This window comes from Lissotriton vulgaris, chromosome 8, assembly GCF_964263255.1.
Source record: "Lissotriton vulgaris chromosome 8, aLisVul1.2, whole genome shotgun sequence".
NCBI classification, from domain to species: Eukaryota; Metazoa; Chordata; class Amphibia; order Caudata; family Salamandridae; genus Lissotriton; species Lissotriton vulgaris.
The window spans coordinates 1,213,318,983-1,213,391,071 of NC_141696.1; the positions used below are offsets into that span (position 1 = coordinate 1,213,318,983).

General features: G+C 44.7%; 1 protein-coding gene across 1 annotated transcript; it reads right to left on the reverse strand.

Annotated features, from left to right (window-relative positions):
• Positions 1–16,528: 16,528 nt before the first annotated feature.
• Positions 16,529–46,572, reverse strand: CCNA1 (cyclin A1). The gene is made up of 9 exons (XM_086933454.1): positions 46,383–46,572; positions 45,088–45,290; positions 41,578–41,809; positions 41,150–41,298; positions 38,193–38,416; positions 33,461–33,665; positions 33,271–33,384; positions 17,870–18,003; positions 16,529–16,960 (listed from the first exon to the last, which is right to left on the reverse strand). Exons 2-9 carry the CDS (start codon positions 45,274–45,276, stop codon positions 16,909–16,911), a joined length of 1,299 nt encoding a protein of 432 aa, XP_086789580.1. The 5' UTR covers positions 45,277–45,290; positions 46,383–46,572; the 3' UTR covers positions 16,529–16,908.
• Between the last annotated feature and the right edge of the window lie 25,517 nt (positions 46,573–72,089).

Below are 72,089 nucleotides of genomic sequence, written 5' to 3' on the forward strand. Positions count from 1 at the left end.
CCACTGTGGCTCTGAAAAAGAACTTTTTTACCTTCGAAGAGGAAATGTTTCTCCAAATCAAAGGCTCGGCTATGGGCTGCCCTTTTGCCCCCGAAATGGCTATCTTGTACATGGGCCAATTCGAAGAAAAATATGTTCTGAATAACAATCCTTACAGAGGCTACATTGGACAGTGGTTCCGATATATAGATGACGTGTGGTGTGTGTGGAACGGAACATCTATACAACTGGAAGAATTCCACGTGCGGCTGAACAACAGGAGTCCAGACATGAAGTTCAGTTTGAGCTACCATGAAAGATCACTTCCATTTCTGGATGTCGAAGTCTCAGTGAGAGACAATATGTTGTCGTGTTCTATGTACCAAAAGAAGACGGACAAGAATAATGCTCTTCATTACAAGAGCTACCACCCGCGGAGCCTAAGGGACAACCTCCCTTATGGCCAATATCTCCGAGTGAGACGTAATTGTACCACCACTGAGCAGTTTGAGCTACATGGCCAGAACCTCACCTTGAAGCTACAAGAACGGGGCTATCCCCAAAAACTCTTGAAGCATTCGATGAAGAGAGCCAGATGGACACCTAGGGAACATCTCCTAGAAAAAAGACCAAGACCGACAACGGAGAGGATGGTGTGCGTCTCCACCTTTGGCCCCCACACGAATCAACTCCAGAAAATCATCAGAAAGAGTTGGCATTTGGTGCAAGAAATCCTTCCTGATATAGGTACCCCTCTTTTTGCACTGAAGAAGAACAGGAGTATTGGCCAAATGATTACATCTACCAGACCGCCGCCTAAAAAGGTCTCTCAAAGCACCATCTTCGGAGCAAGTCCAGTTACAGGGCATCGCAAATGCGGGACCTGTTCCGTTTGTGAACTCACGATGGAAGGCTCACTCTTCACGGATGGGAAAAAATGTTGGCGTCACAACGAACACACAAACTGCAAGACCAAATATACAGTCTACGCCATACTATGTCTGTGCAATCTGCTATACATTGGCAAAACCACACAGGAGGTCCGTCAGAGAATCATACAACACCGGTCAAGAATCAACAATAAAATCCTGACGGCCCCCATGGTCTCTCACTTTGTACAACAAAAACATTCCAGTCATGACATGAGATGGACAGTACTGGCGGTCATCAGGGGCGGCAGTGGTGACCCAGACGCCCGTCTCTCACAAAAAGAGGCGTATCTCATACTAAAGTTTGACACATCTAATTCTGGCTTGAACGAAATGACTGAATCTACCAGCCTATGAACTGAATCTTTTGGCTGAGCTTGGCTGTGCGCTTATTTTCAATCTTTTACTGTGTTTGCTTTCTCATTCTCTTTTGTTTGGCGCGTTGAGGCAACCGGAGGTGGGTGGGCAGAAGTCTGTAATGTAGTCCCATGGTTGTGTGCCCAAGATGGATGTCTTTCTTTGGACCTGTAAATATCATCTTATGCATTACCTGGGTCTGCGTGCTGTTGCCTATGAGACCCTGTTTAGATATCATCGTACGTACCCTTGGGATTCATGTGATTGTTCACTGTTCATGAGATCAAACATTCCCTGTTTTCATACTTTATAATCATTGCAATATGTAAAATGAGTTGTTGTGATATTTTCCCTGTTGAGCTGTTTTACAGATTTGTTGCAGAATTTATCCGCTTTTGTGGAAATATGTTCAATGTGGTACAATGCCCGCACACACCCCATGTGTTGCACCATATCCAAAAAGATACTCGTTGTGATTTTCTCCCCACTGTGCTGTTTACAAAATTGTTGCGGGTTTTATCCGCATTTGTGGCAATATGTTCATTGTGTTAAAATGACTACAAGTGTTGCACTATATGTAAAAAGATACTCGCTTCCACTAGTTTCCGCCCCCCACCCGCCCCCCCACGTTGTCTCACAACAGTCAAGCCGCTACAACTACAGTAACCAGCATTCCCGGCGAGCGCCGCCCCTAAGCCACACCCACCGGCCGTCCGACCGGGCGGGTTCATTAGCACTGTGTTTGAGCGCGGCGCGTTACCGATTGACCGCATTGCTGCTCAGAACGCCGGATTCATTCCCCTGTACAGAGTAAGTGCATCGCGCCCTTGGGACGCGCCTGTCCTTGTGTTCGCCATGTGGCAAAGACTCGAGCATGTTACTAATGCAAGCTCGCACTTTTTCTGACAGGTACCAGCTTAAATCCTTAACCGCTTGCTGGCGCGGAGTAGTCTTCCCCGATTGGTTGGGACTTCAGGTACATGGTACTCCCTGTGGGTACATTAGTCTAACTTGTGGGAGCGCAAACTCGTTCCAGCAACATTGACCCTGGATTTTATGTTTTTCATGACCCCCCAGATCCCACATAGAGACGGTTCAACATGTGAGCTTTCACCCACTCCGCTCGTGCACCGCATCGCGGGCACTGCACCCAACCTCAGTCCTGGTTGAAGCACAGGTAGGACCCTAATTACAGCACATACTGCGTGCCATCACCATGTCTGTATCACCCGCCTCCCTTGGTTTGCCACCGCGCTGAGCCCTTTTTTACTTCTTTTTTCAGAAAAAAATTTCCCTGGTTGAGTCCAACCGACACCACGACTATCTCTATGCCATTGTGCAGGTAATTACTGTGTTCGTGTTCCCTGGAGTCAGAGTATCTTGTAACAGTTCCATGATAGAAACATCTGACACCCACTCTGCATGTCTTTTACAGAATCACAGTCCCCTGTCCTGAAGAGAACCTGTAATAACGCTGGTTCGAAACGCGTCGACACTCCCACCCTGTGGCAAACTCCAAGGGTGCCCCTAGGATAGAACTTCATCAATCACTCTGGATCCTAGTTGTGCAAACCCGTTATAAACAATTAACCACAGGATTGGTTGACAGGCAGGCATTTCATTCCATCTTCTCCGCCTGTCCCATGGTCTCATATCCTTATGGACTGGTCACATATTTGCTTTTTCACCTGAAAGTTTTTCACTGTATATAACGGCAATTGATGTTGTTTATTGAATTTCGTATCGTTTTGGTGTGTCCTGTTCACTTGTATTGCTTGATGTATCTTTGTAAGTGTTGTACATTTGTAAATTTTGTATATTTGTAGATAATGTCATCATGAATTCACTGTCGTAACATTTGTTTTGTTTGTGCCTTTGAATTCTGAATTTAATCAAAAAGAAAAATAAATTTACTTTGGGATTCTTACCCGGTGGTCATGTGGTATATATTGACTACGTGATTGTAATTTGTTTTTGTCAAACTTCCCTGTCCAGCCACTTTGTTCTGTTTTCCTTGTTGTTGAGATCCGGGCTGGGCAGGTGTTGGATCCAAAACCTTCTCTGTTCTACAGTCAATGATTAGAGCGGCAGACCCTGATGCAGAGGTCTAGCCTGGGACCAGGGTTCAATTCCCCGCCTCGGCGGGTCTTGGGCTCAAAATTCCACGGACCTGATAATTCTCGCCTCGGTGCCTATTCCAATCATGGAGTCCCACTCTGGGCAATAGCTTGCTTAATCTCCACAACGGCCCCCACAATGCTAAGGATGCCTGGCCTCTACCTTGGGGGTGCCCAGGAGTGGACGCCTCACAGGGAAAGCCAGGATGGGTTCCACAGCGGTATTCGTACAAGCGCCTTGAGACCCTTGCGGGTGAGTAGTGCGGTATACAAGTATCAATTTACATTTTTTTACATGAGTCATGTTTTGTTAACGCCCATGAACATCGGACCTTTAAACAGTGATCATAGAAAGCCTTTCAATTATTTAGGCTTCCACAACCATGGGAGTTCGCTACTTCCGCCAAAGTACTACTTGAGCTTAGGGTCATCACAGATTCACCTACATGGTCAAACCTTAAAGCACCATGGTCCCATCCATTTTCAAATCAATGCCTTTCCCACCTTCAGCTTTACTACTGGCAAGCGTTCTGAAAGTGGCATGAATAAATGTCCACTACAAGATAAGCTTACAAAAGGAGAAAGCACAACATGCCCAAGCAAAACACGCATTGGAATAGCCAAAAGGTCTTGCCTTTGGGACCTTTTAAGTGTTTACCCATGAAACAGTTTATGCTGCTACACCAAGGCTATTGTGTTGCATAACTAAATATTTGTAAGGTCCCAAAGGAGAGACCTGTTGGCTATGCCAATGATTGTTGTGAAGGTTGCTTCACATGTGCAGAGCAAAAAAACAGCCAATGTGTTTTGTCCATACACAAATGACTTCAAGGCAGAAAAGTTGTTGAGAAATCTATTGTGTAATCCACTCGTGCAACAAGTTAGTTTCACTGGTCGATCCAGGTACAAGTCTTCCTAGAACATTCCATCAAAATGTTTAGAATTAATGACATTTCCTCCATCCGTTAGTCTAACGTCCATGCGTCACATAGGTTTCAAACGGATGCAAGAATTAGGGAAGGTCAGCCCTCAAACACTACAATTGGTGCCAAGGAGGAAACAGAGAAACACCCCTCGACCGCGTTGCCACAAAGACTAACCGCCAGAAAACAATGCAGCAACTTCATAACTGCCACAGCACAGGCACGCCCCTGCCACCCTGACCACCACAAAGTCTGTCTTTCTGACTAAGCACTGTAACAATACATGCATGTGAACAAGAATTACATTATGAGGACCAATCTCTGGAAGACCTAGTGCATGTTTCTGGTATAGTGCATCTGGATAGCACAACAGAGCGGTCACATCGCTTATATACACCAAAGTCATATGTACTTCAAATCTATTCCTAAGGTCCTACTATATACAAAGATCTGAACAGTAAAAGTAAGAGTAACAGCAACAATCTATGATTAAAAAAATGATGTGATGGAACACTCCCAAAATGACATGTGGGCCCATGTCTTAGACTTGCGTTATAATTGTGGTTACACTGATGAATTGGTCTTGCAAGCCTCATGAAATTAACAGAATACCCCTAGGCGCTTTGGGTAATGTACAAAAAATGCATTCTTTAACTCAAGAAATTCGAAAAATACATACCATCCAAACTGCCATGAATCAAATTTAAAAAAAAGTCAAATTCTGCTCTTGTGACACCTGCCCCACCCCGCCACCCCCGCTCCCCCTTGCAGGCCTTGGGTGCCTGCTCGGTTGCCCCTTCACTAGGTTTGATCCAGGGGCTCAACTAGAAGAAATTTCAGGAGGGGCTAAGAAAATATTTCAGAGGGCTGACTCTTCCAGTAGGGTGGAGATGCAGGGGCTCTAGAAGGAGCGAGGGAAAAAAACAAAAAAACACGCCTCATTTACAAGCAAATTGTCTTTTAAAGACCTGTGACGTACTCAGGTGCAGCTGTGTGCGCGCCCGGGGAAGCTGCCTCAGCCCGGGCTTCCACACGAGACAGGGTAGGGGGTGGGGACAACTTGAACCCTTTGATACCAATAGGTGTTACGCACCTGGTTTGATCCGCAAACTGCTCATCGTAAAGTGCAGAGAAGCCTTCCAGGCGGGGGGCAGAATTACACAAATGCCTTTGGTCTGAATTCTACCGAGGGAGTGCTGTTGAAGCCCCGGATTCTGAGACTCTTGCTGGAGACTGACAGCTGCCCACCTCTCGCGGCCCCCGCTTCGTGGGTGCTAATTGTGCTTTTGATTGGGAAGGGAGTGCTGCCTCTGACACCACAGTTGGGAACTGTAGCAGCGCCGAACTGTGAACTTGACACCCATACAGGCTGAGGACGGGACTGCGAGGACCAGCGTGCAGTGCGGCGTTGATCGGCCACAGCTGGTACTCTTCCCGCCCCTCCTTCACTTTCCCCTATATTACAGATAGCCACCTCGCGCAAGCGGGACGTGCGCGGGACTTGTCTGGGCAAGGCCGGGGCCAAGGGCGGGCAAGTTTGTGCCCGTTCGAGCACGGGCGAGATCGGACCGGGCCACCCCCCTTGGCCCTTCTCCTGCATCTGCAAACAAGACTTCTGGTTGTGGATAAAGGACCATGTCATCCAGAGAGACTAGGAGTAAAAGTGCCCTCGCCGGAATAGCTCCTACTGGTACCTTGGACAATTATTTTGTTAAAGCAGGCGCCCTCCTGATTGACGAAATCAGTTCTGGAATGACAATTCCCAGGAAGTTGAGTGGGTAAGAAGATCATCCATGGGAACTATAGCTCACACAAAGACCCCTGTTAAAGAACTTGATCACATGCCTCTTGGCTCAGGGGTTACTGGGAATAGTGGGGTAGCGGCTATGTCTGACGTAGATATTTCGATTTCTTTTAATGACCTACCACACCCATCTACTCCACCCCAGAGCCTCACAATCTAGCTCCCCCGTCAATATTGCAAGTTCCAAAACTAGAGACACTCGCTTAAAACAGGGAGTTAGGGAAGGAGCAATCTGGAAAAGGAAAAGAGCGACCCAAAATCCAGGTAGTCGCAAGGCTAAAGCTCCCAAGCTTAATCCCTTACCGGAGGCAGACTCAGTAGAAACTAGTAAATCTGCACCCACACTACCAGAGAATGCCCTATCGACATCTATAGTGGATTCACCCTTGCAGGCAATGGAGCTTGCGAACCTTAACTTTAGCCTGTCTGAAGGAGGCGATATCACCATTACTAAGATTGTTGCTCTTCTAAAGTCTCTCCTCCGCCCTCTAGAAGCTCGCCTAATAAAGATCGAGGCTAGGCTATTGATCATAGAAAAATCAACGGTCCAACTAGCAGAAGTCCTTAAAGTTGACGACAAGTCTGTTAGGGGAGGGGCGGAGCCTAAGAACACAAAGCCTAAGAACACAAAGCCTAAGAACACAAAGCCTAAGAACACAAAGCCTAAGAACACAAAGCCTAAGAACACAAAGCCTAAGAACACAAAGCCTAAGAACACAAAGCCTAAGAACACAAAGCCTAAGAACACAAAGCCTAAGAACACAAAGCCTAAGAACACAAAGCCTAAGAACACAAAGGGTACACTAGTTCCACCAGTGAAGGATACTAGACCTGCCAAAAACCACCCAGCGAGACAGCTCATTGCCCAGCCCACTATTCCTAATCCAACTGAGGGAGTGCTCAAACCGACTCACCCGGGGTCCAATACCCTAGCCATTCCAAGACCCCCAGTCACGACGCAAAGACTTAGGCCCCTGAGTCTCCCCCCAGAGGCCGTACCTTATGTAGTCATATTGTCTGGCATACCGGACCTAAACCCAGAAACCATCGAATCGGCCACCTCCATTAAGAACAAGGTGGTCAATTGGCTCTCTTTAAATCGACCCCTTCCCCAAGGAATAGTGAGTGAGGTTCTCATGGCAAGAAGAGTCCCCTGGGTTGGCAACTCAAAGAAATCAATTAACAGGGACTGTGCCGTGATCGATTCAGGGATCCTAGGACTGTATCCTACATCTGCGGCTGGCCACATCCTGACATGGGGACTTCCATCCAATCCCTACCTCTTTCCTTCTTTTATCCACCCAGGACAAACCTGTTTGCTGAGGAGGGATGGGAGACAGTGCCTAGGCAAGGTGGTCGGGGAGGTTGGGAGAGGAGATTCCCACCGTCATATAGACAGACAGCCCGCCCAGTTCAACACATAACAGATTTAGTTGCCTGGATATGATGGACACCCACAGAAACGGCAGGGGGAGGGCCATGAGCAAATCAGGTGACCAGGATGGTAATTTTAGTCGATTAAATGACCCCACTGATCGAATCACAGGGATTTTGACTTGTGCAGAACAGCACAAAGATAAGGAAGGCCAATATCCGCTGATTGGGCTCTTGTCCATCCACCGGGAATTGCCAGGCACCAGAGGGGACCAGGCTGAAATTATAATATCCCCGCTTAGTCCCTATGACAAGAGGATTACCGCATGTCCTGCATGGCCGGTGTCGGAAACAAGCTTGAATGCACGGAATGGAGTTCATTTGTGGGTAGTAAAGATATTTGCCTGTTTCAAGAAACCTGGGCTCGAGAGGAACACATCTGCCCAGGTTTTGTGGTATTTTCCACACATGCGAAGTGGGGGGGCAAGGGGAGGCCATCTGGGGGCCTTAATATTTGGGTGGCCACACCCCTAGGCTGTAAAGCAGCATTCCACCCCACAGCTTCGGATGACATTCTACGCGTTATTTTGGAGTGGACAAACTCCAGTAAATTGGCACTGGTAAATGTCTATTCCAGGCCAGTAAATGTAACCAGGGAATAGAGCACCATCGAGGAACTTTCCTCCCTCTTGGGCGATCTACCACATGGAATTCCATTTCTGGTAGGAGGCGATTTAAACTCATTTCGAGCCTCTCCCAGGATTAGTAGATGGTATACCGCTGGAGGAGAATGTGCTGTGGCGAGTTCCCCCTACGGCGGCCCCCCCAGAGCTTGGACACCCCTTGCAGTACAGATTACCACTCTAACCCTTAATCATGGCATCAGGGCATGTGATGGACGTACGAAGTCTGACATCCCCCCAAAATGCACATTCAATAGAGTGGGAAGGGAGTCAAGACTGGATTACATCCTTATTAAACTGCATTCATGGTCGCACATTGAGGATTTTAGGGTAATACCCAGGGAGGACAGCGACCATAACGCCCTAGAACTAGAACATTCACTCCCTGGAATAGACATAGCAAATGGGGCTGTTGTGGATGCGCCCGACATGGGGATGTCCTTGGCAAATAAGACGGAGAGTGAGGTGGGAAAAGCTAGCAGAGAACCCAGAGAAGGTCACAGGGCTGTATGACAGTCATTCCGATACTTGAAAGGGTGTGTGCGCGCATTAATGGAATATCCTAACGTTGGTGATGCGCACAAAGCTCTGGTTGGCACAAGAGGACCTCATCAAATCCTTGGCAGAAGTTATTTTTTCCATGGGAGGGACAGGGGATGGAAGGCCACAACGACCCACCTGGTACAACACTGCATGTCGCAAACCTAAAACTGACCTACTGACTAGCATCAAGGAGGGTAAAAGAAAACTCATACAGGAAAGGAGAAGGGACTACAAGCGGTTGATTACCCATGCCAATGCCAAATGGGACTTTGACAAATGGGAGACGCCGACAACCACACTAGCCGTCAGGGACTCTAGGAAGTTCTGGCGTCTAGTGAATGCCAGGTCGGAGGACCTTTCCCCTGCCATTGAGCCTAATATTCCAGCCGAGGTCTGGCAAGATCATTTCCAGGCCTTGTACACAGATGGTGATAGGGCCCCAACTGAGGCCTTCCCAACCACTGGAACACACCTGGAGATGGATCTATTTACAGAGGCGGAGGTACCCGGGCGATATTTTCAAACAGGAGCCGGACATCTGGGTCCCCTACCTGTTGACAATCTTTAACGCCGGGGCATGGAGGCCCACTGTACTTGGCTGGGAGCAGAGATTGTCCCTATATTTAAGGGATCGCCTCTGCTTCCAGCCAACTACAGGTCTATCAGCCTCATTGATGTGTCAAACTTTTTGGTAGGCTGATACTTGATCGTCTCCAAGACTGGATTGAGGAGTACTCCATTCTCACCCCCTACCAGGCCGGTTTTCGAAGGAAGATCACAGACCAGATTTTCCGACTCAATCTTTTGTTTTGGAAAACTGCCATAATCGAAGGAGGCAGCCTTTATACGGTCTTTGTAGACCTGCGTGTCACCTTCGATTTGGTCCCACGTTCCAGACTGTGGACCGTGCTGGCGGAGATGGGTATCCCCTCGGACATTCTGAACATCTTGACAAGACTGCACCAAGATAATTACGCACGGGTCAGGTGTGGTAGAAATGGGATGCTTTCAGGGAGATACCCCGTTGACAGGGGGGTGAGGCAGGTTAGCATGCTTGCACCCACCCTGTTCTGCCTCTGTCAATGGGGTAGTCAACCACCTGACCAGGATAGTCGATATTGACACCCCAAAGATCAGCGGCAGCAGGGTGCCCGCCATTATGTTTGCGGACGGCACCCTGCTGTCTAAATCCCCGATGGGAATCCAACGGGTTTTGGATGGGTTCGAAGCCTTTTGTGTCGACCGGGGATTGGAGATTAATGCACTGAAAACTAATATATGATTCTCAATCCTCTTACAACACAGCCCAATCCTACCATAGGTACTCTGAGACTAGAGAGGGTTAATACATTTGACCAATCGAAATTCAACTTGGGACACGTCGGACAAAGGCTAATATCAAATTAGCTCAGTCAACGGGTGGTATCTCAAGGATGGTTAATAGATCAACCCACAAACCCCTCTGCCCAGTGCTCCAAATCTACAAAATGGGGGAGTTGTGGGGGAAAAACCCGCCCAAAATCTGACAATTACGGAGAACAAGTTCATTAGGCAGAGGGTGGCCTTACCGCCAAGCACCCCACTCCTGCCGCTCAGATTAGATCTGGGCTTAAGAACCATTGAGGAAGAATTGGGATTAAAACCTTTCTGGCGCCGAATATGGAGTACCCCAGAACTCATGAGCTACAGGATGGAGTTGCAAGAGATTTTATCTCTACCAAAATCAACGAACATTCCCTGGCTGAAATATATAAAAACAAGATATGCGAGAGCCTGGGAAGGCCGGAATTGTGGCTGGACCCAGCCAATGCTTGTAAGGTCTCCCGCAAATCCTTATCAAAGGACTACTAAGAATTTAAACTATCATTACAGAATTCATGCACGGGGTCTAACATTCTTTTATTAAATTTAAAGATTCCTATCAACGGGAACTTGTCCTTGATAAAATTAGCCCTGTTCACAAGAAAATTATTTCTACAGTGGAGGTACGGCACACTCCCCCTCAAAGCATTTAGCAGTACCTGGACCCATCCCTCCACCCCAGAGCTATGTCCAGCATGATCCTATTGACAGGAAACAGATGTGCATGTTATTTTTTTCTGTAAGGCTTATCAGAAACCAAGAAAGTATTGGCTTGTTCCCCTACTTAAAAATCTGGGGTCCAGGCACTGCCTACAGAATACTAAAAACAGACGTATTGCCTCCAATTGTGTTTGCGGTAGCCACATTTTTAACTGCGATGTGGCACATTCGTACTCGTCTGCACGGATATCGGTGCAGTTTTAGAAATTCTTTTCTAAAGTACTTCTGATTTTTAAATGAACCCCAGTGCACACAATCTGTCATTTTAAAATTTTAATTTGTGATGTATGATAGGTAAACTTTTGTTATGGTTCTTTCACAAGGGCGAAAACTGTAAAGCTTTTTTTAATCATAGTCGACAGACTTGTAATGACCATTTGTACCGTTAAATTATTGGATGTCACCTTTTATGATCCATTGGATCGAAATAAAGGAAAAATGAATGAATAAAACCATGCTAGGAGTGTTTGTTCAGTGCCAGCTGGGGGAATTATAACCAAGCCCACGCCATCTGTGCCAGCTTCTACAAACTACTTGCTAGAAAGTTAGAACACCACCTTGGCAGGTGTCATGAGACCACAGACAGTGTCCCCCATTCAACAATCTGTCTTCCTGCCGACAGTGCCAAGAAGGTGTTTTGTTAAAATAGGTTTGCGTTCTGTGCAGCACTGGTGGAAAATAGCGGGTGGGTGGAAGGGGGGGGGAGAGAAAAGCTTTATAACAGCAACCAAACCCCCTCTGGGCGCATGTGCTCAGAATAATTGATTCACCTAGAACCAAAACAGGGGTAGGCGGTTTCCACAAGTGCATATTCTGGCAGCCCAGGGAGCAAAAGCAACTGGAAAGAATCTGCTCTGCCCAACATCACACGGTGCCGACAATTGGGGAAGCCGGGATTAAGTCAAGTTTTCTAGTTCCAATGCATGGAATGTAGGTGGCACATCACACATCTAGATGTCTCAAAGCAGTTTGTTAAACCGTGGTAAAACAGAAATACCTAAAACGATGAGCGGTCTGCTTGTGTGCCCCCTCTGTCCTAAATCACATTAGCTGCTGTTGCTTGGGGCAGGAGCACCTCATTTGACGTCATAGCCCAGCAGATTAAAGAGAGTTTGGCTGTAAAGTAGTGTCGGATTTTCGGTTGCAGCTGAGAAGCTGACATTTGACCGACTATGTAGAGGAACTCCATCTCCCAACATGTAACTGAAAAGCACATGAAAGATGAAACCCGGATTGGCTGCCAAACAGATACCGAAAAGAGAAAGTGCAAAACCGATATCTGAATAGTAAGTGCTTGCCAGTTACCTACCATGATCGTGACCTACTGCCAGATAGTGATATGCAAAAATGCAGACTGACACTATATACTTAAATTTTTCCAAAACAGCAGTGATTCAGTATTAGAGATCAGTTGTTGCAAAGCGCTAAATTATGAAATCTAAAAGGAAATTATATTTATAATCAAAAAGCTGTACAATACGGGTTCTTTCCACATGCCCCAAGGGTTTCGCTTACCCAAGTCTCCGCTAAAAAGTTATTTGTTGTGGAGCTTGGTGTTCCGTGCTACAAAAGTTATGAATTTAAATGGGTTTAATTGTGTGGGACCGAACATTAGGGAACGAGTAAAAAGAAAGGACTCTGCGTGATGCCGATCTTGTACAGTGTTAGTCGACTGGAAAAACAAGTTCAGAAATACAGCGGTCGGAAAATGGGTTACAAGTACCGTGTGTTTTGGATGTTATGGTACTTTTCTGTAAAAGAAAAAGTAATAACACTTGCTGGTGAAGGTTTAACGTGTGCTGGTCACATGCACCACCTGGCACACAAAGAACTACAGAGTGGTGCGCATGCTGCACTAACAAGCTGTTTCCGGGAGTGGTGCGTGCGCAGTCTTCTCTTTCGAAGCACATACTCATGCTTGTAGCGCACCACCTGCTCGCTAACACAAAGTAAATGTCGCCACAAGCACAAGTGTGCTTAGGAGAAAAAAAGAAAAAAAAAAAAAGAGTAGAACGGCAGCTAAAGGTCCTCCTATGCAGCGCATGTGCACTGTGTAAGCAAGACCTAGAAACAAAGTGAAATGCCTTTGCAGGCTTGTTTGTGCATACCAAGTTCTATGCAGATGAAGGGGGAAGTTAGTCCAAGTGACTGTTTCAGTGATTCTTTAACACTAGTTAAAGAATGAGACACTTTGGCACTGCCAATTATTTCTAGAAATAGGTTCAATCCTAGCATATTTCCCCATCACTCAAAGCATTAGATATTGTGATTAGTTGTGGGAATTTAGCTTGGGTGGAAGGAATTTAGCTTGGGTGGAAGGAATTTAGCTTGGGTGGAAGGAATTTAGCTTGGGTGGAAGGAATTTAGCTTGGGTGGAAGGAATTTAGCTTGGGTATACTCTGTTGGAGTGCGTTCAGCCAGGTGTGTTTGTAAAGACCGCACTTTTTTACAATGCACCTTCTTGGAATTGTACCAAATGGGAAACCGTTTTTAACTTAAAATTGGCTAAAGCATCATGTGCTTCATGTTTTAAGAGTTGCTCCGAGGGCATATATGTGAATTGTAAACCTATTATGAACTTACAAATCCAGCGAGCGCTTGGCCCCTGCCGGACCTAGAAGTTAGTCGGGACCGCACTGAAGTTGACGCTCTAGTCTTCCGGTCCCACCACTAAATAACATGATGGAGCGACTGCGCAGCTGACATGGTTAAGTGGCACCAAAGGCAAGCCCATCTGCGCCTGTCAGTGCCCTGAACGAGACCAGCCCCAGAACCTCTGCCCAAATCGCACCAGGAGCATATGGTAGGCAATTTATGTTAGAGTTAAAACACATGTGCCTCTCAAAATATGCTTCGTCTGTCGGCAAAATAGGGGCTTATTGCCCAAATTGCGCCCTCAAGACTCCCTGCTAACACTGGTGTGGGATCTTTGGCCACAGGCAACTTAAGGAGGGGAGGAAAAAGCCTTTTAATGACAGAAGCAGGCGCTCCAATGAAAGAGAAAGGCTAAGGGGACACACGAAGCAGAAAACTAAGGTAACCGCAATAGAACATGTTAAATGCCTGCTAGTTAATGTTCGCTCAGTAGCTAAGCATAAATACGAGCTCTAAGACCTAGTCTTTAACCAAACCTTTGACAGATGGCCACCTCAGTTCCTGACTGGAACACTGCCATTCCAGAGGGTTATGCATACCTCTCTTAATCACTATCCCTTCCCCTTTGCCGGTCTCTCTATCTTATCTACCGTAATCATCTCAAAGTACAGCTCAAGATGATCTCAACCCTCCTGGCAGAAGTCCTACACTTCCGCATTAAACTTATTCTCATCTTCCAAGGGATTCTAATCTACTGTCCACCAGGAACCAGAGAAGCCTTCTCCCAAGCCCTTCTGATGCTTCTAGAATCAGACTCCCTCTCCCCCACTATTCTAGGATATTTTAACTACCAACTAGAAGCAAACCATGCCAATACCGCAAGGTTTAGACAACCGAGGCTTTTAACCTCAGACAACTGTTAATAGGATCTACCCATCTGACAGGCCATACGTGGAATGGGATTTTTACCAGTGACCCAGATATCATGGTTTCAAATACACGCCCTACCATGGACAGACCATAAGGCTACTCATTTTAAGCTTACTCAATTACAACATGGAGTTAAAGCCAAAGTCTCCAAGGTATTAATCTGGCGATGGGATAAAACCAAAGATGGTGACTGAGTCTGCACTCAATCTTTTCCAGACGACCCTAGACTACAACAATAAGGCAGCTCAGCAGTTAAATGACTGGCTAACATAAGCAGCGGATAAAGTAGCACCCAAGAAGCGAATGACAGCAAAAAGTTATCGCCATGGTACAACCCAGAACTTAAGCTTAAAAATCAACTGCAGAAGAGCGGAGCGCAACTGGCAGCAAAATGATAATCTAAAGAAGGTAATCTATAACCACACTATTACTATATAAAGAAGCACTTATTGCCGCAAAATTAACCGTAAAAATAAGAGGCAGGCAATTCCACCAGGGAACTGTTTAAATCAGTTAATTTGCTGGCTAAACCTCAGCCAGACAAAGCATTCAAGCCAGACCAAAATTTATGTAATAAAGTAGACTACTTTCAAGAGAAGGTGCCGGAAATCTACAACAATTTTCCAAGCCCTGTTAGGCCTCAGGACACGTTCGTGCCCAAAATTAGCCCTCAATGCAAGCAGACTTTTTTCCAGCCAATGAACGATGGAGGTTCGAAAATGTAATTTCAGTAAAATCCTTGCACCCACTGATCCTCTTCCCCCCTTCCATTATGCACCAAACCGCACATAAGATCTGAAAATCTTTCCCCTATTTTGAATCAAGTCTTAGCCACCGGCAGTTACCCTACTACTTGGAAAATGGCAGCTATCACGCCTCTTTTAAAGAAACCAAACTTTGATCCTAAGAACTATCGACCCATAGCTGGTCTCCCCATCACTGCAAAAGTGCTAGAAAAACAACTCTGTAGAGTGTAACAGACTATCTTGACGTAACGAACCTGCTGGATACTTCACAGTATGGCTTTTGTTGGCGGGGCAGTCCTCATACTCATTGACCTATCAGCCACTTTTGACACCGTAAATCACACTGTTCTGGTGCAGCAGCTGAGGGATGGGGGGATGGGGGGGGGGGTCTGAGGGACTGCAGTGTCCCTACTGTCCTTTTTGGAGGCAAGGGAGCAGAAGTGGTTTTGGGATGGCATGCAGTCAGAGTTTTCCCCTCCCCTGTGGAGGGCCACAGAGGTCTGCGTTATCGCCAATCCTGTTTAATCTGTATGTTACTCCTTTGGCCAATTTAGTTAGGAGACACTGCTTCGGGCTGGTATGCCGATGACTTAATTATTTCCCATCACCAACCAGCCAGAGACCACAGCAGCCAGGTTTTACACCTGCCTTAGTGATATCATGACCTTTGGAATCAGGCCTGGTGGCAGTCAGAGGCCAGAGAGGGCCCTCATTCAGTCGAAAAGGTCAAAAATTTGGGGATTATTTTTGACAATAAATTGGTGTGCAGGTGAATAGTCTCATCTCCTCGGGTTCCTTTTAAAAACTGTGAAAAATGTTTCCCTTCTTACCTCAAGAGCTCCAAAAAAGCGATGGTAGCTGTAAAGCTGGATTACTCCAATGCAATGTTTCTGTGAACTGATACATTTCAATTGCAGAAACTGCAGTCTTTACAAAATGCGGCAGCTAGACTTCTGGGGTTGCACAGAGGACAGCCAACATCAGCTGCAATTAGATCACTTCACTGGCTGCCCATTAAACAGCGCATTGAATTTAAATCATTAACTTTGGTATACAAAGCAATAAATGGTGGAAGTGCAGCTGATCTTCAAAAACTTTACACCATATGTTCCATCACATGCTCTCAGATCAGCCTCTCAAGGTCTCATAGAAACTGAAGTTCAAACGAGCTAGATGGGGCCGAGCCATAGCACACTGTGCGGCCAAGCTTTGGAACAAACTGCCTGTCCCTGAGACGCCAGCCAAAGCTCCAGCTTCTTAGAAACAATTTAAAAACCTGGCTTTTACAGCCACATAAGCTTTTGTCATAACTTCACTTTCTACCCATACAACCTATCGTCAGGACGCTTTGGCATGCGAGCGCTTTACAAGCAAATAAACATGAGCTAAAGGATGTTGCAGACTACCCTTAAACAACTACTTGAAAATTCTACCTCAGATGCGTATACAATGGTTTCAAACAAAAACACTTGAAAATATGTTTATTTAAAATACTTGGTACCTCGTACATTTTACATTGATGAAATGCATTTAACATGTATGAAATGGTTAGAGTTCATATTCGCTATAACTAGTCCTCCTTTAAGAGAATGATTGTGAAATCTGAAAGCCTGCTCCAGGTGGCCAAAGAAGACTCCTTAATTCACATATCAAGGTCCAAGTTCGATTAAAAAAGTTCCACATGGCATAAATAGTTAAAATCCATTTTAAAAAAGTTATGCAGCAGGATAGGGACACTTAACCTGCAGTGCCCTTTAGATCAACTCGGTTGATCAGGAGGTAAGCGCTGTATGTGCTTTCAGTGCATTGAAGAATACTGTTAGAAGGGCGATCTCTTGATTTCGGGTTATTTTAAAGGCAGGACTGATGGAGGTTCTACAAGCGCCACCCTTCGGTACCTGAAAGATAGAATTCCACGTTAAACCGGTTTCTGTAAGGTTACATCACCTATACCACAAATACAAAGTTTAACAGAGCTTAATACGACAATATTAACGCATGCTAGAGTCAGAGTAAAATCTAGTCTGCGAAATGTGACCCGTCTATAGCCTAATCACATTAGAAGACTATTAAAAAATGTATTCCTGCACGCACACTAGCTATAACACCTTTGAGCCTATAGGTACAGGTCCATATCAAGCCCCACTAGAGCAATGGTGATCAGCAAGGATGCATTCATAACTTGTGTTGTCTTCACAGTAAAGGTTACGCAGTAAGTCCCAATTGAGGAAACAACTGACTCGATCCAGCCATTTAACCCCACCCCCCTCTAAACTACTAGAAAAGAGGCTACAAAAGATTTAAACTAAAAGCCACTTGGTAGTGATGATCGTCATGCAGTTAGCTATGGCAAGAGTAATGCACTATAGGCCTCTCCAGTCCACGTGTTATCAACGCGTAAGCCTGCCCATTTTAGTTGTCCTTAACAGTTTGTGCAAGCAACCACTTTTGTTAGGCTTCTCGAACCATCCGCTACGCAGCAGTTGTCAGTCTGCACAATGAGGTGCAGATAATGGTTCACAGGAGCACTCACAAGAAACCAAGAACCCCCATAATGCACTTTTGGCAAATTAAGAGACTTCTGGCCCCTTGAAGATATAATCTGGGCTTCAGGCCAAATCTGAGCCCACACCGGTCCACCAGTATACTAAAGCATTCAACTGACTTGCAACATCATGAACCTAAATGGGATCAGTGCATGCGGTCCAAACAGACACCCGACCCCATCATAAAGACCATTCAATCTTGTGATGGAGTTAATCTGCTGCAGCGCCCCATGCCAGCACCCTTTAACCAAAAGTACTTACTTGGAGTTCTTGTATTTCTCCTGTATTGCTTGCTGAGGAAGATTGGGTGCTCTAAGGCATGCTCGGTGTAGATCACTCAGGCAAGGCACTATCTCAATCAGTGAATAACCCGTGAAGGAAACCAGATTCTCAGGCTGAAAAATAAATGGCAATATGTAGATTCACTGGGTGTTCATTTGCATGTCCAGCAGCTCCAGAAGTCGTATTATCCAGACAGGAACTGAAAGCATGGAATGCGGCTTGTGCTTACATCTGGTAGAATCTATACCAAGTCAATACTAAAGTATCAAAAATACTGGCACTGAAGAACTACCTTGTGTGCGGATGTGCTCAGTGACAGAGCAAAATGCAGTCACTCAAAGTGAAGGTAATCAGTGGCTGGAGTAGGCTGCCCACTGCCCCATACTGTATGCTGTAGAGGGCGGAAGCAAAGTGTGAATTACGACAGACCAGTGAATGAGAGGTGGCTGAAATCCCCTTTATGCACATTCTACATGTTTAGCAAAATCAAAAAGGTCTTACCGGACACCAGACCTGAAAACATTCCTCGATAGCTACAAAGATAACCTGTTCATACAGGTTCGATAAGTTGGTTGTCCATGGACGGATGTGTGTTGAGCACGTGACCACTGATGGTGCTCTAAAATTACTAAATATTTTAACCATTTGTTTAGAAACAATTGGAAAAGAAAAACATCTGCTGCCTCACACAACCAAGGAGGTCAAGGGCTTTTGGGTACATGAATGGCTCTGGGATTGCATGTAAATACACAGGCTAGCAGAATCTTACAACACCCCCTTATGGTTCCTATGGGTCTAGGGCATTCTTTGAAATGTCACCCCAGAATTTCCTTCACCAATTTCTCTAAGACAGCTTTATTTTATCACTAGGAGCTTTAAGTGTGTTGATCCTTGAAGTTAAAACCAGTACTGGTGAAAATACCTGCCGAACTGTTCTATTGCACTGTGGTAATATCGATTACCTATACTTAATTTGCTATCAATAATCAATAAGAATAACTCAGAAAAATGAGAGGCAGAATCCGAGATATTGAGGTTAACTCAAAAGGGTTTTATTCCTGTAAAAGGAATTGGGTTATTGGCTCGAGCCAAGGTGGCATAACCATTCCATTCACCACACAGGGTTCAGGAAGGGAAGACAGAACACATATTGTTTACAAAAGTGCATATATATAGTCAATGCATTACAATGTATGAGCATACAGTAGGCGTAATAGTAGGCGTGACTGCTGAAAAAGGAGAGATAAAACATGAAAACGTCACAAAAGAGGCATGGCAATAGGCGTGCATGAAGGTGTACACCGGATACGTCATTTAACATGATGTCACAAGTAGGCGGAACCACTAGAGAATCCTGCAGTGTCAGCATAATTATATGGCAGAGATGCGCGCGCAGCTGTTTGACGTGGATCTGACGTGTAACTGGAGGGCGAAGGGGACTTGACTTTTAGCACTACAAGTGTAGACATAAGTGGAGACATAAGTCTGGGATGTCAGATCAACCTAGTCCCAAATCGTATCTGATATCATATGTTTAAGGAACAGTAGTATCTGGAAGGGAAAAGGTCTCTAGACATAGACTACCCTATTCTGAATATGAATGCGTGTACATGTGTCTACATGTCGGCATGCGGGGTGAGGGGGCATGGGCCTACCATGGCAACGGAGTCTATGAATTACTTGCACGGAGACAGAAGAGCCTGGCCCTCTGCTCCTGTAGCTGGGAGGATGTTTACTTGAGCTACGAGACAGGAATGTGTTTGAGGAGTGGAGCAGATAATTCGAAGGTTGAATACAGTCTTGGCAGGCAGAGGTTAGGCTATGCACCGGAGTCGCGCAAGAAGTAAGGTGGGGGCCACTGGCACAGAGGTAGCCTGGGCTGCGGCCCTCGGAGTCAGGAAACAGGAGAGAACTCGAAAAAGGCTTCATGGCAGAATCTGGGCCTACTTTCGCCAGAGCTGAAAAACGTGCAAAGTGTACCACAAAAAGACGGTGGCACGGCATAGATAGGAACTGAATATTCAATCCGTTCATGGCGGATCTGAAAGAGGACAAGTTAAAGATGGACGCAAATGTATTTGCGTCTTCGTAGCTGGCACAGGAGGGAAATTACATGCACTGCAAGCTAGTACATGGAGACGGTGGGGTTCTCGCTGGGGAACACAACTTGACCAAAAATTATATTTCCTCATTCCCTCCTTGTTCCCCACGGACCCTTCATGATACATCGATATTCATCAATTGATCGACTTGTTCACTTAACATTATTTGCTCTTCTTGCTTTATGCGCTTTGAATGGGAACTTGAATGTGGAACACATGAAGTGGCACACAAACCACAAATTGCCGGTCCGCATTGGAGACACAGGCAACAACTGAATACTACGAGAAAACCAATACCTAGGAGGGATAGGATCTTCCACCCCCAGGCTGACAACGTTGTCCAGAACCAACCGGACCAAGTCCAGGTGCCTGGATTCTGATGAATTAAACTTGCGATTTTATGAAGACGTGTAATAGCTTTGTACACCGTTGGCGCGTTATTAGGTATAAAAATACAGCAGCTTGACCCGATGACCTTACAAGCTCCACCCCTATCTGCCAAGATGACGTCAATAACAAGACGATTTTGAAGAACAACCCGCATAGCGGACTGCTCCTCCGTTAAGTTACCTAGTGCTGAAGTGGTTTCATTCACTACTGCTTCGAGGGTTCTAGTTAATTTTCGTATCAGTTTACTGTTAAAGACAGCACCTAAGTAGGGGAAGAAACCTTTATTGAAATCTGTATATTTCTCCCAGGCAGTTTCAGTATAATCGACAAGCGGGAGATCTCTCTGGTATCTATGTTTTACTAGATTGGTGTTTCTATGATAATCAGGAGGGGCTAGGAATACGGGTGGCAGAAGGAATGCAATATAACAGGTACCATCCCAGTCTAAAGGCAGACGGACATATGCAGTACGACCGCAAACAAAATAGGAATGACGTAAAGCCCTAAACGTGGATCTACCATGATCAGTAAATTCGACTATAGTGGTGCATTTACTATGACCTACGTGTACAGAACCATTCTTGCGAACACATAGTTCACCAGTGACAGGCAAGACTGCCATAGCAGGCAGGACAGGAGCAGCATCGGATTCAACAGATAAAATCATGAAAGTGACTGTGTAATTACCTAATCCATATACTTCATTTTCTATATCAGTTCCAGTAGCAACGGGGAGTCCCTCCTTGTCAGGGTAGCATACCTTAAGCAAGACTATGTTCAGGTTTCCCCAAACCCAGTTACCTTCATAAATAGCAGCAGTAGATACTAGAGAATTAAGCATTTTGAACCATGCAGCGCATGTACCATTGTGGGTGAACGGGTACGGGAAAAGGGGCAAAACACCCTTGTTGTCTTGGTAAGGAGGGAGTCGACCACATATCCAACAATTAGTAGCATTGGTAGTCTGGTGAGAGTGATGTAACATACTAATGAAAGTGTTGTTGCGCAGCGCAAGTCTATAAGACAATTCATGAGGCGGTAATTCACTAAAAGAATGTTCAGTAGTAGCATTATAAGTAGCATGCTTGAATATAGGGTAGTATATATGCAGAAGAATACCAGCAGTGATAACCAGCAAACATAGGAAAAACATAACAAGTAGTGTCACTATGCAGCGACTACGGAGTGATTTGCAATACGCATTTTTCTTATGTTGTCTTTGTCTATCTCTCTCTCTATCTCGATCTAGGGGATACATGTCAGAAACTAATTTAACCGATTCACCTAGGGGAGGACTTAAACAATTAAACTGTCTGACTTGCTAGATCGTAATTTTTGTCTGTAAAGTTCTGAAGCAGTTTTCTCGACCAAAGGGAGTTTTGTGTCAGTTTGTGAAGGAGGGCAGGGCTTAGTGTCCAAGTCCGAAGGAAGTCCAAAGTATTTCTTTACGTGGCTGGAATGCAGCCACCCCTTCCTGCCCTCGATTTTTACAGCGGTCCTCGTCGTAAGCAGAACCAACTTCGGCGACTGCCAGCGGGGCTCCAGCGGACTCTTCCGGTCGAAATTTCTGACGTACACAAAGTCACCAGGTACCACCTCATGGGGCTTCGTCTCGGTGTTATCGGGAAAGGCTGCAGCTACCTGTGAACGACAAGATTGTAGTGCAGACATCAAGGAGGCAAGGTAATCTGTCAGCATAAGACAATCAACATCAGTTATTTTACGTGGAATGGGCGTCCCCCACATATTCGGTGGCCTACCGAAGACCACTTCATACGGAGATAGCCCAGAACGGGAATGGGCCACCATCCTCATATAGAAGAGGGCGACCGGCAAGGCAACTATCCAGTCTATACCTTTGTCTCTACAGATCTTGGAAAGTCGGATTTTCAATGTTTGATTATGACGCTCCACGAGACCTGCTGCCTCGGGATGCCGGACACAATGGAACTTCCACTTGTAACCTAACAGGAGTGTAATATTTTCTACAAGTGCGGATGAGAACGGTTGACCATTATCTGAGTACACGATACGGGGCAAACCATACCGCGGGAAGTATTCACGGACTAACTGCTTGGCAGTAGTCGGAGCAGTATAATCGGGAACTGGGTATGCCTCTATCCATCGGGAAAGAGCACACACGACTACGAGGACATATTTAAAACCTCGGCAGCGTTCCATCTGGATATAATCCATCTGGAGGACTTCAAAAGGGTGATCGGGAGGCTGAAATCCACCTTGCTCTACGGGGATGCTTTTACCTGGATTGAACTGACCACAGATCATGCAAGTACGCACTTTCTGTTTGGCTGCTGCCCGTAAGTTTTTATTGGACCATATGTGTTGAATACTATCTAGCATAGCTTTCTCTCCAAGGTGTGCGGGACTATGTATTGTATTAATGATGACTTGTACCATAGAATCGGGGAGAAACCATGTAGATTTTCCCTTCGTCATCCATCCCTGGTCTGTTTGGACCCCTCCTAGTTTAGTCCATTCCTTAATTTCATCCGGTGTTGCATGTGACTGTATGTCGATTACATCATGTGCGGGATCCCTAACTGTCATGCAGTGTGCTGGAACCCTTATTTGTGTCTGATCAGTTACATGAGTTCGGTTCTGAGCAGTTTGCTTTGCTGTTCGGTCTGCCAGGTCGTTACCCTGGGAAATGGCATCAGTAACCTTAGTATGTGCCTTACATTTCATGATAGAGATTGCAGTGGGTAGATGTATTGCATCTAACAGAGCTTGAATGAGGGGACCATGTTGGATGTTGGCACCGTGAGAAGTTAAGTAACCTCTCTCTCGCCAGAGGACTCCGAAGTCGTGTACGACTCCGAATGCATAACGTGAATCAGTATATATGTTGACTCTCTTATTCTTAGCTTGAATACATGCTTGTGTCAGAGCAATAAGCTCTGCAGCTTGAGCTGATAAAGTGTCAATACAGTTTGTTTCAATGACTTCTGTGTCTGTCGTGACGGCGTAGGCTGCCACTAATTCACCTGTCTTTGTTCTCATACATGAACCATCCACATAAAGTGTCAGGTCTGGATCTGGTAACGGAACATCTGTTAAGTCTTGTCTAGGCTTTGTTGTGATAGTGATAACTTCAATGCAATCATGTGCTAATGGATCTACTCCATTTAATGGCAATAACGTGGCTGGATTCAATGTACTGCAGCGTCTGATTTCAATGTGTGGCTGAAACAATGTCAATTCATAACCTGTCAATCTTGCGATAGTCAGGTGCTGGGTTTGAGTCCGATTCAAGAGGACTTCTACAGAATGTGGAACCTGTACTGTCAATGGATGTCCTAACACGATAGAATCACTCTGTCTAATTGCTAAAGCTGTTGCTGCAACTGATTTCAAACATGCTGGAAGGGCTTGTGCTACTGGGTCTAGTGTACTGGAAAAATAAGCACAAGGCTTGTGTGAACCTGCTTGTTCCTGAGTGAGGACTGACAAAGCAGTACCTTCACGTTCTGTGACAAAAAGTGTAAAAGGCTTACTGTAACATGGTGTTGCTAAAACAGGTGCTTGACATAAGGCTTTCTTTAAGTCTTCAAAAGCTTGTGTATGTTCCTGAGTCCAAGGGAGGACAGACGTAGTCGCTGCCCCCTGTGTCGTTAACTGAATGAGTGGCTTGGCTAGAAATGCATATTGGGGAATCCATTGTCTACAGTATGAGGTGAGGCCTATAAAGGCCCGTACCTCCTTTAGTGTTCTGGGCGGTGACATGTTTACAATTAACTGAATGCGATCAGGTGTGAGCTGTCTCCCCACTTTGGACAGCAAGTGACCCAGGTACACAACTTGCTGAACACAGAATTGCAGCTTCGAAGGAGACACCTTGTGCCCCTTGTCGGCCAGGAAATTCAGAACAATCAGGGATGCATTTTCGCATTCGGGTTCGCTTCGAGCGGTGATCAGCAGATCATCGACATATTGAAGCAGAGCAGTGTGAACTGGCATATGGATGCTGTCGAGTTGTTTTTTCAGTGCTTGACTATAGATACTGGGGCTTTCTGTGAATCCTTGAGGTGCACGGGCAAATTTAAAAGATCGGCCATTTAAACTGAATCCGAACAAAAATTGGCTTTCCGGGTCTATAGGAACACTGAAGAAAGCATTCTTGAGATCTATTACAGTAAAGAACGCTGCTTCGGAATCAATAGCTGTCAATAATGAAGAGATATCTGGGACCACAGGGTACTGTGGTACAATGCATTTGTTCAATTCGCGCAGATCAATAACCAATCGATAAACAGGGGGAGCATTTGGGTCAGTACGTTTAAGAACAGGAATGATAGGAGAATTACACACATTAGAGTCCGTTTCCACGACCACTCCTTGTGCGATGAGCTCGTCAATGATTCTCAGTAAAGCCACTACAGCATCCGGGGGTAACTTGTATTGTCGAATTCGTGGTAATACCACTCCTGCTTTGAGTGTGACTCGATATGGGGTTATGTGCATGCAACCTACATCAGTGGGGCCCTGCGCCCACAGGTGGGCAGGGACTTTCTGTAGTCTGGGATCCATATCTCTCAATACATAATGGCCTTTGAAATCTCGCAAAAATAATCGTACTCCCTCAGGAGAACAACAGATAATAGCTCCTAAAGCTTTCAGTGTTTTTATGCCTAAAAGATTTTCTGGACATGATTTCGTGAGCAATAAATCTGTAGTCCGTGTCAGAGGACCTACTGCAAGAGGGAGGGGTTGTGATACTTCGTTAATAATGGGTTTTCCTGAAAATCCGAGGGACACGTTCTGTGAGCCTGAGAGGGGTGCCCCTGGTACTTCATCGTGACTGATCGTGGTTCTGCTTGCCCCTGTATCAATGAGAAACTTTCTGTCTTTCCCTAAAACTTGACTGTGTACATAAGGACCATTCTGATCTACAGGAACTTCAATAAGAGGCAAGCGGAATTCACTCTCTAGGCTGTCTCATGTGTAACGTTGGTAATCAGGGTAATCGTTCTGTGCATACTGATACATTTGCTGTGTCGTGGTTTGTGTTGCAGTAATGGGCTGTTGCTGAGGTATCGCTACTGTCTGTGAAGGAGCCGACATTGGTGCGATCTGCTGTGTATTCTGGGGTACTTGTTGTGAAGTCTGATCTTGTCTAGGAGGACGCGGTCTCTCTTTTGTCTTGCCCGTGGCAATATTATGTTTCAGAACGGGACATTCATTTATATAATGACCTGGCTGCTTACAATAATTACATACACCCTTTACAGGAACTGACGCATTACTAGCTTGGTTCGCACCCTTTTTCTGACCATCAGCAGGAACTGACTGAGCAACTAACATTTTCATTTTCGTATCTTTCATACGTCTCTGTTCATGTTCTTGTTCTTCTCTGAGTCTATTCTGGTGATACTGTAACATTTGTAACATTTGCGAAGGAGTATTAGCTTGCCAAGTGCTTTCTACTTTCAGTACTCTATTCTTAACCTGGGGTAGAGAATTCTCGACTAATTTCGTTACAAAAAGATGTGGATATGACTCGCTACTCGGTTTCAAACCACTGTTAATACCAAAACATTTCTCAAATCGTGTGTAAAAATCACTAGTGTCTTCATCAGGTTTCTGTTTGCATGCTGAAATTGCACCCCAATCTTCCTTTTTCGTACTCAATAAACGTGGCAACACCTGTATTAATAAACCTGGTAATGCTTTAGCTTTATCCCCAAGCCCTAGGCCTGGCACTCGGGTATTCTCTTCATCTTGTAATGCAGCCCAATCAATCTTTGCATTACCCACCTCCCATTCTTTTTCTTTCAGTTTCTCGTATATGCCTGGAGGCAACAATACTTTCAATATTTTCATAAGGTCGGGATAAGTGTAATCGCCCATTAATAACATATCCTTTATTTCACGGTGGAAACCTGCAGGATCTTTATCGTGACTGGGTACTAGTTTCTTCATTTCCAATAATTCGATTTTAGTTACAGGAGTATACACAAACACGCGTCTGAGCGTGTGGTCTGCGTTCTGCACGGGGTGCACTTCTCGCAACGGATTCTGTCTATCCATGTAATACATGGTCTTTCGCTCCATAACGGGTACTGGGGTAACCTGCGGATTTAAGAATGTATTATACTTGTGGCGGTGTTCTAGAATTACTTTAATCAGGTCAGTACTTAGACCTCTCCATCTGTTCGTGACCAGTTCAATTAGTATATCGCGCAGGGGTCCTGGATCAGAATGTTGACTTTTATACAATAAGAGCAGATGCTGTATCATGTACATACCAGCTAAACGCTGTTCACTCGGTGTCAAATTCAGAAACGTGTGCGCTAGCACATCATCACCATATTTCTCAGAACTGTCAGCCCATTGCACGGCTGACCTGGCTAATTCTTGTTCATCCATGGAATCAAGTTCATGATACCCCATGCGCTCTTGAAGTACTCGGTCGGTGGCTTGGAATAAGTGTTCGGGAGTTTTAGGATTACACATGGCTTCCTGATATATTCTTTTACATTCCGGGCGCACTAGACGCACCGGATCTTTAAACGGTCTTCCTTTACCTACATACGCTATCATGTCTCTAACTGGCATTTGTTCTTGAACTAGTGTTTGTGCCTGTACTGGTGTTTCTGGTTCTTCCTCTGCCTCCTCCTCGTCGGATTCTTGTTTGTCTGAATCTACTGCTGGTTCGGTCTTTCTTTGCTCATGCATCTTAGTTATCGAAGTTCTGATCCTTCGGTACATGTTATCTATACTGGCTTCCTTGTCATGCTGTCCATCGGCTATATGTCGGCCCCACCTATGGAGTGCTTTCAGGTCAGCCGGGTTCGCACCCGGCCTATCTGCTTCTCGAATAAAACAGTTTATAAGAAACCGTAATAACTTGGCTTTAGTTTCCACTTTCTGATGGGCCATGGCCTCCTTAATGCATTCAGGCCCTACTCCTGTCTGCACAAACTTATATATTTGATCCATATGTTCTGTCATTCCAGGTAGTGTCATTAGGAAGTTCGTGACTCGACGTAAACGTACTGATGCGAGTAACATTTCTATGTCATTCTTTTTACCAGGTACCGGGTCATATTTACAATCTTCAAGGCGATCTCCATAAATTGTAATATCTGTTTTGGGTGTACGCTGTTGTGACACCTCTCTAAGACTCAGGCGAGGGTTTGGTGGTGGGGTCCGGTAACCTGCCCCTCCGGACGCGCCTCCTGAGGCACCGGCTCCGAAAGGGTCTGTATCAAGGGAAGTAGGAGGAGGTGGAGGGAGAACTGGAAGACCAGGAGCAGGAGGATTCGGGGGAGGAGTAGCTTGTCGGGGAGAAAGGCCATAAGGATTCAGACCGTTAGGCGCAGGCGCGGGGGGCAATGGAGCTGGGGTATTAACATAGGTGGGAACAACATCGTCTAAGTAGGAAGAAAGGAAAACGTCCTTTGCTGTCCTCGGATGTGTTTTAGTCGGGAGCAATGGGGGTGGTAGGTCCTTCGGTATTTCTGGAGAGGCCTTGGGCAGGCCCTTTGACAAGATGGGGAACATGCCATTCATAAGCGTATTTCGCTGTCTGTCTACTTGTTCTAACTTCACTCTGATACCTTCCTCAACTAATGCGTTTTCTCGGACCTTTTCGGGGTCCTCCTTACTCTTCTCTTCTAATCTATGAGCTTTTTCTGTGCGCCTGTGCGACTCTTTACGCCATAACTCGATGGCATCTTTCTGTGACTGTCTAGCTTTCTTTTTCCATAACGCTTCCTCTACTCTCATGATGCAATCCGCATCCCATGTCCCAGCAGCGGGCCATCTCTGATTCTCTGACAGTTCTTTAGTGTAGTCTACCCATAAGTCAAGAAATAAAACAGCATCTAAGCCATGCTTATGGTACATAAAGTACCCTGGAGTGTCCCTAGGTGGAATGGGAACAGCTTCTTCTAGAACCCCCTTACGGGTTTTTATTTGTCTTAATTTGGAAAACAACGGCATTCTGAAATCTGGCTACTAGGTTCTTACTCAGATGTGGACACTAACATGCTATACATAAGACACGTTTAAGCACAACAATGAAAATCGAACATTCACTCATACCACGACATTTGAATGACACATTAAAACATTTCAAAAACAAACCACATTAATCGATAACAGTGACAAGTGCAACAGGATGTACCGCTAAACGGCACAGATACACCTTTTACAGGTGCAAACTAGATGTACTGCTATACAGTACAGATACACTGCTGAACAGTGCAGAACAGGTTCGTGTACCCGAACCCGACTTGACCGGCACAAACTAATGCGCACGTCAGGATGCGTCCCTAGCAACGGTACTCACCAGGAAGCACGGAAACAGAAGGCCTCGGAAAACTCTGGACTGGACTCGACTCGGACTGGATTCGGACTCGACGCAGATACTTCGGAAACTTCGGAACCTGGCGGGCCTCGGTATACCACGGATCTTGCTCTCTCAGCTAGGCTCAGGTCGGGATCCTCCGCACGCCTCACCGCCTCGTCTGGGTGTTGATCGCAGCCTCAGTCACCTCCGTTGGCCTGAGGGAGATACAGGAAATCCTGCGGGTACGCGTAAGTGTCCGTCCGGCTGTGGGCAGGGGGCTAGGCCTGCAACACACCACCGGCGCGTGGGGTGGGGGAGGGGTCCCTATTCGGGCGCCAGAACTGTGGTAATATCGATTACCTATACTTAATTTGCTATCAATAATCAATAAGAATAACTCAGAAAAATGAGAGGCAGAATCCGAGATATTGAGGTTAACTCAAAAGGGTTTTATTCCTGTAAAAGGAATTGGGTTATTGGCTCGAGCCAAGGTGGCATAACCATTCCATTCACCACACAGGGTTCAGGAAGGGAAGACAGAACACATATTGTTTACAAAAGTGCATATATATAGTCAATGCATTACAATGTATGAGCATACAGTAGGCGTAATAGTAGGCGTGACTGCTGAAAAAGGAGAGATAAAACATGAAAACGTCACAAAAGAGGCATGGCAATAGGCGTGCATGAAGGTGTACACCGGATACGTCATTTAACATGATGTCACAAGTAGGCGGAACCACTAGAGAATCCTGCAGTGTCAGCATAATTATATGGCAGAGATGCGCGCGCAGCTGTTTGACGTGGATCTGACGTGTAACTGGAGGGCGAAGGGGACTTGACTTTTAGCACTACAAGTGTAGACATAAGTGGAGACATAAGTCTGGGATGTCAGATCAACCTAGTCCCAAATCGTATCTGATATCATATGTTTAAGGAACAGTAGTATCTGGAAGGGAAAAGGTCTCTAGACATAGACTACCCTATTCTGAATATGAATGCGTGTACATGTGTCTACATGTCGGCATGCGGGGTGAGGGGGCATGGGCCTACCATGGCAACGGAGTCTATGAATTACTTGCACGGAGACAGAAGAGCCTGGCCCTCTGCTCCTGTAGCTGGGAGGATGTTTACTTGAGCTACGAGACAGGAATGTGTTTTCGAGGAGTGGAGCAGATAATTCGAAGGTTGAATACAGTCTTGGCAGGCAGAGGTTAGGCTATGCACCGGAGTCGCGCAAGAAGTAAGGTGGGGGCCACTGGCACAGAGGTAGCCTGGGCTGCGGCCCTCGGAGTCAGGAAACAGGAGAGAACTCGAAAAAGGCTTCATGGCAGAATCTGGGCCTACTTTCGCCAGAGCTGAAAAACGTGCAAAGTGTACCACAAAAAGACGGTGGCACGGCATAGATAGGAACTGAATATTCAATCCGTTCATGGCGGATCTGAAAGAGGACAAGTTAAAGATGGACGCAAATGTATTTGCGTCTTCGTAGCTGGCACAGGAGGGAAATTACATGCACTGCAAGCTAGTACATGGAGACGGTGGGGTTCTCGCTGGGGAACACAACTTGACCAAAAATTATATTTCCTCAGCACCCCCAGTCGTCAATGAACAAGGAACTGGATTTTGTACATAGTGCCTATATAAAACATCGCAGCCTTACTGGCTTCAATCTGCTTTGCATTTTTGGTTAACTGGCTATTCCTTAGGAGAATAGGGAAAGGTGTAGTTAAGCAACTTCTCCTTAGCTACATAAATTAAGAGAGAACAAGGAAAGTCCGAATATGACATATCACAAAGAACACAACAACCGCAATCCAGCATGTTCACTCAGGCCACATTATGCTCTATCCCTCGTCCCCAGCGTGCCATAGTCAAATGATGCAGCCATCCCCTGCAGACAGAAGGCTACAATAGTGAATTTCTACCATCATACAAACATTGGGCAGCTTTAAGCATGTACCACCATGGAGGTTGCGCAACGGAAAAATGTTCACATCATGGATAATGGACTTCATTTCAAACTGCAGCTCTTTATAGCAACCAGGGATTCACTTTATAGCTCAAAACCCGAGCCATGGCTACCAATTGAACTATTGATGGTAATCCTGCCTCATCGAGGGAGCAGCCTCTGCTTACTCAGGCCACAACCATACATATGCAAATGGAAGTGTTGGGTAACTCATGGAACCATATCTGCAACACAATATGCATGTAGAGCAACTAGTAAGGAGGACCTCAGATACAAGAGTAGATATTCTGAATATTTACTGAGCGCTTTGTCGGGTGACCCTAAGAGTGGCAAAAAAAAAAAAAGTATTTACAAGACATATGCAGCAGCCCAAGCAACAAGTGGTGTTGAACACAAGTGTCATCACTGGTTCCAAAAGTTATACATAGGAAGGTGAGGAACCCTCATAAACTTGTTACATATAACTATGGCATATAATCAGTTCAAAGCCACCTTTAAAATGTGTGGTATGCAGCTTATTCAGCTGTTTAATTATTCCAGTAACAGGAGAGACTGAGGACCTAGCAACAACTGGACAGTACAGTATATGCTGGGAGGATGGCAAATGGGATCATTGAAATGGTCGGTGAATGTTGGCATGTTTCCTACTTACAAGACACCTGTAGCAAAAAGCACGTGTGAACAAGTACTTGGATCATAGGTTAGACAAGCTTGTTTTACAAGCAGTGGTGGAAAACATTTAATCTGCAAGTTCCAACAGAGGGCGCGACTAACAATTCGGGAGGTGCATGTGATGTTGAGGGATTAGTTTATTGTAGCCTAGAACCATTAGGAGTTGCTACTATCTTCATAGCTATGAGGTGGGGTATTATGGCATTGATGTTTACAGTGCGCTACTGACCCAACAGGCAGCTTGGTAGAGCCAACTCAAAGTAGGCCCATTAGGAAAGAATAAATGGTCCTTGTGGCAAACTTTAATACCTTACTGAATAGATGGGAGGTGGGGGTGCACTAGGAGAATAAGTAGCATTTGTTAAGGAGTGGTGCAAGTAATTCACTTGGATGCACAGAAGAATTACATTTCCTATTGAGCCTTACCACAATCAGGTCTATTCAGGTTAAACCACATCAAGTGTACATCAAAGCTCCTAGGTTACATGTGGGTATAGCTACTAGGGTAAGGAATGGAGGTAGGTGTCCAACTGCAGGAAAGTAGATTGATGCAGTTTAGGAAGAGGGATCAGACAGTTGTCCAATGGCTGAAGACAGAGTCGGTTCGACAATAGCAATTCGTGGTGTCAAAAGAAAGGGAATATCTGGTGTCAGCACACAGGTGAGAAGCTAAAGTTATGACTTTACAGATTAAATATAGGGAAGAGAGCAAAGTGGAGGACTGAGCTTGGATGTACGCCAAATGTCAGGTGGTGGCATTATCACTCAAACTAGTTAAACCCCCGGTCTGATGTAAAGTTTGGTGAGTTGGTAATCTACTCCGATATTTTATTGAGACAAAGGGGAAAAAATTGAGAGCAAATGCCACTGTGATGGGCAGAGGTAACAAAGTTAAGCATGGCATAACTGAGATTCAGTAAACTCTAGAATAAAAGTGCTAGATCAGGCTGCGCGGCGAGGGGCTTAAAAACCTAGTCAGTCAAGTATTTAGGAGCAGACAACATTCCAAGATGTTATTCAGGGACGGAAGGCTTTTGGTGGGGGGCTGTTTGGGTAGAGAATTGTTGACTCCTTGTGCTTCGATTAGTCATGCAAGCTAGGGCAGGAGTAGTTGGACAGTAGGGCGTAGTTTGAAGCTTTGTGTTGAAATCACTTGAGCAGGACAGGTGGTTAAAAATGACGTGGCAAGCAATCTAGAGAGGTTCATGAGCCACCCTCCAACACAACCAAGTCAAAGGTGGTTCTAAATGCTAGCATTAAGCAAAAATGTTTGAAACAGGAAATAAGATCTCCGCTCTGGGCAACACCTTTAATAACCCTCGTCTCAAGCTTTACAACACACCACAGTAAAGAATCTTTCAACTACAGGAATTTTGACGCGGCTCCCTAGATATATCCATTCTGTGCACCTCTGTACTGAATCTTTAGTGTCAGTAATCAACCTTTGCTATTTATAGGAGTCTTCTTGTTTCATGACCTCTGTTAGTGCTCCAGTGGAAAGAAGTCTACTCCAGCAGTTCACACCCAAATGATCCACCAATTCTCATTTTTCCCCTTGCATAACGTTTTGTAAAATCAAGTTGAACTATTTCTACATTAAGACAAGGGTCACATGCCCTCCTGCCTTACCCCAACGCTCCCCAAACAAAAGCACTAGAGCTTGCCAGAGATTATTAAGAGGGCACATACTGTGTTAAGGTAAATTGGATTTTACAGGAATTACTGTGAGGCTCAGACATCCTCTCTAGGAGAAGGTAATACCAGCTAAATTATTTATTCCTAAAGCAGGATATGCTTCAAAGACCCAGACAAAAATTCGGCAATTAGGCTGCAGCCTGCAAAAAGACAGTAGTACAGGTTACCCAAATGCAAGAAGTCAAATTCATGAATATTACAACTCCGTTGTAAAGAAAGAAAATGCTCTACTCACCCAAAATACCTTATTCATGGTATAGTTCGCTAGACAATAAGCAGCTGCCGCCACCAATGACGGAAGATACTTCAAAAATGGCTCTGCATCTAGCAGACTCAGTTCAGCTACATACTAAAAGGGAACAAACAGCATCAGTGTGCATACCATCAAAATTAACAAATCAAGGGCCATATAGCAGTCAACTCACCCTGGCAAAATTCTCAGTTTTGACACAAACTCCATGTCTTTGCAAGTACTGAAGAAGGAACTGGTTAGTGGTAGGCACAGTTAGGTCAAAAGCCAGAACTTTAAGGAGCAAGTGTTCCATTCTCAGTAGCTGTTTCTTGGTGTAAGTGTCATCGGTTATGTAAACAAATTCATCCACTTCAGGAGGATAAATCTCTTCATATTTCCTAGAAGGAAACAAACAAAACTAATTGCACCACGGCAAATTTCACATCTGCACTATTCACAACGTTTTAGCATTTGGCCAGCAAAGTGAGACTAGCTAGTGCCAGCGGCAGGTGAATGTAGTGAAATTAGTTTATACAACTGGATGCAGGACACATCTCAGACAAGGTTCATAGAAAACTACGCCAATTAATGTAGTTCAGAATGCATTCAACTATTCACTAACCAAAGGCAGAGGAGCCAAGTACTCCATAGGAGTGTCCCAACAAGGTGAGCTCCAAAAGCTTAATCAAAATGCAAAGATGCCAGCATCAACATAGGAGGCAAACCAATCTTAAAAGGGCTCCCTACAACTAGGGATACCAGGTCTTCTAATGCATGCATACTAGTGCAGCAAGGGATCATGGGTTGACATTGCAAGGTCCAGATTGCTGTATTCAGCCTGCGTTACAACCAGTATGTTGTACTTTAAGCAACATACGCCAGAAGGGATCATCCCCACTAAATAAAGCAAACGTGCAAATAGTGTAAAGTGTGCTGAAGAATGGAGTAACTTGGCACTCCATTCAGTTGTGAGCAGTTCCTGGCTCTGCACTAGATATTTTGAAAGAAAAAAAAAAAACAAGACTCAGTACTCCGTTGTGTAGGTTTCAAAAGTGCATTTAGACAATACCTTCGAGAGGCAACTGAAAAAATGAAGTATATTGAATATAATATCCAGGAACATTACCTGCTAAAAGACGCACAATATATGGACTAATTTTCTATTTTTTTTTTAAGTTTGCAAACTCCTAGCCAGCCAGTTCTGGAGGGCAAGACGTCATTCCATCTAGCAATAGTTACCAGAGGTGGTAACTCTAGAATTATGCTAAGGTTTCCCATGAACGGTGAGGGATAAACAAACCTAAAATGCTACTAAGATTCAACAGATGGGGAATGGTTTTATTTCTGGGCAGTGGAAATAGAACCCCTGACCGGTGTTCAACCATTTATATTCCCAGGGAATCAGAAACCATGTGAACACAGATGTGTATCACGTCTTGGCAGGGTTATGCTCCGCCATAAGGAAATACGTTTTGGTTAAACAAACAAAAAATATTAAGGCTAAGGAAAACTGACGATAATGGCAAATATATTCAGCATGTTCTCCCGGCCATTCTGAGCAAGGGATGCCTGGCTAGCATCACAAAGTCTGTGGAATTGCCATATATATTCCAACAATAGCAGCTCAAATGAACAGAAACAATAGCCAATTTAGTAATCTGCATGGTTATACAATTGATATTACATAAGACTACATTGTCTGAAAAGCTACACATGTAGGTATGGTCATACTGCTGTTCATGCTTAAGTTCCCTTAGCTTGCATTCTGGGTTTTGGTTTGTCCATTTGAGACCTACAAGAACATTGTCCCGAATGTGTCAAAAGTTACTATGGGTGCGCAACACGTACAAGGGTTTGAACAATTAATAAAAAGTGTGAAGGTGTGGGAAAGACAGATGTGTAGAAGAACACTACCACACAGGTGCTCAAACAACCCAGCAACTAAAGGGTTGAAGATTTGAGGTTAAAAATGGCGGAGACTTTACTCTGGGAAGGAAAGAAACATAACTGGACTTGTGTTGAGGATTTTACAAAAAGGTTTTTAAAAACTTCTTAAAAAGTAACCAGCAAGCTTAGGCACCTTATTGCTGCATATGTTGGGTGTAGGACTTTGCCTTTCTGCAGGAACATCCCCAAACTTGGGCTTCACCCTCCGGTCTTTGTCCCACTGTCTAGGAGACATACACAAAGGGAGGAGGAAACCGGTATCAGGATGGACCAACTCAGATTAGTTGGTGGGGCCTCTGTCACCAACACATTGTAAAGCCTCTGAAAACAGCTAGTTTGTCACTAGTCTTGTTCCGACAGAAGAGCTGGGGCCAGGGCAGTGGGGTAGGAAATTCCAGACACTGGTGTTGGAACCCTCCAGAACCTTCTACTTCAAAGCGAATACCAAGTATAGATATTGGACAGTTAGACCCAACACTTCAATACCTCTGGCCCCATGGAAGACTCAGGGCTGCCAGGCTACAAGAAGGAATGCTACTGTGTTAGAAATGGCCCATTATGGTGTCTTGCTACTGCTTTTGCCTGTCCTGGTTTTCTGCTGATCTAAGTGCTAGCCTTAGTACTTTGAGTGCTATGCTGGTCATATACATACTGGTGATTGGTGTATACATGATAGGCTGATGTGATAGTTTTAAGTCCCTTGTATAGTGGCAAGGCCTGCCTAGAGCATGCAACTCAAATGCTCCTCTATGGGCCTGAAGCACAGGTTCCATCATCCACAGAGGTAGCTCTTCAAATGAACCGGAGGTTTGCCATGGCAAGGCCTGTGTACAGGTTACAGTTTGGCATTTAAAATCTACTTGCCAGTGTTCGGCATGTCTCACTACATCTGAATACTTCTGGGGCAGCAGGAAGGACAGGATGCAGGGTCAGTAACAGGTAGGGCATATGCATTAGTAGTGAACAGCACCAGATGTGTTCAGTACTGGAGGCCCATTTCTCATGGGAGTCTAAAAAGGCCAATGAACTGCATTACCCACATGGATAAGAGTAGCAGTATACTTTTAGGGCAGTGCTGTGCCAATACTTTACACTTTGACCCTGAGGGTAAGCCAGATGGCTCTGTGCCAAGCTACCAGAGGGTGAGCGCAGCTCAGTGTATTTGTACTTATACTATCTAGGAGGATACATATTCTGGCTTTGACTTACACCCGCCAGAAACCACTGGGGGTCTAACACTGTGCTACCCTGCTTGCTGAGAAGGAAGTCTGGACCAGCGTTCGTCCTAAGCGTTCGTCCTAAGGCTAAACACTCCTAAGGACAGAGAATTTACCTCCTGTTCTGTGCAACAGGGACATAGGCTCCTGCGGTCCTCAGGAGTGTGTTCCTGATAACCAAGGGTTGCCAATCCGGTCATAGACCCTTGGTCCAGCATCAGGTTAGCTCCTCACCAAGAATAAGTAGAAAGCCCAAAGTTTGGTCTTTGCTACCACTAATAGGCTTGTTTGAGCCAAGAGCTCGTATCCCACCAACACAAAGCTCTGGTGAATCAGATTCTTTGCACCACAGCAACAACTAGCAATGAGATCCGCACTTCAGAAGAGAGCCCATGGTGATCATCAATACGAATCTCCAACAAAACTTCAGTGCCCAACAGGATCTATGCAATACAGTGACAGTTATCTGCAAGGCCAAGCCTGCCCTTTGGCCTACAATGATGATCAGCCCCTGCAACTTTCCCAGCTCCTCATGGCTCCTTCCACCATGAACAGAACTTTGCGCTGGACTCTAGAAGGCAAGATATGGTGGCACAAACCTGGTCCCTGTATCTGGCAACGTTCCATTGTGGTCAGCCTGAACGTTTGACTTACACCCAGTCTTGCACAACCAGATACCCGTGAGTGGCACTTTTAGGCACAATACTTACCCGAAAGTTAAAATCTCATCTGTTTCTACATACTGTATTTGTTATTTTGGTCTCAAATAGAAAACTAGTCTTTCCTAGAGATTGACCAACCACTGCAGCGCAAGTCAGTTACTTTTTTTAATTAAATGTGAAATAATCAGTTTACTTTCTACCCCCTCAACCCTTGTATTCAATAGTGCCAAGTTCTTCCTGCCAGTGCAAGGAAGGATTAAGTGCCTTGGAGAATGAAGGCATCCAGCCTTTAACACTTTCACCTAAAGCCTGGCATGGAAGTAAGACACCTATATAAAGTCTCACTGCCTTCATTTAGACCTGTATTGCAAATTAGCTGCACTGCAGAACATATTTTGCTGGGCGCACCAGGAGCAGACAGGACAGTATGCCCCAGCAGACTGAAAACTGCAGGTGTGAAGTTGTGCCTGCAATGGGACCAGCGCATGACAGATTGACAGCCAGCACACCTTACACTGCAATTTGGTAGCCAGGCCTGCAAAATTAAATAGCACAGACCTCCGGGTGGGTGCAGCAAGACTGCATCACCCTGCAGAGGATACCTAGGAGCTCCTCTTTACAGGGTGCACTCCGATGGGCATTCACCAATTGTGCACCACCTCCGACAGTGTGCTGCCTGACGGCACCCTAGTATGAAAGGCATGAGTAAATGGGAAAGTGACTACCCAGTCACAACAACTCATGCCTCATGACCTCACAAGCATCTGCAGACCTTTCCATAATACCAAGGTGTCCCGAGAGCTAGAAACCAAGGCAGACGCCCAATGCACTCCTGGGGACTTTTATACAGCCCCTACAACATTAAAATTGTCAACACTAGTCTATACAAAGCAGGACTACAACTTTTTGGATGGGGCCGTGGATTTCATTGGAGGTTAAGAAGCTGAACACTAAGGAATGGATTACCAAGGATGACATCTTAACTAGATTCCTTACTACAAATAAGTCTATTCAGCTAACACACATTTAGAGCAAGTAACAGTTGCATGCAAGGAAGTCAGCCAGCAGAACAGCTAAGTTGCCATAACTAGACACTTACGAAGCAAGAAGAATAGCAGCGGTTCCCACAAGCTGCAGCTTTCCTCTAAGGACGGACATACAGGACAAAAAGCGGTCCAAGAAATTGACAGCCAGGTACAGTGTCTCTGCTCGAAGTTTATACTCCTCACCAACTTCAACCAGCCAGTCAATCAAGATGGAGCGCATTCCTGCTGTGATATCTGGCTGCTTTCGCATGTAGAAGGCTTTCGGCCGATGCCTCATCTGCTCAGAAACAAAAAGCACTCAGTTTATCGAGTTGAAGCTGATAAGCAGAAGTCAGTGAACAGAAAAAGGAAATTAAACATGGACCTTCGGGACAAAGCTCTTTCACAACACTTTATAAGCCCAAACAAAAGCTACATTAGACCAAAGTTGAATTTGAAATGCCTCAGACTAGGAGGCCAGCTAGTGTAAGAGTTTATAGTGAAACTGCTATGATAAAGTAATAGTAGTATGAAGGCACGTTAAATATTGCTGTTTTATCATAAGTGCCAAGATGTGTGTCCCTTAATATGTACTGATCTACTCTTTCCACTTTATTTTACATCAACTGAAAAGTGCATTAGTCCTCCCATACCCGTTAAATTTCGAGTATGTCGGAGGTCCAAAGACATTTTAGTGTCACACATCCACATTTGCTGCATCTTGTAGTAGGCTCTTAAACTTCCATTGCAAAGCGGGGATTCGAGAAGTGAGTTGTCAAAGATTTGCATCATTGTACCTTATTCAAGGCTTCCACACTTTTTCGCCCGAGAACCTATCATCTGCTAGAAGCTGAAGTAGCTAAAAGGAACATAATTCCTGTGTTCTCACTTCCATTGCTGATAAAGTATCAAAACGTAACTGAAAGGGAGATTTTTGTATTACATACACCAACAAGATTTGGGTCGGATGCGGAGGTCTGTTTGAACAGCAATTCTCATTTTGGATTAAACAGACTAAGGCCTCTTGAATTGCTGCAGTTTTTTTAACTGCATTAACGCTGATATAAAAAAAGGTCTTTACAAATTACAATATTTTGCAGAATGTGGGTCCTTTAAAGCCATTTGATTAGCAAAGGACTTCACTTATTTTGCCGTCTAGGCTGATTGTGGCCCAATCCGACTCTGTAGTCTGGAAGAGTTTAAATGGTTGACAGTTAAAGTGAAAAATGGACCAAGACTGGTTTCCAACACGATTTAATTACTCCCACGCCATAGAGCATTTCCTAGCCCTTTCAATATTCAGATGTATGTATTTTATTTAAGGTATGTAGGATCAGTTCATACGTGTCTGGCTTACTCTTTGGTTTAACAAAAATGTATTTCTAAAAGTAACAGCTGAGGAAAAGATTAAAATCTTTACCCCAGAGAGCTACCATTGAAATAAAAACAAAATCGAAATGATAGTGAGAACGAGGTACTGATGCACTATTCTGTACCAAGGATAAATCGGTCCCAAATTATTATTATTATTTTTTTTTAAAGAAACGCATTTACACGTCAGGATTTTATGCAAATGCACACTCCCCAAAAATCCAAAAAACAAGTTAGTTTAGATGAGGCAGGTTAGGAAATTAATACAGATTCTGCACACTTTAGCTTGGCAATGGCAACTGCAAGGCATTCTTGGTTAGCGTGACATTTCCTGAGAAATTAAAGCAAATTTGTTTGAATGCCCACAACACTGGGCAGGGGGAATGAGGGAAAGAAGTCAGGCACCAGAACAAACCCCCTAGTAGGGTGGTGAGAAAACAACCAGTCCTCTAGCTCCCGTTTACAGGATGGGTGGTGGGGTCGATATAAAGTGATCAGTGTGCATTTCAGTGGGTTGAGTCATTTGAACTGCTGCTCAAGCAATAGCCATTTGGTCGGCTAGAGGTCCCGGTGTGCGTCTAGTACTACAAATGTGGGCTGTTTGAGTGTAGGGGTTAAGTTCAAGCAACACCATATGTACTCTAACCTGGATGATGGCTGGTTGAAGTACTAGAGTAAGGATTACAGGGTGTTGTCTAGGTAGGGAATTTCGTCAGCTGTGTCAATCTGGACAGCTCTAGCCTAGAATTTTAGCTTACCAGGTCTTAATGACCTCTAGTCTCTATAGCCGTGCATCTAATCTTCCTTCAAGGGAGAATCACTTTGTACCAGAGTTTCCCTCCTAGTGGTGGAGTCTTGTGCTAAACCAGGTCTGCAAACATGGGTTTGCAAAATAGAGCAGTGGGGCAGCTGGGCAAGTGGTGGCAAGTTAATTTCATCACTGCTCTCCTAGGATGCGAGTTCTTAGATGATGCATTATAAGACCTGTCTCGGAAGAACCAGAGAAGAGACTGGTCTGCCTGAACCATTTTATTTTTTTAGCTGTACACCTCAGAACTGCAGCAAGATTATAGGAGGAGCACTTAATGTATGTACAACTTGTATGTCCTGTGGCAGACCCATGGTTCATGTGGAAGCAACATGAGTAAAGCAACCACCAATTATATGTGCTCAACTAAGTCAGTCAAGCACACAACTTTATTCGATCTTAGAAACAGATCATAAAAGCATAAATTAATAAGATATTAAAGAGCAACTTCTAGAACTATGTAAACATTCATGAGCTTAGAAGGCTTAAAACAATATCAAATTAGCAAATAAGACCTAAGATATCGTAAAACCTTTAGAAAAAGCAGTTAAAAATCATAATGGTCTCTTATGCCCATGTTACGTGAGTGACCCAGTTTTATCCTAATTACAGCGATTTTAGACAACAGCCCCCAGCTTTTCCTTTCTCATAGCGGCCCACAGAAAGGAAGCAAGAGAAACAAACGGGTTGGGGAGAGCCTTTAAGAAATACAGAGCCACCCTGCATGGTTTGAAATTATGGGGCCTGCTTTTTCCGTTAAGATAGTACTTGCAGAATAATATTACATTTATTGAAGTAAGTCAGTCATAAATGCACTGCACATGTCCCAACTGTAGAATGGCATATGCTCACCTCTGCTTCACGAAGGTATTGATGAATATCTTCGAAGTACTCTTCAGAAACCAATAAATCAGTACCAGATTCAGAGTGATCTTCTGTTAATTCGTCAGAATCATCTACCACTTGGGACTGGAAAGACGTGTCTACCATCATAGGAGACCCTAAAAGGTTGCACAGCATTACTGATGGAGCCACATCATACATGAAAGCCACACTTTACTTTTTCATGTTCACTCAAACCTACACCGGATGTCCAAAAAAAGCCAATAAATGCAATGCTTCAAGATCCAGAAGCTCTTGATAAGAATTTTGATAAAATCCCCTTTGTTATAATAAAATGAACATAATGGGCTTAGAAGCGTTTCATGGAGTACAAGAACTGGGCAAGTGGAGTATGGTTCAAATTGTGTATACCCCATGACAAGCAAAGGACTCGTTACCTGTACTGAGATCAAGAACCAGATTAAAGTCATTTTTCACAGCATTTAGATCCAGAGGTGGTTTTGTGGGCTCCACATTTTCAACCTGGAAGCGACCTTTGTCCTTTGCATCTCTTGGCTCATCCACAAAGATGGAGAAACCCTGTTTGGTGGGCACACATGTAGGAAGGTTCTTCCCAGGGAGAGGGACTGCATTCTCAGCCCCTGGTAAAAAGGCAACTGAAGGAGCACCCTAAAACAAAGACATCAACAGCTTTAGTGACAGAGTTTTAAAAGTGATGAACAGTGAAGAGTCTTCGTCTCAGTTATGTGGATATCATAAGGTACAACAACTCCCTTAAATAAGAGATACGAATTTAGTTTGTCGTAGTGTTAATTATGTTCCTGCTCCAGCGCGTGAAGACCCCGTGATGAGCAATGCCAAACAAATGGACAGAATAGAATAACGTAACAGACCTTCAGTCAGTCATTGACCACTATGCAAGGGGAGCTCAGCAAACCAGTAGAAGTCAATGACACCTTGCTTGGAACAGATTGGTTTACATGGTGGGCTGTATTTTGCATAAGACAAGCTATTCTGATAATTATGCTTAGTGTGTAAACGAGCATGTTAACCTCTTGGGTTAGTGTGCCCTAAGGATGTAAAGGCTGGCCCTGTGCTGGTGAGATGGAGAAACGACTGGGCTAGTAAGGTGGTGCGTATCATTTAGCCACAATGTGATGTACTATTAAGGTGGCAATGCCATGGGTTAAGTCTAGTTTATACCAGTTTGTTGCAAATGATCCATCTATTGTGCAATACCTTTGCAGGGAAGTAACGAGCATGTGTTGCAAACATTCCTTTTTGCAGGATTACCCCAAACTTCTTGCCTTCCTCCACCTCTTTTTTCTGAATGATGTGTTGGCTTTAGGACTGAGCATTTTAACACTACTAATGAGTGCTAAAGTGCATGTGCTTTTCTTAAAGATGTGTTTAATTGGTGTACACCCAATTGATATTTAAATCAAATGCAAGTCCCTTGTAACGTGGTATACCATATACCCAGGGCAAGCAAGTTAAATGCCACTACTGGGCAGCAGCACTGATTGTGCCACCCACAGAAGATGCATTTCAAACTACAGGCCTGTCACTGCAGGGCCCGTGAATGCAGTTTACAGCCACACTGTCTTGCCAAATCAGAAACTCCCTTTTGTTACACATAAGTCGCTCCTAAGGTAGGAGCTATATGGCCCTTAAGGCAGGGTGCTGTTAAGTAAAAAGTTAGGACATGTACTGTTATGCTTTACATGTGCTGATAGACAAAACGCTAAAATCCGTTTCCACTAATGTGAGGCCCACTCCTCTCATAAGCTACCTTTGGGAATTGCTTCAGAAAACACTTAAGCCCCAATTCCTGTTAGAAAGGAGTAGCTACACCAAGTTTCATATATTTGGAAAGGTGGTTATATCCTCTATTGGGAAGTTTGACTTAAACATTACTCATTTAGAAATGCAACTTTTATAAAGTTGACATTTCTCTGCTCGCTGTGCCTGCAGCCAGTCTCCAATACACATCTGGGGTTGTGACAGCTACACTTTCTGCATTGCCTCTAGACAGCCACGAACACTGGAAGGGTGGGTGTGATCGGACTCATTGGCATTCGGACATTCTTCCTGGACAGGAAGGCCACACATCTGAATAGGCTGTGTCCTTTCCCCACAAAGGACTGTTGACCTCCCACAGATAGCCTGGCAGACAGGGCTGTGATGAAAGGGGACTTGTTCACTTCTGTTCACTTCCAGGGGGGGCTTTGAAGTCACCCCCCCACTTCAAAGGCATATTGGAGTACAAGTACTGGGGCTCTGACCCTACCAGATCAGTAGACTACTAGGGCTCTGACCCTACCAGATCAGTGGACTACTAGACTTGGGAAGAACTCTGCTTGAGTAAAGACTGTTGTACTTAAGGATTGCAACTTTGCCTCACCCTGCTGATCTGTCCTACTGATGACAAGGACTGACTTGTCTCTTTGAACCCAGAGTGAATCGAATGGCTTGCCTCCTGTTTTCTGAGTCTCAGGGACAGGAAAGATTTCCTAAAACAGTGCTGGACTCAGCCTTCGGTGAGTCTTACCCTTGCCTGTGGAGCCCCCTCCAGTCCTGGGCCTCCGAAGTGAGTTCTGCTGCTGCCTTGCTACAAAACATATGCAGTCACTACTGCGCCGATGAGGTTTGACAACAGCAGTTCTACAGCCTGCGTGGCCCAAATACGCTCCAGACTGCATTTCCAAGCTAGACAATGCAGTGAACAGACTGCGTGGAAGAGACACATCAGGCCCTCAGAGTCAATTACTTACTACATCCATGGTAGTGTTTCAGCAGGACCTACACAACTCTTGAAGCCAGCCTGGCCTCCATTACGGTTGGCCTGAACTTTAGATGTACTCTGGTTCCTTGCGTCCTCAAGTAACATTTTAGCGCTATGGACTTTAACAGCTTCCCTGCTCATGACGGAACCACGCAGTCATGAGCCACGGGCGGCATGTGCTCATGACGGCGTGGTTCCATCATGCTGCGGCCACTCCACCCACAGAGCACTGATTCCCCGCCTGTGCGGGCGAAATAGTGAGTGGGCGGAGTCGTGACGGAACCACAACGTCATGAGCACAGCTCGCCCATGGCTCATGATGGCGTGGTTCCGTCACAAGCATGGTGGCACAGCACTCAGCCCCCACACCCAGCAGAATTACCACCGCAGCCAAGGGGTTAAAGCACTGTTTTTCATGTATTCTTTTTTAAAGTATCTATTGTCTTGATCTTGTTTTACTCAGATAAATAGTCTCACTTTTTCTAAACCTTTTGAGGTATTCAGTGGTATTCTCATTGAGTTAATGTGTGCACGTAGCACAAACACATTAGTTAAGCCTGCCTCCTCTGTGCCAAGCTACCAGAAGGTGAGCACAGGTTAATTTAAAGTGCATCTATCTTACCCAGACTAGGATTGTGGTACCCAAATTGGACAGGGTGCAATTCACAGTGTAATGGCATGGGTAGTTTTAGTGCATGTTTTCCGGTGCTGCCACTTCTGCTCCTTGCATAGTCAAAGAACAATTTAGAAAAAAACTGCTACATGGAAGATAGGTCTGTTGAACAAACAGGCTGAGAAGGACATAACATGGCCGCTTGCTTACCAAGAACATCCTACGATCAACCATAGCAGAAAGAACAGCAAGTGAGTGAATATGGAAACCCATTGTAACATGGGTCGCAATGCAACTGAACACTAGACGCCGCCGTGAAGGGCTTATAGTAGTCATCCTTTTATTTACAACCAAGTTCCCAGGTGTAGACGGACAGTGTGCATTCTATTTAGCTTTAAGATCAATAACATGTTGAAACATTACAACGGCCGTCCATGTTGTACCTACTTCTAAATTATAAATACCCTAAATCGACATTAAACTCCTTTTAAAATAAATGAAGTTCTGCTTCACTGAGCGCAGTTAATCTGGGCTCCCATCATTTTCTACCTGGAAAAATGAGCGTCTTTGCTGGTCGTTCTCAGTCAGCACCCCCAGCACGGCTCTGTGGTGAATACGCTGGGGAAGCAGGGCCGGCTGAGGTACGTTCTCCTTCATTATGGCAACGAACAGCTGGGAATTGTCATGGCCATAGGAGGTAGTCCTGAAGAACCCACTGGAGGAAGTAGCACGACGCATTGTTGGGGTAAAATCTGCCAAAACAGAGCAGATACATCAGTTTCCACACAAACGTGCACATTTTGATATCACATTAGTACACTGGGGCGTGCGAGCAACCAGAAAGCACTATAGTACTAACCAAGGTGGCAATTAGCGGGAGAATGTCAATTTGTTAGCCCGTGGAAACTAATAATGCGCACACGTTGCTAGCTACGCAATACAGCGAAACAGAAGTTTTATTACCAAACTGAAAATAAAAGCGTAAACTACAAACAATCGTCAGTACGATCATTGTATTATAACCTGCTCCAGAACAACTAATCCATAGCAGTGCTACATAACTTCTAGTTTTCTGTAAACTAAGTTTAGGTAGTAGTCTGGAATGCACAAAATTAATATTTTAATAACCCAGAGGCATTCGCAGAAGACAACAAACATTAAAAGGCATTAAGTTGTATAGTATTCCAGGAAACGCGAACAACAAATCCACATACCAACTAATCTGCCAAGCACGAGTGGAGGTAATTAAACAATAACTCGGTCGATGAGTTCGCTAACTTAATTTCCTTTTACTCCTTCACCTAGAGACGCATCCATGTAGCAGTTTCTGGCGTGGCCACCCTTTGAGCAAACAATTCTCTGCTTTAATAACGAGGTCAATAGTTATAACAAGAAAACTACCACCCCAGAGCTTCAATTACCCCACACCTGTCCCAAACATACCCTCCCTCATATAGCCTCTTTTCAAAGAAAGAAGCCAACTTACTCCTTCCATAGTTACTAAGATATCCTATCTGCCCGCTCCCCATCAGAGCTCCATGGGGCACACAACCACACGTTAAGAAATAACATTGGCAGGGTATATCAGAAGAAGACATAAGAGCAGCATCGGCTTAGTTACATACTCAAAACACGCTCTTAAACGCAGGCTCTAACAAAATCATGGCCAACCTTAAATGGGGGAAATTGAAAGGTTCTGCACAACCACCGCCTATTCCCAAAGGCTAAGAAACGTGAGATTCTGCAAAGACATCCCAAATACTCCAGCAAGCACCCCTACAAACACCCAAACTCCCCCGAGTCCTTCAGTAGGAAACAAGTTTCAAACAATAACAAGCCACTACATTAGCTGGTGCGGTGCTGCAGTTCCGTACGGCTGTTGTGCGGGCAGACAGGTAGTGATGGTCCGGTCAGCAAAGAAAAGAGGCCCCACCCCAGCTAGTTATAGCGAAGGGGCGGCTCCGGATTGGGCTGCGGCTGCTCAGGCACAGACGAGCTTCAGCTGAGAAGTGACAGCCAAGCTAAATCTAAAGCGTCCGCGAGACACACGCAGCCCATTCAACTCGCCCGCGTCGCCACCAGTCGGCCAATCAACGCGCGCGCAGCCAACCGACGGCCAATCACAACACGCGACCCTCCACAACACGACTTCTCGCCTTCACCAATCATTGTCCGGTGCCGTGAAAGGCGCCCAATCATGAATCTGCCCGGCTGTCCGAGTGCCGCGTCCATGGGGATGAAGTTGGCGTGCTCGCAGGAGGGAATGCTCTTGTGTCACCATGGCCACTGTCTGATGCCCCGAGGAGGCAGGCAGGACTCGGCAGGCCTAGACAGCATCATCCCGGCATTAGCTCCAAGGAAAACACCGAAAGGGAAGCGTATGTTCATTTCCAATTAGCGAGGCAGCTGCATCGAATATATAAACACGGTTAAAGCACAGCTTGTGCGTGTGGGTGTGTTATACCAGCCACTGGCGCCGATGGAGGTGTCAATGACATTTACGTCTAGTGCCACCACAGCCTCACGCTCTTGAAAACATGAGAGGCGCTTGGCGAACCAGAACAGGGTGTAGCACCAAGGCCAGGCAATGCAGGGGCAACACTCCAACTACAACGCACAGCACTGTTATACACACCTGAAATCCAGTATAGTGTTAGCTTGTAGCACTAACAAAGCACCGTGTACATGGTGATCGCAGCACTACAAAAACAGGAAACAAACCCGGGCACCCACAACAGACAAGTGGCTCAGGTTAACCTATATTAATAATAATAATAATAATACAGACATTTCTAAAAGCGCGAACAGTTACCTCGCCAGGAGGTGTCCCGGCGCTATGTGAGCAGCTCAGTGAGACAATAAGTAACGCCAGTGGATCAGATCTTTTGAGTGAAGAGCCAGGTTTTTAATTGCTTCCTAAACCCAGTTTCTGATGTTTCCGACTGAATGGCAGATGGTAGGGCATTCCACAGCTTAACCGTGCCTGCCGAGAAAGTCTTGCCACCCAGACGCGCCTTTCTAACTCGCGGACGTGTAGATGGAGTAGGGAGTTTCTATAGCGTTTCAAAACGTTTTCTCCTAAACTAGCAGTGCTTTGCTGATGCACTTTAATGTACATTTGTGGCATTGAGGTTTGAAGCACATGAGGTGGATTACATTGTGTAGAATTGATAGGATTTGTATGAATTTATTGACGGCTTTCAACTTGAGGAATTCTGGTCTGTTTTACATGGACGTCGTTTTGGGACCCATGGCTTGCCCCTTGTGACCCCGGCACTGCCTTTGAACCCCTGACCTCAGAAGTGGCAACGTCAGTGCCAGGAGCATAGGGCCAGACTGAGAATGCAAACCAGCCCTGGCAATTAGTCGGTCCGGCGGGCGTGCTAGTTGGAAACACTGCTGCTGCTTTTGTATCAGAGGGCCGATATTGCAGCACTGGTGCGAAACCGGCCCCAGTAACAAAAAAAACGCCCCCCACGGGTTCAAAACTGCCCCCACCCTTCCAGCCTCCCAGGGAAATGCCTGGTGCCTGCTACGTCCAGTCCTGCCCTGGGGACAGTTCATCTTTATGGGCGTCAGTTGAGGTTCAACTTTCCTTGTTTTCAGTTTTTTTACTGCATTAGTAGCAACAAATATTATGATACTCATTATTAGTGTAATAAAAAAAAGTAGCACAATTAACTGGAACATGGCCCTGTCTGGCAGCTGATGTCAGTAAAAAATGCTTTTAAATGTATGCTCTGTGAATGCTTGTGGCTCAGAGTGTGTTTATGTAAGAGAGCATATGAGTGTATGTGTGTGTACGTGTAAGCATATGTATGAGTGACAATAAAGAGCAAATGGCATGTGAGTTCCCCCTTGCTACCCCTTGCCTTTCATTTTGGTGAATTGAGGTCTATGCTGGCTTAGTGGCAAATGGGGCAATTAAGGCATTGAGCGAGATGGTGCAGAATGACCAGGCCAATTTAAGAGCAAAAGGCTGCTTTATTAGGATAAGTATGCAGCTGAAACTTGTATGCTTTAGAGCATCTTAGAATAACCCCACCGCACTCAGACGCGGAACACCCATTGAACTCACCGGGCTTCAGCCCCCCTGTCGTGTGTGTCAGCCCGGGATGAGACAGATCCCGGGCACACACAGAGCCACACCTGAACGTTTAACAGGTCTTTAAAAGACCATTTGAATGTTAATTAGGCCTTGCTGTTGTTTCACCCCTTGTTGGAGGCCCTGCAGCTCCACTCTGCCTACTGATCAAAGGTTCAGCCCCCTCTGAAATTTTTTCTTAGCCCCCCCGAAATTTGGCTCTAGTTGCGCCTCTGACCGCACTAATACAATTGATCAAACAAACACCCTCCGCCCTTTAGCCTCCCCCCAACATGAACAACTCTCAACAAACCATCCAAACATTTTTGATGATTCCCTTATCATTTTGCTCACCGTCCTTTCACAAGTGACCCAACCATTGCTCCCCTTTACACCTGTTGCCAACGTCGGCCCTGCAAGCCCCCAACCCTTCCGGGTCTAGTGCTTGATCTCTATGGTTTTCTGCCACCTGTCCTAAATGACAATATAGTCTAAGTCCCACCCTGACATAACTATTTAGGCAAACCACAAACACCATGTTAACTAATAAGCAACAACATAGGGTGGGAGCAAAGAACCCAGCAGGATCACAGTGCACTATGATTTTGTCCCCAACCGCCTACTGAGTCCCAAACTGCCGCCAAAGGCCCTCCCCAGGCACCCAACCAGCAAGTTTAGTGCCACCCAGGGCTTGGACTGCACCACCTGCCAGAGGCACCCCGGGGGTGGACATCCTGATAGATGCTACTCCCGAAGCACACATCAGGCAAGACAGCACAGAATGACTAGGCAAGTTTAAGATCAAAAAGGACGATTTATTAGGACAAGTATGCAGATGAAACTTGTATAGATTACAACATATATGTCAGAGCATACCCACCTCACTGATACAATTCACTAACTTCCCCACCCATAAGCCTCCCCATAACTACCACACAACAAACTATCTAAACATTTGGCACAATACCCTTATCATTTCTTTCACTGTCCTTTTACAAGTGAACCAACCATCGTTCTCCTGTAGTCCCTCCGCCAGTGTTTGCCCTGCAAGCCCCAATCCTTCTGGGCTAGTGCGTGATCCCTATGCTTTTCTGCCTCCCAGGGAAAACCTAGAACAGGCATTTTTCTGCCCACCCCCTCCTAATTAAGTCAGGCTGCGTCTGTCGTCCTAACAGCTTTCATATTTCTGTCTTCCATACAGGCTAACATTCAAATGCCTTGATATCAATGGGACTAATGAGGCACCGCCAACTTATTTGACAAACAGTCCGCAATTCCAGTAAATATACCTCGTTTTCCCATAAAGACAAATGCACCATATCTTGGCAATAGAGCATGACATTGTCTTTCTTAATGTCCCCATGCTCTACCACTCCTATTTCTCTGTCCTGGCAGAGACCTCACATTTACCTGTTCACTTTTTGAAGTTCTCTTTCTCCTGCACCATATTGGACTGCCCATGCCAAACTCTCCTTGCAACTAAAGACGTCCAAAACATATATGTACCTGACCACATTTTTCTGATCATGTCCAAGTTCTTCTTCATCTCTTTTAATAAACCCAAGCCAAACAATTGCACCAAATCATTTCCCCCAAAATGTATAATCAGTGCATTTGGACATGGTCTGAGACTCACCAAATTGGATAACCACAGCAACAATTGTCCCCACTTCATATCTCCTCTAAATCCCACGTTCTTCCCAAAAGGACAAGATTCAGTTTGGTTTGCTGCTCTTATAACTAGTAAATGGTCAATAATCCAAATTGAAAAAATTGCCATGCCGGGTAAACTACCTAAAAGCAAAAAGAAACATGTGACATTGGACTCAGTGTAACTATTCAATATTCCTAATATAGTGCAAGCAACAGACAGATGACCTTGTACCCAGCCGCATAACCTCCATCATTGTGTATACCAGCCTGTTACCTTTGTGTTCTGCTCCAATCTGAGGTTCCGTGACGACTTGAATCCGTATTTTCAAGTTTGTCGGAAATACATAATATGGGTATCAGTGAACCGCAAATGATCCATTTAGTATATCCTGGTGTTTTCGCTACGCTACGAGCAAGAGCACTCCTTTTATAAACACATTTCTGATCTACCCATGGCATCCATCTTAGATCATGGCCGCCATTTTGTGATTCTTGCCCTCACATATGCAATAGCCTCTGATCACTTCATTTCGATTAAGGACACGTAACCTTAGCCGGAGATTCACCTCTTTCATGACACGTGCACCTTAAACCAGATCACGCTGTAGCTGCATGACTCGACAAAGGCTGCCTCCTCTGCCCAAGGCTAGTCCTGCCAAACTGGTCTTCGTGTCCATTGTACCTGATCATGATTAGGCGGCCGAAGCCGGTAGCCTTGCCCATTTACAACCCACAAACATCCCTTATCCCGCTTTTCTATCTTCCACACCTGGCTCTGTTTCTTTCTTTCTGAATCTTTATTAGGGGGAGGTAACGAACTTTACGATGAGGCGGTCCGGGTCCTGAATGCAATATTGACAGGGAATTGTGACAGACTAGTGGGAACCCCTCTCTTCGCAATGTTTGGCCTCAGATATTATCGACGGTTCCTGTGTAACACCAAATATTTATTGTTTTAGACACAAAGGTTTTGGGAATGTATTACATGTAAAGAATTTGCCCCTAGCATAAAAACAGTATATAAGGAGCAGCCCTCTTTGTACAAATCGAACAGGCTCCTGATTACTGCCCGTGGGTAGTATCTGTGACTTCTGTGTCCCTGCAGTAATAAACCTTGGGTCTTTGACGCCACCATCGAGAAGCCCGTGTTTCTGTTCATTTGTGCACCAAGGCAGGTGGAACTCCGGGGTCTTTGGGTGTTGTACCCTGACACCTCTGGACGGAACCAAAAAGTCCAGAACTCCAATTGGCGCCCAACGTGGGGCGACGTCATTCGGTACCGGTCCAAAAGCCTGAAGAGTTCGAGAAGCTTCGTGTGAAGATTCCTGAGGGAGGCGCCCCACTTCATCGATCCCGGCATATCGCAAAAGTGGCCCGAAGTTCTCTTCCACGAGGGTTTCCCGTTCAGGACGGCTGCAGTGGGCCGTTGCCTTGACCGTCGCCCTGTCTTGGACCCGAAGTGGTGCAGTCCTTAGTACGGCGAAACGTGACGGGTTTCTCCTTGGTGACGTCTTCAGTGACTCAGTTAAGTATTTAGTGATAGCTAGCTGGTTATTTTGTGAGGATTGTTAAAAATCCTTGATCGGTTCTTGGTTTGGTTTGGTTTTGTCAGATTATCACTGGTTGTTCTAGTTACGATAATCTATTTGGTTTAGTTTGGGTATCGATACATCAGTTCGTTTTGGTAGGCCTAAGTTCTTGGTTCAAGTGCACATATTTGTTCCGTGTTTGTTTGTTTTGTGTTCCTGACTGAAAATGGTAAGTCGGAAAATGTTGTCTTGTTTTAGTTGCAACAGTGACTCACGATTGGAGGACTCTTGTCTGGTTCCTCCGATTGGGACTCCCCTATATGATTTATATTGTAAGTATGGTGTGGGTCCTATATCTTATAATGAGGTATGGGTCCGTTATTGTAAGAAGGATGGTGTCCTTAGTTGGCCACTGCATGGTAGTTTTGAATCAGAGATTCTCGACAACCTAGAAGCGAAATTGTTCAGGAAGAAAGCCCGGCCGGCAATGTTTGATTCTTTCCGTTACTGGCGAAAAGAATCCAAACAGAGAGAAATGAAAAGGTTGAAGAAAGAACAGAAAGAACAAGAAGAGTTAACTCTAGAGCAAGCGGCTAAACAGTTGCAAGCTAATGAGTGTGAAAAGGCCATAGACGTAGCTATTCGAGAGCATAACTTAGCGATTGACAAGTGCTATCCTGCCTTGCCATCGAAAATGGCTAAGATACTGGAGGATTCCGAAAACGATCCTCTGTTATCTTATCTGTTAAGGTCACCTCCACCGTATGCACAAGGTGCTACGGCTCAGCCTGTCCCGAATGTTCAATTGCCGGTTGCTGGACAACCTGGTGTTCCTGCTCCTATCCCTCAGAATCAAGTTCCTGTACCTCCTGTGATGAATGTGAATGTTCCTACAGCTCCTCCTCTTCCTACACTGCCAGCTCCTGTACCTACTGCTCCAGAAACTATTTTTCTCGATACTCCTACTGTTTCGTCATCTATTCCTACCTCTACTGCATTCTCTATGTCTGCGAGTGTGCTAACTCCACTTTCTGTTCGTCGAAGAATCACTGATTCTGTTACTAATATGCTGTCTCCTTTATATAAAACTTTAATTAAGACTCCTACTACTGACTCTGTTCAGAGACGTAGTCAGCTTCCAAGTACTGAGGAACGGGGAATTTTAGATTCCACGGCTCTCAGATGGATTTCGAAGAGTAGAAGATATAGTGCGAGAGATGTGTTAGACACATTTATGCAGTGGGGGGAACCAACGCAACGGTACGTCTTTGATGAGATGTGCTCGTTGTTACGTGAAGAGATAGAAGAAGACGATGTCGAATCAGATTTGGAAGATTTAATTAGGGTTCAAAAGGAGTTCGCTGCTGGAATGATAGTGGGTGAGAAAATAAAGGAAGCGATGGAACTTATTTTAAGTTTTAGGAATGATCCATCTCTTCGTTCACCAAGAGATTTAGAAAAAGGTAAAATGAAGCTAAGTCGCCAATATCCGATGAGGGAAGTTCCTCCGATTTGGCGCGAAGCTATTCAAGCTGATGCGGTTGCTGGTATTGCAGCTGCTCCAGCGCAGTTCCAACGAGTGTGGATACACATTCCATGGAAGCGAGCTGAAGTATTAGCGGTGAAACAGGCCTTGCCAGATCCACGTAAGAATCCGGCCGGATATTACAAGGAATTAACACAGACAGTTGAGGCTTGTATAATGAACCTAGCCGACATCGATATGTTGTTTGGTAATGTAGTTCCGCAACCAGTGTGGGCTAAAATTCGTAGGGAGGATCATCAAGCTGCCTTAGGTGGTGATTGGGCAGCTATCACTGCAGCAGATGGTCAGCAAATAGGTGGTGCGAAACCCGAACCTCTGATTGCTAATCTGCCAGGTAGAATAATTGATCTAATGAAGACTCTGATGCCAGCATTGCGTGTTAATTGGGACAAATTGTCAGCATGCAGGCAGAAGAAAGACGAAAGTGTCTCCGACTTCTTCACGAGGTTCGAAGAGACTTTTGTGGATCATAGTGGTCAGGACATGAGTACAGAAGGAGGGCAAAGACTATTTGTAGATAAATTTGTGCATAATCTGTTACCTGAATTATGCAATAAACTAAAGGATTCGGAAAGTGCGTGGGCTGTATCTACGACAGCGCAAATACTTGCGACTGCACAGTACTACGAAAATAGAGATAAAGAGGAAAAGGAGAAATCAGAGAAGAAAACGAAAGATTTAAAAACTAAAGTTCTTTTGCAGCAGGCGTATCCGCCTCGCGCGAATCAGACTAATACGCAGCAAGGTTCATACCAAAGGACAGATTATGGTTCATCAAGACCTCAATATCAGTGGAATCAGTGTGCGTACTGCAAGAAAGAGGGTCACTATAAAAACGAATGTCCGATCTTAGCGCAAAATAATGCAGCAGCAGCTCAGAGAGGTCGTGGTGGTTTTGTGCAGAATTCTAGAGGACGAGGACGAGGTGCTATGCCTCCACAAACGAATGATCGTCCCTCCAATCACTTTGATCAGCGAAATGGACAATCTGCTCAGCAAAATAGATCTCAACAGTATCTTGTTGAAGACTATAATGAAGTAGATGAGGGTTTTCAGCAAAATGGGTACTAGGACAGCCATGGACAGAGAGAGGGAGTAGTATCAGTTCCAGTGGATCAGAGTGGGCCTTATGTCGCAGTAGCAACATCAGGTGTAGTCGAACCGTTTCTGTTGGATACTGGTGCCGCAAAAAGTTCTATCATTCATGCGAAACTCCCTGGCGCACCTTTGTCCGGCTCAACAAATGTTTCCGTAGGTTTTTCAGGCGCCCCCGTTTACAACCCGATATCTGGTCCTTTGTCTATTTCTGTTGGACCGTGCCAATTGAAAGCACCCCTGATTTTGACGACAGGTTGTAATGAAAATCTGCTTGGTTTAGATTTGTTAAAACGACTATATGCGACATTGTACTGTTCTCCGGAAGGAGTACAGCTTACGTTGGGTAAAAATATCATCTCTCCGATGTACTTGTCAATGGACGCACTCCCGCCGGAGCTACGTTCACTCCCTGATTCTCTTTGGGCGACTGGTCCTAACGATGTAGGTCTCCTAGAAATTCCACCGTATGTGGTAACTTTGAAAGCAAATGTGAAATTTCCAAGAATTCCCCAATATAAAATCTCGAGTGAAGGTGAGCGTGCACTTTTATTGATTGTGCACGACTTGATTAAGAAGGGTGTGGTTGAGGAAACTAGAGGAAATGTCTGTAACAGTCCTGTCTTACCGATTCTGAAGCGAACTGATCCTACAAAACCTCCAGTATATAGGTTTGTCATAGACCTTAGAGAAGTTAATAAAATCGTAGTCCCACAGTTTCCTGTAGTGCCAGACATTACTGCCTTGTTAACATTGATTCCTGCCACAGCTACATGGTTCTCAGTCATTGACCTAAAGAATGCCTTTTTCAGCATTCCGATAGCCGAAGAAAGTAGGGATATTTTTGGCTTCTGTCTAGGAGGTCGCAGTTTCAGATTTAAACGCGCTCCACAAGGCTATTGTGAAAGTCCATCAATTTACAGTCAAGCATTAAAAAGCCAGTTAGATTCTTTTGTCCTTCCTCCAGGTTCTGCCCTTGTACAGTACGTAGACGATCTTTTAGTGGCTGCCGATGACAAGGAAACTTGCAAAGCAGCTACAATTTCCCTATTGCATCATTTGTCTAATTTGAATCATAAGGTGTCTCCTTCCAAGATGCAATACTGCTGCCAAGAAGTGACCTACCTAGGTCATCTCTTGTCAAAGGAGGGAAGGAAGTTGACCCCAGAAAGAATAAAAGCCATTACGCAGATGAGTGTTCCACGCACACAGAGAGAAGTACGTGCCTTCCTAGGTATTACCTCTTACTGTAGGCAGTGGATTCCAAATTTTTCTCTTTTAGCAAAACCATTGGTAGCTTTGACTGGGAAAAATGTTCCGAGTCCGGTGCCATGGTCTGATGAATGTCAAGAGAGTTTTACTGAATTACGAAAAGCATTGTGTTCAGCTCCTGTATTGGGTACACCTGATTACAGTAAGCCATTCACGCTCTACGTTCACGAAAGAGAAGGTTGCGCGTTGAGTGTTCTGACACAGAAATTTGGTGACAAACAACGCCCTTGTGCGTATTTCTCATCAACATTAGATCCGGTAGCTAGAGCGTTGCCTAGTTGTTTGAGAGCTACAGCAGCAGCTGCAGCTTCCATTCGACAATCTGCTGGTTTGGTGATGAACAATATGCTAGTGGTCATGGTTCCTCATGCAGTGGATACACTCATGAACCAAACGAAGACTCAACACCTGACTAGTGCGAGATTATCTGGTTACGAGCTGACATTACTAGCAAGTCATATTCAGATCAAAAGATGCAATGTATTGAATCCAGCAACATTGTTGCCGACTGATCAAGAGTCGAGTGATTCTGAGCCACATGACTGCTATTTCAAAACGGAGGAAGAGACAAAAGGACGCATCGATTTGAAGGATACTCCGCTATCAGATCCGGATGGTACGCTGTATGTGGACGGGTCATGTTTTAAATTGGAGAATGGTGATGTGACTGCTGCCTACGCAGTAACGACTTTGAAGACGATTGTGGAGACTGCAAGAGTAAGTCAGAATTCTGCCCAAGCTGCAGAATTAATAGCTCTAACGAGAGCGTGTGTTTTAGCTGAGGGAAAGAGAGTGAATGTGTTTACAGATAGTCAGTACGCATTTGGCGTGGCCCATAGTTTTGGCCGGTTGTGGAGAGAAAGAGGTTTCATTACGTCCCATGGGACTAAGATCCAACATGGTCAGCTAGTTAACGACTTGTTGGAATCTCTAACCTTGCCGACTGAAGTTGCGATTGTGAAGTGCAGTGCTCATAAAGCAATCACGAATGATGTTGGTCGTGGGAATGCTTTTGCTGACGAAATAGCTAAACAGACAGCTAGAGATACGATGAGCAGAATGTATGTTGCTACGTCTGCAAGGTGGATTGCTGAGTCTGGAATGTGTGAGGATACTATGGAAAGTGTGAAAGAGATTCAGAAAGAAGCGACTGAGGAAGAGAAACGTGTATGGAGAGAAAGTACGGGCAAGTTGGACTCGAATGGATGTTGGATTGATTTGACAGAACAGCAGCGTTGGATGTTACCCGATGCATATGTGCTTGCAGTAGTGACGATGGCGCATGGAGTAGCGCATATAAGTTCTAAAGGGATATGTAAGATGTTGGCTCCGGTCTGGAAGAATGAGGGAATCAGTAAGTGTGCAGAGAGAGTGGTGAAAAATTGTATGGTGTGCTTGATGCATAATCCTGGCAAGGGAACTCCAACTCCAGCTGGTCATTTCGCTCCTCCTTCCTGCCCCTTTGAAGTGATTCAGTTAGACTTCATTCACATGGAACGCTGCAACAATCTAAAGTACGTCCTGGTGGTAGTTTGTGCTTTTTCCAGGTGGATAGAAGCATACCCACTAAAGGACAACACTGCCCCATCTACTGCCAAAATTCTTCTCAAGGAATTTTTCCCTAGGTATGGAATGCCACGGATTGTATGGTCAGATAACGGAAGTGAGTTTATAGGGAAAGTTATGCAGAGTGTGTGTGCCGGCCTAGGGTTGAAACAGAAATTTCACAGTGCAAACCATCCCCAGTCTGCTGGTTTAGTCGAGGGTTACAATGGCACCCTCAAGCTTAAAATAGCCAAAATACAAGCATCCACAGGTTTAGCCTGGCCAGACGCACTTCCTTTGGCCTTGTTATCAACGAGAGCAACAGTACATTCTAGAATAGGGCTTAGTCCATACGAGATTGTGTTTGGCCGCCCGGCAAATATCTGGGGTGTGCCAAGGCCTAAACAATTTTGCTCCATTGAATATCCTATGTTGATAGACTACCTTTACGACTTGACTGCTAAATTGAGTCTTATTCATCAACAGGTTTTCGATGCCTTGCCAAAACCTCCGGAGAGTCCAGGGCACCAGCTGAAACCGGGTGATTTCATCGTAATAAAGAACTTCGCGAGGACGAAGAACCTTCAACCAAGATTTGTGGGGCCTTTTCAGATCTTACTGGCGACGAGGACAGCGGTCCGTGTAGCTGGCCGCAAACACTGGATTCACGCTTCTCACGTAAAGCGTGTTCCGTTGCCGCTCCCTTACGACGACTGGGTGAAAAAGGGAATTGGTGCCTCCGAATCTGAAATCACACCGAAGTTCATCTCTTTCAGCGATGCCGAATTGATTACTGACACTTTGAAACCTGACTCTCCTCCTGAAAAGACTCCTTTGAACATTGAACATTTGCCTCCAGCATCAGAAGAAAATTTGTTATCTGCGAACTTAAACTCTGCAACAGCTGCTAGTGATACACTATTTTCCGATCAAACAGTACCAGCGAAGCAGAAATATAACCTAAGAAGCCATAAAACGGACAAATAAAGCAGTCAACTGCATATTGTGATTTTGACATATATATATATACTGAACTTTTGCCTTCAGCCAGGAAGTTTGCTATTGTTTATTGTTTTTTAAATTGCCTTGCCGTCTGGGTAGCCGTAGGGTCGTGGCTGTGTGCCTAGTTTGAATTTGCAGGGGTCTGACACAAGGTCGATCTTTCTGTTGGTTCTGGGAACTCTCAGGGCTGATAGAGGCATTTTCATCTACGTACACATCATCAGTGGTCGCGAGCGGATTGTAGAAGATGGAGCTTCCTGCGCTGCAACGAGAAAATGTGATTTATGTTCGCAGAAACAGACTTAATAGAATTCTTCATAGCAAATGTTTTCTGATGCAATGTGCCATTACATTTTTGATTGTTTTAGCAACATTGGTGGGTGGAATCGTCTTTAGCATAAATTTGATTTTTGTGCCAGTTTCTACAGTACCTCCCCTTGATCCTGCTATTTCTACTGTTTCTTCTATACACTCCTTTCACTCATTTCCGGAACATGAGCAAGCCAGACGCTCAGAGTTCATCAACAACACTTTTGTACAGCTCTTGCACCAACACCAACTGGTAGTTAACACTACAGACTGCTGGGTGTGTGGCTTGATACCCCACACTATGGATAAAGGTATTCCCTATCTGGTTTTGCCTTACAGCTATAATGGATCATTTCAGGCCTTCCAAACCATCTTTGCTTATGCCCTTGAAACCTATCCTCCACGTCCACCGCGTTCCACTAAATATAACTCTGCTAACAAAGCCTTAGTCCAGGGAATTATTGACATGGTCAAGGATGTCAATAATACTCCATCTTACCCTAGAGACGAATTGCGAGTATATTTAAGTTGGAATACTTCAGAGTATCGCCTTAGTTTAGGAGAAAGCAAGCGTAAAAGCTCAACTCCAATCTGGGTCGTACCTCACCGAGGTCAGGTCTGTTTGCAAGGTAATGGGAGAAATCCGAGAGCTCAGCTAGGGAGGAGTGAGTGCGTAGAGACTTATGTGTTTCCGGCTAACTCTTCCCCTGCCTTTCTTACTGCTAGGGGTACCTACTTCATTTGTCGAGACAGAGCTTATACATGGTTGCCTGCCGACTTTTCAGGATCATGTTATATTGCTCGATTGTTACCTCCGACATACACTGCTTCATCTGATTACCACAGACCCAGAATAGCGAGAGGTGTCTTCAGCAAGGAAGATACCGCTGGTCAGGAAGCTGGAGACTTCTTCAAAGGCTTCCTTCCGTTCTGGGGACCTATGGCCAATAGTAGAAACATACGTCAGCTAACACGGGTAGTTGAATCTACTATTACCGAAACTGCTGGTGCCCTTAGCAATCTGACAGCTGAGCTTCAGGCGGATAGGCTCATGACGTTGCAGAACCGTATGGTTCTAGATGTTATACTTGCAGATCGAGGTGGGGTATGCAGAATGATCCAATCGAGCTGCTGTGTCTTTATTCCTAATAATGCTCCAACAGTCTATGAGGCGATCTCTAAGTTGCACAAGATTTCAGACTCCATACATGTAGACAAGGGAAACTGGTCCTTCATGGAGTGGTTTTGGACTCTGATATCAGCGTGGGGATGGAAGGTTCTAATGGTCATTGGTGTCATCTTAATATTCCTATTCTCATGTTGTCTGATTATCCAGTGTGGTCCTGCTCTGTGTAGTCTTTGTGCTGCAACTTGTCTCAGAAAACCACCTGCGTTTGGAGAAAAGACACGAGAAAGGATGATGATACAACAGCATGTCACTGACCTGATGAGCATAGAACTAGATTCTGACATAGACTGAGTAATTGCCTATGTAAGGGCAAAAGGAGGGTCTGAGGTTCCGTGACGACTTGAATCCGTATTTTCAAGTTTGTCGGAAATACATAATATGGGTATCAGTGAACCGCAAATGATCCATTTAGTATATCCTGGTGTTTTCGCTACGCTACGAGCAAGAGCACTCCTTTTATAAACACATTTCTGATCTACCCATGGCATCCATCTTAGATCATGGCCGCCATTTTGTGATTCTTGCCCTCACATATGCAATAGCCTCTGATCACTTCATTTCGATTAAGGACACGTAACCTTAGCCGGAGATTCACCTCTTTCATGACACGTGCACCTTAAACCAGATCACGCTGTAGCTGCATGACTCGACAAAGGCTGCCTCCTCTGCCCAAGGCTAGTCCTGCCAAACTGGTCTTCGTGTCCATTGTACCTGATCATGATTAGGCGGCCGAAGCCGGTAGCCTTGCCCATTTACAACCCACAAACATCCCTTATCCCGCTTTTCTATCTTCCACACCTGGCTCTGTTTCTTTCTTTCTGAATCTTTATTAGGGGGAGGTAACGAACTTTACGATGAGGCGGTCCGGGTCCTGAATGCAATATTGACAGGGAATTGTGACAGACTAGTGGGAACCCCTCTCTTCGCAATGTTTGGCCTCAGATATTATCGACGGTTCCTGTGTAACACCAAATATTTATTGTTTTAGACACAAAGGTTTTGGGAATGTATTACATGTAAAGAATTTGCCCCTAGCATAAAAAACAGTATATAAGGAGCAGCCCTCTTTGTACAAATCGAACAGGCTCCTGATTACTGCCCGTGGGTAGTATCTGTGACTTCTGTGTCCCTGCAGTAATAAACCTTGGGTCTTTGACGCCACCATCGAGAAGCCCGTGTTTCTGTTCATTTGTGCACCAAGGCAGGTGGAACTCCGGGGTCTTTGGGTGTTGTACCCTGACACCTCTGGACGGAACCAAAAAGTCCAGAACTCCAAATCCTAAAAGAATGTTTACCGAAATCCTACGGACTCTCCCCCTTATCTGCCAACACTTCTCTCATGATTCCAAGCACCTGTAATGCCAACAACCTTGTCCCATCCTCATGACAAAACACCAAATCAGCCATTGATCCTGTTTTAATTTCTTCCAAGTTTCAGCCAGGCACACACTACACCATATCCTGGTCCAAAGAATTGTCAAACCCTTCCCAATTTGATCAGTTTGGGATTTCCTGAAATACAGATGTAATTGATCTTTGGTCAATTCAACATCTTCCTCCTTAAAACACCCTTCCATGCCCCTCCACAACAGCTGTAGAATTCTAAATGCTATAAAAATAACCATAACATGCATAATTTAAATAGTTACATTTCAAAAACAAACAAACACACCTCACTTCAGCCTTTTTGCCATACACCAACCTCCATTTTGTCACAGCTTTCACTGTGGGTTTATATCCCCAGAAGAATTTGCCATTAAATATTATCACAGCCAGCTTCCCTGCGATTGTCACAGCATAAATACCTCAGTCAATGTTACTCAAGATGAAACCTACAGCATTGTCTCTTATAGCCTCCATATCCCTTGCATCCTGGCCTCTCCTGCACGCCTCCCTAACCAACAATTCTTCCAAAAACCTGCCTGTAAGCTGTTCTGGTACTAGGATCATCTAAGTTCTCTATAAGCTTCAAAATCCTCACCCTCCCAGTTCCCAGATCTCCCTTGGTACCTCGGTCTTCCGCAGATCTTCTCCGGTTCCCAAACCATGCAATCTTTAGCACTGTGCATAAGACAAGGTGTCTGCTATATTATTGTCCACTACTGGTATGTGTTTGGCTCTAAACACAGTGTTAAACATTAAACACCAAGCATGAAGCCCTGCAACAATTTCAGCAATCTCCTGTATCTTGCTTCTGCACCATTGTCCTGACATGGTTTTTGGCTCTATTTCTGAGTGATGATGACTTTAAGCTTGCTAACATCTTGAATCTGTATTCTTACCTTGTGTTGGCGCTCTTAAAGCCTTTTTCCAGACCTAGAAGCATAAACTAGAGGATAGCTGCTTTATATCATGATAGATCCCTTATTCTTGACTCTAATCCATCTATTGCCTATTGGCTTTGACATAATTATGTGTCCTTTCATCGTCCTGCCTATAGTAGAGGGTGGATCCTGTAGTCCTGACTTTATATTACATATTAGTATGGTTTGTGTAGGTACTCTGATGGAGCTAAGTGTTATAACATCCTTCTCAGGCCTACAAGGCTCAGAACTAGAGAGACTCCATTTTGCTTTCTGTCCCTGCAGGACTGAGATGCTTGCGGGGTAAAGGTAATGTTTTAGTTTTGAGCTGTTGTCCGCTAGGGGAAAACCAGCTGGGACTGGTTCTTATCGGAAGAATGTGTTTGTCTCCTGGGCCCAGACGTAACATGCGGATGCGCACTGCGGTTGCGCGAGGGGCCCTGGAGCTGGCACAGGAATTCGGTGGGAGGCAGCCCTCTGTTGGAAATTTCCATGAGGGAAGAGCATTCTATATTAGTGAAGTGCAGAGGCGGAGTCAGTTAGTTGAGTTGGATTGGAGCAGAGGAGAGGAGTGCAGTTGCAGAAGGAGTGGAGAATCAGAAAGAGTTTGAGTTGGAAGGAGTTCAGTTGATGATTGGAGCAGAAAGAGTTGAGTGCAGAAGGAGAGGAGTTGGAGCAGAGGAGAAGAGACAGAAGATGCTTGGAACAGAGAGAAGACAGACAGACAGTCAGTGAGCTGGAACTGAAGGAAGCAGTCAGAAGCAGTTACTTATCAGGAGGAGTTGTGAACAGCTGGAGTCTGAAGTGATGCCTTTTGGAAGAGACTGAAGTTATATCGTGGATTAATCAGTGGGAGCAGCTGGAGTGAATTGGACATTGGCACAGAGACAATCAGACAGAGTGAAGAAGATAGTGGAGCGAACGGTTATCAGAGCGGCAGAAACAATTAGACTGAAGTTGGAAGGTGGAGAGAGTTCGTGGGGGAGAGGAATCCAGTGCAGAGTGATCAGCGCAGATGTGTGTCCAAGAGTGCAGGAGAGGATCTAAGACGAGCTAAGGCACAGACGAGAGAGGAGCCCAGATGACAGCTAGAGCAAGACCCCACACTCCTTAGATGATATTGTTCCTTAATCTTTAAATATTAACCTTGTCCCTGTTATATGTCTAATCCTTTTTCTTTCAGCGGTGTGCAGTCTATTTACAGTTCCTGTCAGTTACATGTGGATGTGGTATATTAATAGAGCTTTACAGAGACCCCGCAGATCTGTGTATGTGTCTTTTCCCATTTTATTGTTATTGTAATAAAGATACCCCAGTTCTTAGTCAACCAGCATGTGCCTTGTATTCTTGTTCAATCAGGGTAACCTGTTCTTCTAGTCAGGCATTGTTTTCATGAACGGATGTAATTCCCGGTCAGGTAAGTAGTGACTGAGCAATGAGGGAGAGAGGGGCCCCTTGAGGTGGAGAATAGATTGTACATCCTCTAATTCGGTAAGTTGTTGTGTGATCCATAATATTGTAGTATCATATCCCTAGTAGCCAATGAAAGATTCCTTCCAAAGGTATTCATAGGAAAGTGATCGTCGTTGTGTAGCGGCGTTAATGAGAACACCAGGCGGGATACTGGTGCGTAGATCCACCGGATTGTGGATCGGAATGTGAGTGAGAGAACACCAGGGAGGATACTGGTGCGTAGATCTGCCGGATTGTGGGTCGGGCTGTGAGTGAGAGAACACCAGGGAGGATACTGGTGCGTAGGCACGCAGGATTGCGGCTTGCCGAGCGAGCACTGACTGTGGTCAGTGTGTAATGGTAAATAATCAGAACTGCCCCAGGGTAGATTAGTCTGGACCCATGTGGTCGCGAGACTATGAGGTATGAGTGTGGTGTAGGGCATGGACGTCCTTAGTAATCAGTGAGTATTCCTAGTAATCCCTAAAGATTTAGTGGTGTTTCTGATGATATGAGCTTGTATATTGCAAGTTCCCAATCCTCAGGTAGGTACCCAGGTGCCTGGACAGATGGGTCCTGAGGAGGAAGGTGGTTGCGTTTCGGCTGGGTTGGTGGTGCTCTGGTGAGCTGATCCTATCTGGTCCGAGAATCCGGGCGTTACATCTGGCGTAGTCGGGCAGTTTTGAATTGAGCGCAGTGGAGGGAGCCCTGGACATGTATTTGGATAGTTTCGCATAAGTTGTGGGGGAGTGCCCTAATCGCCAGTTACATCTGGCGTAGTCGGGCAGTTTTGAATTGAGCGCAGAGGAGGGAGCCCTGGACATGTATTTGGATAGTTTCGCATAAGTTGTGGGGGAGTGCCCTAATCGCCAGTTACATCTGGCGTAGTCGGGCAGTTTTGAATTAAGCGCAGAGGAGGGAGCCCTGGACATGTATTTGGATAGTTTCGCATAAGTTGTGGGGGAGTGCCCTAATCGCCAGTTACATCTGGCGTAGTCGGGCAGTTTTGAATTGAGCGCAGAGGAGGGAGCCCTAGACATGTATTTGGACTTAAACCCCTTTAAACTTGACCTCTGGGAACAGTCTGTGACTTGCATGGTGAGGTGTAGTGCCTGACCTATGGGCTTGAACAGTTGCACTGTAAGGAGATTGCAGTACATCTTGGCATTTGACTTATGCAGGGTGGAAGAAATGCTTTTCATCTTGGTGTTTGAACTGTCAGGCTTGAAGGGTGACATTACATGAGGGAGCCAATTACATCTTGGTGTTGATGCAGTTGTACATATGTGTGTGAAAAATGCTTTTCAATTGCCCAATAAATTGCTTGCTGCATTTGCTTATGCTGTGCAATGTGAAATATATTCAGTGTAATATGACTTGTGGAGTTCCTTGTAAATAGCTCCTTGTAAATATGGCTTGTGAGGAGCATGTTCTCATTTTGACTTGCTAAGTTTCTTGTAAATTGCGCCTTGTCAATATGCCTTGTGAAGAGCATGTCATTATTATGACTTGTTGACTTTCTTGTAAATATGGCTTGTGAATAGCGCCATGTGGATATGGCTTGTACAGAGCATGTTATTGTTACGTTAGGCAGGAGAGATCTGGATCTCTTTCAAATGCTTGGAGAAACTGTTTTGATGATGTGCGCACGTGTTATGTGAAAACGTGGAGAGATGAGTTCTTGGATTTCCCATGTACTGCAGACATTGGGGAATGATTGTGTTTGAGCTGCCAAAGGGTTAATATCTTGAATTGAGACAGCAGTATTTATTTTAACATGCTGTTTAACATGCATGGTTATGTGAGCTGACGCTGAAAGTCAGTGATTGTTTAGATTAATGATGGTTTGATTTGACTTTTTCATTGGTTGCTGGGTCTGCCTATGTGCTTTGTCAGCTTGCTGACAGAATGGTAACATCTTGCATGGAGAGAAAAGCAGTGTTCATTTAACATTCTGTTTGAAATGCGTCCACGAATTTGTGTGGGTTTGCCTTTGAACACATGATTTAATGTGTCTGACTCGGAGGTCGGAAAGTTATAAATCAACCAGTCGGATTGAGATAAGGGTTTTCAGCTGTGGATGGTTCACGAACCAGTGTCTTAGAATTAGTGTTTAACGGTTGAAAAATAAAACAGACCCATCATAGAATGTGCTTTTAATTAGTGAAATGCAACCGTGTGCTTTTAAAAAAAAATGTTCTAGAAAATATATATGATTATTTTACCTGACGCAAGCTGCCCTTTAGAACAGCGTGTGAGAGTAAACCCACTCAGTTAGAAAACATGGCTATCTGAAAAAATTAATCTGGCCCTTTTAATAGGTAGAATAGAAAAGCTTGCACACTAAATTATGAATTCTTGGTTATGCCCCTTGTTTAATTTGATGGTGTTTCACATGTTATTTGAAAAATTAAATAAAATGTGTCTGCATACAATGTTGTTCTAATATTTTTCCTTTTCAGCAAGTAGCAGTACGTTATGACAAAATTACATGTTTCACCTTGTTTACTTTGATGGTGCTTCACATGTTATTTGAAAAAATAAATGAAATGTGTCTGCATACAATGTTGTTCTAATATTTTTCCTTTTCAGCAAGTAGCAGTACGTTATGACAAAATTACATGTTTCCCCTTGTTTACTTGGATGGTGTTTCACATGTTATTTGAAAAAATAAATGAAATGTGTCTGCATACAATGTTGTTCTAATATTTTTTTCCTTTTCAGCAAGTAGCAGTACATTATGACAGAATTATTTTAAAATGCTAGCATGTGACTATGTTACAGAAAAATGTGCTTTTTACCACGTTTAAATCTGCTTCAGTTAGTTAGAATTAATGGTCAGTGTTTCTGGCCTGGGAACGGCTGTATGTTTTCAGTTAGATAGAATTTACTTTGACCTTGAGTGATATGAGTCAGGCATCTGTTCGCGGCTCAAACTTTAGAAAGGGTGGAGGCCCCGTGGGTGACTTCTGAGAGCAGAGAGAGACAGCTTGTTATTCTTGGCTATGTTACAATTTCTTTCCGCGGAGAAATGTTTATATAAGGGGGGGGTCAAGTTGCTCTTCCTTACAGTCGGCGCGGACATCTTCATTGACTTCAGATAAGGGATGCTTGCACATGCAGAATAATTGGCAGACGCTTGGCCCTTGGAGTTAGATAAATACAGTAGGCCCAGGAAGCTTCCCTGACTAGAGATTAGAGATGCTTAAACAGAATATTTGGCAGGAGTTTTGCTCCTGCAATGAGATCAGCATTTGGCAGTGATTCAAAATTACATCGCAGTGTAGTCCGGCTCCTGCTTATTATGGTTGGAGCTGATTCAAAACTCTGAGCGCGAACATCTTTCTAGAGGGAGGGGCTGTTTCTCAGAGGAGTGAGGAGTAGCTAGGCCCCAGCCCTTCTGGCTGTGTATGACAAAATTAGATTTTGCCCAAACAAATTTAAAGAATATGGCATAGGTAGACTGTTTAAATCATTCCTTGGATTTAGAAGAATTCTTTTCATGAATTAGGAGGTTTCTTTCGAAAATAAAAAGCACTTGGGGTGCTTTTTAAATGGAAAATGTGTTTTTGCAAGATTGATGATGCGTGTTTCTCGTTTCAGATGGCTATTATTGTGTGGGGGCCCTGGATGAGTGTGACTTTCTTATTTTAGAGTGATGTGCTTTTTTTGTTTTCGGAGTGAATGCCCCCAACCCCCAAAACCCCCGAGGCTGAATCCAGGATTAGAAGCAGACGTATCAGGCTGAATCCAGGATTAGAAGCAGACGTACCAGGCTGACCAGACTGGGAGGATGTACTTCCTTGGCATCGGATACAGATGAAGATGGAGAATCATGGCCTTTACAAATGAACTGTTTCTAAGGAGAAACCAACTACAAAAAATAACTTTTTTTTAAAGTGACTGAACTTTTTAAATATCTACAGTTGGCTGCCTCAGCAGTCAGGTTCAAATCCCATATATTCAATTTTTGAAAAAAGTTTCATTGACCTGAAATGTAATTCCTTGGCCTGCATTCTTGAGTCTTGCATTTTTCCCATGTTTCTATTTCAGATGGGCATTATGCCACTTTTGCAGTTACCATATACAGGCCCCACTTGAAAAGAATAATTTTTCTTAGTCCTGTTCATGGTTTTGATGTGTCAGTTTAAAAGATGCAGTGCCACATTAATGCAATGATTCATATATATTTTGCTTTTAGTATGCTACGCTATTTAATTATTGATACACTTGTTTGTCTTTCACCTATTTCATAGTTTTCCTGTTTTCTGCAAAACAGTCTTGTCACTGGAAAGAAAGCAATGTTTTAAATGATGGTGCACACATGTGTTCCACAGCATGATACAGAGGAACTAGGTGCAAACTGTTTTCTGAGTTAGATGACTTGTGACCTTTACCTATTGCCTTTGGCATTGTCTACTATTATTCAATTTTATGATCTTTTAGAAGAATATATACATCACACTTAGATAACTTTCTTTGATTTATTGCTTGATATGCATAGTGCCACACCAGCTATTTTGTAGGAATGGGGTTATCTTTGTTTTCCTGTTATTACACTATCAATTTGATCCATCAACTCTTAATTAGAACAGTGGGATTAGTTCCAAGGGTGGTCACCCTAGACTTTAAGTTGTCCTGAGAGGTGTGTCTTTTAGTCAGGTTATGTCCTACATCTATTAGTAATAGTTGCCCAGACTTTGAGGACCCTTTGTCATGTTTATTTGTCAGATTTTACCAGATCCTTTCTTAAGTTGACCAAAGTAGGTAGGCCTCATTTAGGCCCCTTGTTGTTTTCATTCCACAAACATGGCCCTACACCAATAGGTTTCATGAGTTACCATTAGAAGTTGAGGCACATTTAGTTCTTAAGTTGACCGAAGTATGTAGGCCCCATTTAGGCCCTTTATTGTTTTCATTTCACAAACATGTCCCTACATCAATAGATTTAATCAGTTATCACTAGAAGTTGAGGCACATTTAGTTCAAGGGTGCTTTAGTTAGTTTCTGTTGTTATCAGATCAATTTTAGTTACATTTCAGCATTCAGGTCAAGGGTGCTTTGATTTGTTTTCGGTTGGTTGTTAGATTTGTATTACCTACATCAAGTTTTAGGTGGAATTTCCTTAAGTTGTCACTTATTTTAGAGAGTCTTTTGGTTTTTGGTTTTGTTGATGGATTATGTTGATGTTTGTTTATTAGTTTGTTGTTGTTTATAGATGTTAGCAAATTAAAGTCAAGGGTGGAATGTCCTGACATGGTTTTTGGCTCTATTTCTGAGTGATGATGACTTTAAGCTTGCTAACATCTTGAATCTGTATTCTTACCTTGTGTTGGCCCTCTTAAAGCATTTTTCCAGACCTAGAAGCATAAACTAGAGGATAGCTGCTTTATATGATGATAGATCCCTTATTCTTGACTCTAATCCATCTATTGTCAATTGGCTTTGACATAATTATGTGTCCTTTCATCATCCTGCCTATAGTAGAGGGTGGATCCTGTAGTCCTGACTTTATATTACATATTGGTATGGTTTGTGAAGGTACTCTGATAGAGCTAAGTGTTATAACATCCTTCTCAGGCCTACAAGGCCCAGAACTGGAGAGACTCCATTTTGCTTTCTGTCCCTGCAGAACTGAGATGCTTGCAGGGTAAATGTAATGTTTTAGTTTTGAGCTGTTGTCTGCTAGGGGAAAACCAGCCGGGACTGGTTCTTATCGAAAGAATGTGTTTGTCTCCTGGGCCCAGACGTAACATGCGGATGCGCACTGCGGTTGCGCGAGGGGCCCTGGAGCTGGCACAGGAATTCGGTGGGAGGCAGCCCTCTGTTGGAAATTTCCATGAGGGAAGAGCATTCTATATTAGTGAAGTGCAGAGGCGGAGTCAGTTAGTTGAGTTGGATTGGAGCAGAGGAGAGGAGTGCAGTTGCAGAAGGAGTGGAGAATCAGAAAGAGTTTGAGTTGGAAGGAGTTCAGTTGATGATTGGAGCAGAAAGAGTTGAGTGCAGAAGGAGAGGAGTTGGAGCAGAGGAGAAGAGACAGAAGATGCTTGGAACAGAGAGAAGACAGACAGACAGTCAGTGAGCTGGAACTGAAGGAAGCAGTCAGAAGCAGTTACTTATCAGGAGGAGTTGTGAACAGCTGGAGTCTAAAGTGATGCCTTTTGGAAGAGACTGAAGTTATATCGTGGATTAATCAGTGGGAGCAGCTGGAGTGAATTGGACATTGGCACAGAGACAATCAGACAGAGTGAAGAAGCTAGTGGAGCGAACGGTTATCAGAGCGGCAGAAACAATTAGACTGAAATTGGAAGGCTGAGAGAGTTCGTGCGGGAGAGAAATCCAGTGCAGAGTGATCAGCGCAGATGTGTGTCCAAGAGTGCAGGAGAGGATCTAAGACGAGCTAAGGCACAGACGAGAGAGGAGCCCCGATGGCAGCTAGAGCAAGACCCCACACTCCTTAGGTGATATTGTTCCTTAATCTTTAAATATTAACCTTGTCCCTGTTATATGTCTAATCCTTTTTCTTTCAGCGGTGTGCAGTCTATTTACAGTTCCTGTCAGTTACATGTGGATGTGGTATATTAATAGAGCTTTACAGAGACCCCGCTGATCTGTGTATGTGTCTTTTCCCATTTTATTGTTATTGTTATTGTAATAAAGATACCCCAGTTCTTAGTGAACCAGCATGTGCCTTGTATTCTTGTTCAATCAGGGTAACCTGTTCTTCTAGTCAGGCATTGTTTTCATGAACGGATGTAATTCCCGGTCAGGTAAGTAGTGACTGAGCAATGAGGGAGAGAGGGGCCCCTTGAGGTGGAGAATAGATTGTACATCTTCTAATTCGGTAAGTTGTTGTGTGATCCATAATATTGTAGTATCATATCCCTAGTAGCCAATGAAAGATTCCTTCCAAAGGTATTCATAGGAAAGTGATCGTCGTTGTGTAGCGGCGTTAATGAGAACACCAGGCGGGATACTGGTGCGTAGATCCGCCGGATTGTGGATCGGAATGTGAGTGAGAGAACACCAGGGAGGATACTGGTGCGTAGATCCACCGGATTGTGGGTCGGGCTGTGAGTGAGAGAACACCAGGGAAGATACTGGTGCGTAGGCACGCAGGATTGCGGCTTGCCGAGCGAGCACTGACTGTGGTCAGTGTGTAATGGTAAATAATCAGAACTGCCCCAGGGTAGATTAGTCTGGACCCATGTGGTCGCGAGACTATGAGGTATGAGTGTGGTGTAGGGCATGGACGTCCTTAGTAATCAGTGAGTATTCCTAGTAATCCCTATAGATTTAGTGGTGTTTCTGATGATATGAGCTTGTATATTGCGAGTTCCCCATCCTCAGGTAGGTACCCAGGTGCCTGGACAGATGGGTCCTGAGGAGGGAGTTGGTTGCGTTTCGGCTGGGTTGGTGGTGCTCTGGTGAGCTGATCCTATCTGGTCCGAGAATCCGGCCGTTACAACCATTCACCAGAGCCTCCACCATCCAGTTGTCAACATGGACGTTCACTGTCTTATTTGCCAAATCCTTTCCCCACAAATCACTACCAGTAGTGGAAATTCTTTTAAAAAGTCAATGCTTCACCCCTCCTTTCTCCATGTTTCTGGCCACCTTTCCATGCACCACCTTCCATCCCAAAGTAGGCCAAAACCATCTGAACCAGGCACATCTTAGAAATTGTGAATCTGCCATGCAAAAATCCTCATCTAGCTAGCACAGTGTCACTCCATTGAAACCTCTCAGAAACATCTGCCAAAGTTCCAGATATGGCCACACTGCTGCTGATTATATTTTTCCTGTAGTGAGGCAGTTTTGCACCTACAGTAGTGAAACCAAACCTAGGACATGCAAAATTGAGATGGGCCAGTAGCCCCCGCACCTGCCTTAGAAGTATTTTGTTGCTGCAATCATTTCCTCTAAAGATTGTAAAAATTCCCTGATTTTGGTTTGAGTCAATCTAGCTGTCATAAATGTCGTTTGTTTCCTGTTTTTTCTGCTGCCAATGGCACCCCTAACTCTGAAGCCATCTGCTGACAATGTTGCAGTGCACGGCCACATTCTGCTGGGCCTCAAATATACAATAACAAAAAATCCTAATAATGCATGACCATTTTATGACCCGACCTGCCTGTAGATCACCACTGAAGAAACGCACTGAAAGTCTTGAACAATTTGCAAGACACTACACAACCCATGAGCAACACCTTGCCCACATAAACAGGCTGTCAAACTGCAAGCCCAACAAAGTAAAATCAAGAGGGTTGGATGGAAGTATTTGAAAGGGTGATTTGATATAACATTTTGCTAATTGTGTACCCGCCCGCAATGTCTCACCAATGGTGTAGACACATCCACTGAGTCAATTTGTACTGCATTATCTTCTTTTGTATTCAAATAGTTTACAAAGGAACCTTCTGGCCACAACAAATTATGTTTTCGTAGGCACCACCTCTATGGAGGAGACCATTGGGTCTAAGCATTGGCCAATAATCAAACAGGCCCACCATCCCCCGTTAGCTAACTCCTTACGCAATTTGTCCCTCGTGGCCTGTGGTTGTTTTCTGGC

Bases quoted from the DNA above. Each gene is read 5' to 3' on its own strand.
- CCNA1 (XM_086933454.1), bottom strand. From the start codon at position 45,276: ATGCGTCGTGCTACTTCCTCCAGTGGGTTCTTCAGGACTACCTCCTAT. The intron at 41,810-45,087 runs GTAGAAAATGAT...TCTTTGTTTTAG, and splicing joins AAAGACGCTCATTTTTCCAG to GGTGCTCCTTCAGTTGCCTT. The intron at 38,417-41,149 runs GTGAGCATATGC...GTTTCTGAGCAG, and splicing joins AATACCTTCGTGAAGCAGAG to ATGAGGCATCGGCCGAAAGC.